Source organism: Pyxicephalus adspersus, chromosome 2 (assembly GCF_032062135.1).
Source record: "Pyxicephalus adspersus chromosome 2, UCB_Pads_2.0, whole genome shotgun sequence".
NCBI lineage: Eukaryota > Metazoa > Chordata > Amphibia > Anura > Pyxicephalidae > Pyxicephalus > Pyxicephalus adspersus.
In genome coordinates this window covers 90,405,956-90,478,044 of record NC_092859.1, presented here as the reverse complement: position 1 = coordinate 90,478,044, position 72,089 = coordinate 90,405,956, and the positions used below count along the sequence as shown (strand labels likewise).

Genomic DNA, 72,089 nt, shown 5'->3' with positions numbered 1-72,089 from the left:
TTGTCCATTATTTTGGGAACCTCAGTGGTTTTATTTTCTGTCCCTGTGGCCTTTTTGAGGATTCTACTGTCAATTACCCTTTATTGACAGTATAATTATATTTGTATTAATGTCTAAGCCCCATTATGAGACATTTTGCTCATTGTGAAGACAACCTTTACTACTTGTCTAGTCCTAGTGGCCATACGAAGGATAAAAGGAAGCATTCTCAGTATGGGCACACACTGTAATAAAACCTATACACATTTCTAACCCATCCCTGCTCTTGTAGGGGGTAAAAAAAACTGACTGAAGGCCAAGTACTCCAGTCCACAGAAAGGGGGGAAGGCACTTCCTGACCCTTTTTTCTAATCACTGAGGTTCCATGGCTGGAAAAAAAGCCTAATTTGAATTCTAAGAATGACCCCACTACATGAATAAATGAACGTGTAAAAATCTTTAATAAGGGGGAGTACCAATTGACTTAGAACAAAAATGTATTGTTGGTCACAAATTTTAGGTAGCTACTGTGAATTATGATACAAATTGCCCCTCAGTTGGGTTCAAAATGCATCTTTTCACCCTAAAGTTTGGGCTATGCAACCTATTTAAAGGTTAAAATATATTAAGCTTAAAATTTTTTCATTTACCAATCAGTTGAATATAGTGAAGTTTCATAAAAATTCATACATTAACATCCTAAATCACTTGAAACTTGAGTTTCAAAAAAAGAGCAGAAAAGTGGTATTGTTTTGGATATTCACTGCGATTCCTTCTCTGCGATTGGTTAACTAGGAATACTCTTTAAAAAAAAAACCTCTTCAAACAAAAGCAGCTGTAATGAAAGCCTCTTGACCTTTACTAAAAGGGAACATTGACAGCTGGAAATATGAATAGTGTGGTCAGCAACTAATTCTAATGAGCAAAAAAAAGAGGACCACTGACCTCATTCAAACCAACCAGGAATCAACTCTCATTCTCTATTTAAGTTTTCTTACAGATATATTGGTGCTTTTTTACCTTGTCAATTGAATGGTTTAGTTGTTGAACCTATAACAGGAATGTTGCAGTAGGATTTTCTTTTCATAAACAATCTGTTAATTATTGGTTTTATCTGTGAGCCTGTTATGTCACGGATATAATTTGTGACAGTTTATGAAAATATTGATGGGTTCAATTTGAAGTGTACAAAGAGAGATAACACACAGACCTAAAAGATTAAACTATTTATTAATAAAGACAGATAGATAAAACAATGCAATTACAAAGACTTAGATATAACAAAAATACTTAGCTGCGGAAGTAAGTTGCATTCATCATCCAAGGAGTCTTCCAAATAAATGACTTGGCAGATGATCAAAAAACATGTTGCATACAGTTACTTCTGGTCAAGACTAGTTATTAAGCATGGCACTGTGTTTTTTAACTATCCAGTAAACTGAGACAATGGCCAGTGTTTGACCAATGATCATCCCTTAAACCAGCAATTTACCTTATAAGGATACCAGTTACAGGATATGCTGCATTCCTTTAGGATGACCTCATATATGGTATACATATACCAGTATATACTGATAAAGCATTATTGTTGGTGAGACATATTTGATATTAAATAAGTTGTGCTAACCCAACACTCCACTCCCTGGCTCACCAACATCATAATGGAATAACAACAGTATGCAAAGTCATAACTTCCAGTGTTGAATCAGTACACTTATTTATAAAACAGAAAAACAAACCAACACATAAATAATTAGCATAACAATTACTATATACCATAAAACATGTAATATAGCTTCACTCTTAATCCCAACTCTTAAGAATCAAATGACAGGATTTAACCAGGATTAGCAATTTGGCCATTTAAGATTTGTGACAGTTTATGAAAATATTGATGGGTTCAATTTGAAGTGTACAAAGAGAGACAACACACGGACTTGAAAGATTATACTATTTAATAATAAGCTAGATAGACAAAACAATGCAATACTGTAATAACAATTAATAAGCGGTAACAAAAGATACTTTTAAGCTGCGGAAGAAAACTGAATTCACCCAAAGATTCTGCTGGAAATCAATAACTTGGCAGATAATCAAAAAACATGTTGCATACAGTTACTTCTGGTCAAGACTAGTTATTAAACATGGCACTGTGTTTTTTAACTACCCAGGAAACTGAGACAATGGCCAGTGTTTGACCAGTACTGACCAATGATCATCCCTTAAACCAGCAATTTACCTTATAAGGATACCAGTTACAGGATATGCTGCATTCCTTTAGGATGACCTCATATATGGTATACATATACCAGTATATACTGATAAAGCATTATTGTTGGTGAGACATATTTGATATTAAATAAGTTGTGCTAACCCAACAGAGCCCCACAACATTTGATCGAACCTACCTGTCAATTCTTCACATTATTTAGAGTCCTAAATTCAGCAGAGCACATTGTTACATAGCTACAAAGTTAGGCTGAAAAAAGGCACAAGATGCTGTCCAATTCTAAAAGAAAAACATAATTTTTTTCCAAAGCAGCAGTGTACCTGCTATACCATTGCTCCTTAAATGAGCTTCATTTTTCAGCCTTGTTTTTGAACCCTTTTTACACGCATAGTGTATTATTAAAAGAACGGTATCTGCACAGGCCTTCAGGCTACTCTGTGACAAGCCAAGATCAATATTCTTCAAGCAAAATATAAATACAGATTTGAGAAGATCATATATATCTGTATGTATGTGTAAAGTTTTTTTTTATTTAAAAAAAAAGTGTTGTGTTTTGATAACGTAAATAAATAACGTAAATAAAGTAAAACATATGAATGCATTCATACAAAGAAGTACTGGGAGCTTACAACTGGAAAAAAGAGGGACCAGACAATCTTGTTTCCAATGCTGTTTTGGGATAAGGCACAACTGTGGCCTCCACATTGCTCTGGCTGTCATTAATAAATAGCCTCTTGAGCAGCCCTGGCTATTTAGCTAGCTCACACACTGTACTCTGTGTTTGTGCAACATGTCTCCATTGTGCTGAGCCCCTAGTTCTGTGAGCTAGTTCCTGTTCACCTGGTGCCTGTTTCTGTCCAGCTACTGCGTTAACCCCTCGTTGTCCAGTCTGTTTTTCCCCAGCCTATTCCCTATGCTGTTCTAGTGTTCCTGTCAGTCTGTGGATATCCCTGAGTCACCTGTGCCTCCTGATGCTTCCAGTGTCTCCTGTGTTCCCTGTGCCCGCAGTGTCCCCTGTGTCACTGGTGTCTTTCTCCTGGATCCTTTGCAATTGACCAGCAGCCTGCCTTGACCCCAGCTTTCCTTGACTATCGTTCTGCTTTGTGATTTAGTACCGTATCTTGCCAACCTTGGTGTGCCCAAAGACCGCAACGTGGCAGTAACCAGCGGCGCAACATCCTCACCATCAGAAGCTCTGGAGAAGACCTGGTTACTTCTTGGACTCTGCGCCTTGGCCCTTCTCAGGGCTCACACCACCTCTGTGCAAGCCGTAGCGCCCCTAGTGGTCCTGTCTATCCATGCGTGACAGGTAGTGGTTGGTAGCTATTAAATCCAAACATTCAAGCTCAATCAGCACTGTTTGTGTGAACACAAAAAGTATACCATGATTGTGTGTGAAAAACTGTGCTGTCTAACTAACTTTTTATTGTTACTAAACTGGTACTCATTTTAGTCTTAGAAGGGAAAATTTGCATGGTCAGCCAAATTCATGAGGTATTACTGTTCCTGGAACAGTAGCTGAGCTGGAACAAAGGGCAAGTGTAAAAAATATGAATCATAATGTCATCAGATATATAATTTCCTGCCATCTGTCATTGATTCCTAACCATGCCTTGTGACATTAGCATTTTGCGAGTAGTATTTCATTACCTATTATATTGTTGCTGCCAAACACACATGGAGTCCTGTTATCTTCCTAATTTACAAAAAGCATAGGATCACTCTTCATCTATAAAGTAATTCATGCAGATTACCTAAAGGCCAGCATTGTGTGTACTGCTGTGTGAAACTAATCATATTCAAACTGTAATCAATCTGTTTAGTGGTTATTCTCATCTAAATTCATCAACCAATCAGCATCTTTAAACAAAAATATATAGAAAAAACGTGTTCTCTGCTCCCAATAGCACTGCTACCTGTGTAGCTTTTACTTAACTAAAGTTATTAGATATAGGGAAACAGGGATTTGGTCTGGATGGCGGTTCAGGGAGGAATACTGCTCAGAGCTTTCATGTGTGCCAGAAATTTGTGTAAGTACTGACACTGCCCCTTCCATGTCATCAAAGAGGAGACAGCTCTGCATCTCCTGGCAGCTCACCTACGCTCAAGCCTTCGTGGCGGCCCTGGGACAAGAACTGAGCCAATATATGTCACGGTCAACCATCACGCACTGCACTGTGCTGTATGGAGGATCATGTGCTGCTTTAAGGACACTATTTGGTGCACTTTATCCACTGGAGGGGGAGAATGTCCATTGAGCACTGCCACAGACTGCTCCTCCGTCTTCTCAGAGACTATTTCTTGATAGAATTCCCGGAGGAGGAAGAGGACGTCTAAAAGGACCCCCCTACAAAAGCTTTTTTGTATTTGTTTAGGAATTCTAGAAAAAAGCTTTGGGCTTGTCAGTTATTCTTTTTTCCACTTTTCCCACATTCCTACCCCAAATATCATATGATTGCTAATTCAAGTATATTACAAGTTTTAAATGTATCATGTACCATGCATCTCCAACACAATATGGGGGTTTCTGGCTTTGTAAATGGCCCTAAAGGACCATAGAGAAACTGGCAATACTACAAGGTGCCTCAGGACACTCTAAGGATTTTAAGGGCAGATTATATATCTAATATGTCCATATTCATTCTAGTCATGTCACCACCAACTAAAATGGCCCAGGCTATATTACTCCTTGACCTATGAAATACCCTCTAAGTCCAAAATCACCTCCATGAGAACTGAAATCCCACACAGCCTGAAAAAGGTAGGAAAGGTTGCAGACAGAATTTACAAAAACTATTGCTGAATTACAAAAATGCAGACACTCCATTCACTACACTAGGAGAGAAAAAATAGGCAAGTGAAGACCTGGCTGGCATGATACGTGACATCCTTAGTTCCATCCATTTTTGTGAACACTTCAACCACACGTTTACTTGCATTGTTCAATTATGTGAACCCCCAGGCCAATAGGAGTGTACCCACCTTGTACATTACCTGGCTGAAAAACCATTGTGTTCTCTATGTAATTATTCATAATTCCCACCTCCTGACAGCCATTTAGTAAAGTAGTGTACTCCCTTGGCTTGTGATTTTCTTTGTGTGCCTTCTTACGAAAACAAACACATAGAAGTAGACAGTTAAACAGATTAATTTATATTTGCACAGAATTACCATTTTGCTGCAGGATTCTTAGTAATTCCCATGTTTTAATATTTGTTAAGTGCACTTGTCTATCCTATTTCACACATGAATGAATAAACATGCACTTTTCATTGAACAATGAAATTTAAAATGTTTAGTATTAAATTCCTATGACATATATGTCAGACACTTAACACATTTCTCTCATACTGTATACTGTATGAGTCAAGTCATGTCTTCCCATACAACCTGTATGATCTTGCATAGCATATGTGGTTTATACAGACGTTTTTGGTACTATGCTATTGCCTAAATGTTTATTGCAACTGTCTGAAACCCTCTGACCCCCACCTTCCCTTTCTTTCATGAGTATCGTTTGTTTTCAATAACCCCTCAACAAGATAAGGTGCTGTTTTGTCTGAAACCACATCATGATTTGTTCATTGAAACCTTGTTGAATAGAATATTTTTAGTTGGTTAGGCCTTTCTATTGAAAATTCAGTATGAATAAACTAAAAAATAATCATCAAAGTTCATAGCACTCTATTCTGTGAGCACACTAGCTGCCAACCTACAAAAGCTTAATATTGATGGGGTGCTGTATTTCCATAGTATCTTTATTGCGTGCCCAGCTGAAGCTCAAAATAATATTTTTTGCTGATATCAGATATTTACCACGTAGTAATTCTTAATTATGAGTATTAAAATACCTGTAGAACTTTCTTTTAAATAATATAGGATGCATTGTCACAGATGCTGTTTCTGCCTGATGCTGCTTATAGACATAAAAGACATAAAAGCTTTCGATTACCTCCTTGATTAATGTGGGAGTGCTCAGTACTTCAAATACATCAAATTAAATAAAAGACAGAACTCTTGGTTTCTGATACAGATTTTGTATAATTATCTATGTCCTGGGTGGTAATCATAGGTAATCATAGGTTTCCTTAAGGTGATGGGTCCATAGCTTGCTTATTCTTTACCTCTGCCCCTTTTTTTGGAGTTAATGTTCAACTTTTTTCGTTTAAATGTTTGAACTTGATTTTGTAGTAGCTCTCTCATTAGTTTCCCATTATGATGCAAAGATCACACTTTTTAAAGTTGTCTGTAGGTTCAGATGATTGAGATTATATATCTAATATGCCCATAGTCATTCTAGCTAAGTCACTACCAACTAAAATAGTGTCTCTAATTAGTGGTCTGTAATGATTTGCAATTGATAGGGTCTTCGCAAGCAGATATTGGGGGATCACCTGAAGTGTGGAGTCTAATCGAAGCCTGGTCTTCTCCAGTGCACCGCTCAAGGGGTAATGGACCCGTAATCTTAGAAACCCATGGGCTTATCGGGTCATGATTCTAAAGGTCATTCCACCTAGGCGGGGAAGGACGGAGAGACTTCATTGTGGAGAAAAGCACTGTCCCTCACGCTGGAGAGGGCAACTAGTGGGAAGGGTTGGAGATAGCAGTAGGAAAACAATAAATACCACCTGTCTAGTCTGTGAACATACAGCAAGCTGTGACTAACTGTCTGTTCTTTATCGCCCTATTTCTTTCATGGCCAGCATTAGGTTTTTCAGTAATCTGCACTACCGTCACGTATAACAGGGAGGGGAGGGTAACAGAAAGGTGTATTAACTACTAGGCCTCAAATGACAAGGGAAAAGGGAATGGTCACCCCTTGCAGACACCCTAATCAGGCCCTAACTCCTAACCGTATGAGCATCCCCTGATGGTAGGAATGCTCATACTCAGGAACCTGGGCCCTACTAGCCCTGTAAAGCCCTGGCAGTAGTGTCTGGCTTGAGACTGCTGGTTCCTTCCCCTATGAAGGACCCAGTGTCTCCCTGAGGCGTAGTAGACAACTAAATAACACAAAACACCAATACACCAAAACACCAAAAGTAAAGCAACTTATCTTATAGCAGATATCAACAGGAACACAGGATGGCTCAACACTCCAGCTATTCACAATCCAGCAGTGAATATCAACCGCACAGCATGAAGTGTGAGGCCAGACTAAATGGAGGAGTAGTAATGACCACCAGCTGCACCTGATGCAAGGGGAGTGGTCATTACAAACAACAACACAGAAAGAAGTAAAAACCAAAGAGGCTGTCAGATAACCTCACATGCAGCTTGTCCGACAGATCCTCAAACTTCTGTCACGGAAGGGACCGTGACAACTACAGTAGCTCCTCTGTAGGCCCAGATGGACTAGCCACCCCGACCACGTGCATTAATGAGCTTGGGCATCCATGGCCTGTCATTGGTTCACCCCTTTACATTCTTTGTATAACCTTTGGTAGGTACTAAATACTGCATATAGGGAACAACCCACAAGATCTGCCTTTTGGAGATGATCTGTTAAGCAATCACAATTTTGCCCTTGTCAAAGTTGTTAATTTCTTCGTATTCTCCCATTTTTTGTGCTTTCAACAAAAACATCACCTTCAAGAAGTGCCTAGTGTATTCCCCCCCTTGAATGATGCCATTCCAACAAGATCATCAATATTATTTACTTGACCTGTCGATGGCTTTAATGTTTTGGTTAACTGTTCCATACATTAATAGGAATATTGATAGAAATGTTTTTTAGTGGCTGCTTAAGTCATGTTACTACAGGTTACAAGCACATGTTGGACCCAATAGTCTTTGCTGGATGCATTAACTTAGATGAGAAGTCTAACTGAAAAAAGGATCACGCGTACAATAGCCATAACATCACGAAATACAACCCTCAGTAGCACACAGATTTAAAATTATATGATCTAGAGAATGTATCTAAAAATAAACACTTTTAAACCTTGGTTTGGCACAATTTAGTGTAAAAAATACATTCCATGGAGATCTCTCCTTGAAATTTCACCACCTGCCAAATCATTCATCACAATTTAGAGGCAAAATGCCTGCAATCATAAAATGCTTACTGATAATAGAATGTACTGGCTGTACTAGGTATGATAGATTCGAGAAGGTGTAAAATGTCCCTTGGACAAGAAAAAGTAGGTTATGATAGATACACAACTATTTTCACGTGCAGATTTAAAAAGTTCAGCAAAGTAAAGCAAAGCAAAAGCTTAGTCTGTGCTAATATTAGGACCTCAGGAAGCATGGAGAATCATGACTCACAATAATACCAAAATTCCTAATTTACTATTCTGGTTTGTCTTGTGAGTACCTAAGCTGTTCCATGCTGCTTCACACCTGACAGCTTTTTAGTACCATTTTAGGCACCTCATTCAGTGTAAGGAGCAATCAACCATATTAATGATGGCACAATCTGTTTCCTTAGCTATTTGTGGGCATTGCTGCATAAATACTCAATATATAGCAAGCCATTAAAAAAAAGAAAACTTGTTGTTGTTGTTGTTCTTCTTGGTTATAATAGGGTATATGTACTTCTTATTTCAAGTCTTGTTGAGCAGAATGAAGTCAGCTAAGTAGTGGGTGAATAAATCTCAGACAAAAGGTTAGAGACGGTGTATGCAAAACTGCTTTAACAAGAGTTTCACTGATAAAGATTTATTATCTTTAGCTCAAGACACCCAATTTGAAATTGTGTTACATTATGTGGTTCAAGCAAACAAAAATCTGTTTGATAATTGATTAATGCACTCTTGCACATCAATAATCTGCAATATACAGGAGAAGGCTAGGAGGAGGTGTGGGAGCTGTTGAGATCTTTCTTCCAGCTTCCTCACTAACATATATGCAAGTATTAAGCATTGTCCCAGCACAGAACATGAAGAAGCTAGCAGCCTGCATAGGTAAGGATGAGATTCAAACCTGGGACCCAGCACTGCAAAGGCCAGAGTGCTAACCACTGAACCACCATGCTCAGGGGATAGGCATAGAGAGTTAAAACCTGGGAGCAATACAGTCCTTTCACTATCAAGCCACACCACTGCTAGCCCCTATGTTTTGCCAAGGCACATTGTGCTGCTATAAAACCATTGCTTCGATTTTCGAAGAACACCTGCTAGGTAATTCTATTGGCCCTTTTCATTGCCTCTCCCATCACCCTGTCCAAATCTTAGGCTCATAATTTAGGGGAGTATATAGACTTTATGCAATTAGCATCTTTGGTGGGATTCTAACTCTTTAAAGTAGGGTCAGCTATGGTTATCCCCTTTGGTTTTACATTTATATGTTATTAATGTTATATAAATATGATTACATTTCTTAACCCGTATTATGCCCCTATTCATACCAATAAACTAAATGTAAATGGATTAGTGAATTAGTGACACTCACTTTCTGCTCTAATATTTGCAGAGAGAAATTTTCTTCATTCTTTGTATCATTTGGAAATTGTTATTTTCCCAAAGCATGTCACACAGCTTTACCACAGTAAGAGGGCTGATAGAGGCATTTTCCTCTTTCAAACCAAACTGTTCATTGCATCACACACCTTTTGTTTTCATTCCTGATATCCAACAAAGAGAAGACATAACACCTAGAATGTGATAGGCTTACATTGTTATTTCATTATTGTGTGTTTCCACTTCCTTCTCAGTTGGTGATTTTTATCCTCCCTCCCTGAATGAAAGGGGTATTTTAAACTACAATTGAATCATTATAGACAGATTGCTTTGTGGAGTGATGATTCATCTTGTATGAAGAAATAATCAAAACAAACTAGATAGATTTTTCTTTCTTTAGTACTACAAAAAAGCTTCAGCTGAGTCAATCATTTATTACATGTGGATGTCATTTAGGCTAAATCAAAAATGTATTTCTACTGCTAGGTAATTTAATTTAAATTCACAGTAGTTGTACAAGATAAAACAGAGTCATTGACATGCTTTTAAGCAAAGATAAAAAAACAAAAAATGTTCAGTTACGTTTTAAATCCTCTTCTTAAATCATGGATAATATAACTGGTTTAGCGTTCCTGTTTTACATTCCCAGGATTTCCCGTACAGCAAAGATCAGACTAAGAGTGGGATGTTCGACACCTGGGAATAAGACTGCTTTATTGCATTGCACAGTGCTGTCAATTTAACATGTTATAGACACTTAAAGCTGGAGGGGGATGATTTATGACGTCTTTCAGGTGGAAGAGAACACAAACAGTAACATGCAATGTGATTGTGCTAATTCATTGTTCACCAAGTAGGAAAGCCACACTAAAGAGGAACATGCATACCTGCTACATATATTATTGGCATCACTCTTCTGACTTTGTAATGTGACAGGGAATCACAATAATAGTTGGGGAAAATGATAAAAATTTGAAACCCTATACAAAATAGTTTACATTATTATCAGTATTTTATTTGGGTAACTTGCATGGTTAGATAACACTTTGAATCAGAATTCCAGAGTCTCCAGATACTAGATCAGGTTCAAGTACTTGCATTGCTGTTATATTCGCCTAGAGTTTAGCTTTAAATTTAATGCTAAAATAATAAAATAATACTTTGAAGGCAGATAAAATTTCCTGGTTTCCCAACCTCAACTTGTACTGTTATGAAAAGTCAAAACATTTCTGTTATATGCCATTAAAAAGCTGTATTGTAGTTTGTACACTACATGGACGTGTAAGGTTCACATTGTGCAAATAAATAATGCAGAACTGCACCATGTTACAATTACTGTGCAGGCATAAATTGGCTTAAACTTAACCATTATGTTATTTCAGGATGGTTTAGAGGTGTTCAAGACACAAGAACTATTTTATTCTGTAGGCTTATTTGACCTAAATCTGAATAGTAGTTTAAAGTTTAGTGATTATGATCTGATTTTTGAAATTTATTCTTCTTAATAATGGTCATTCTTCCAGTGTTATTAGTCCATTAAATTTCATTTTTTTCAATACTATGATTTAATTATCTTTTATCTTCTGTAACAGCTACTGTTCTCTCTGGAAAGGCGGGAATTACTAAAAAATATTTGTTAATGCTAATGGGCCAACAAACCAAAGGAAATGGCTAGTAAACTCTCACAGTAAAAAAATTGTTCATGCAGTGGTTGAAAAAGGTTTCCTAGCAATTCCCAAGATCAATATCTACAAAGCCATCTCATTATCACTAAAAATAATGAAAGTGGTTGAAGAGTCCTTGTAGGAGTTATATATTTTTGATCATTGCCAAGAAGCTACTTACAGTGTCCCGTGGCTAATTGCCTGGTCAAATGCTTTCACACACTTGAATAGCATAGCTTTTCAAGTGTGTTTTTAGATGGTTTTTAAGCATTTGAGAGATGTTTCAGAAATGGAAGAAGGAAGAAGCAAGCTAGCAAACAAATTACATGTTTCTACTTCCTATACCTCTCCAGGCTCATGAGCCAGAAAACTGCAAAGCTATATCAGGCACTTTATAAAGCCTAGAAGATACCTGCAAAAACTATCCGTAGCCTCACCTGGCCACCTACCGCTTTTAATTGGGTATCCAGTAAACTGTAATGGTAACATAACTTGACTGTCTTAGTTACTACACACCAATCACAGTGGAAAGGAAAATAAATATGAAGTCCTACAAAATGTAAATATTATACATTAATAAATATTAGAAATATTATTGGCTAATTGATACAATACATAATGTACATAGCTTTCAACTGTCTCTCATTGGGTAGAACTGTCCAAAAAATGTTTGTATTTAAAGTCTTGGTCCACATTATGGGGCATGGCAGGCATGTGTTCTTTACCTATATAGTTCATATTAAAAGGTGTCCCTCTTCCACATTTTAGAAATTTGGGCATTGTGAATTAAAACAACAATGTGGAATATAGAATATAAAGTTACAATGCAAAAAGAAAGATGAAAATACAGTAAGTCTGCTTCATGATATTTACAACAATCTAGGAATGCTTTCAAGGGTTACGCTAAATAAGCAAGCTTTTAGATTGTTAGTATACCACACGCTTTATCAGGCGGTGTGAATAAAAACAACAATGTGCATTGACCTTTATTAACATGATAGACTTCAGTTCAAACGGCAAAAAAAGACTGTAGATTAGTTCCTGCAAATTATGTGTGGCTATTTGCCATAATAAAAAAAAAATCTATAAAGGTTCATTCACACCAATGCACTAGAGCTAAGTGTATAATTGAAAAAGTCACAGTGTCAGTATTTGCTTGGCTTACTTATGCTTTTTTTGGTACCTCTAAAGGATTTCATACTCACAAACCTGCATTTTTATCATTTAACATTTATGAAATAAACATTTTTGAATCCGCCTTCCCCCTAGAGACATTGGAAGAGTGGGTGTTATTTCCATATAATAAGAACATGCAGGCCCTGATATGCTGATGACATCCTCTTCTCTAGTCACCCTCTTGTTGCTGACAGCATAGCAGCTGCTCAGAACATATTAGTGGATAGAACTTCCAACCCTTTTCATATTAGGATACATGCCTGCATTCCCAAAGTGCCAAACTGATTTATCTGGTAGGAATAGAAAAAAGAATTTAGAAAAGTAAAACAGATTTGATCATAAATACAGCAATGGTGTCTAATACTTTTTTCTTTCAGATTTGTTGAAAAAGCAGCCAGTACTGCTAATCCATGTAATTGCACCTTAGTTCTATTGTAGCCACTAAAGTTTGTAAAAATAATTTAAATAAATATGTCCCAATTGATCAATATCATGCAACTCCAAAATACAAATTTTTTGTTGCCCTCTTCTACTTCAAGAATGTAGGAAGAAAAATGAAGCCTCCCTAATAATATGATAATATTGACAATGGATTTTGTAAAGCGCTACGTAATATGTTGGCTCTTTACAGTATAAATACTGGCTAATAATAATATTAATTTGGAAGGCCTGTACACTACCATACATGATTTTACATTTAGGTCAGAACACATTTTCTTGCACCTGTTTTCAAACTCCAGTAATTTAACAAAGGAATTTTTCAATGTATTGTGGAATACATATTATTATTTAATGATAATATTCCTATTATCAGTAGAATAAATGCTTTAGGAATATCCCATGCAGGATGTTTCTCAGTTTTATTGACATGCCCAGTTTATTACACTGATAGGAATTACAAATGATAGATTGTACAATGCATTTGCTCACTAGATTCAACTGTATGTATCTTTATTAAATCTCAGAGGATCATGCTATTATTATTAGTCATTGTTTAAAGATACATATCAATGTATAAAATGCATCAACACACCTTATAGTCATATTGTTTTGAACTTGTATTATATACTTTGCTATAGCCACCTCTGACTTATGAATGAAAGGGACTCCAAAGCCCTGCACTACTGTGGAATAATATCTGAACACAGATATGCACATATAGTTTAAAATGTAGTTTACACATAAACACTTGTATCATTTTGATTTTCATAAAATGTAAATTGGGGCATAACATTTTTTGTTTTTTCTATGTCCCTGTTGAGAAGAGGAAAGGAGCAATAGGTTAGGAATTATTCCCCCACCTCGGACATCTGCAGACATCTGTTCTGTTGACAAGATTCTAATTTCAATATTTCCCTAAATATATTTTAATGGTGAAGCCTGAGAAACAATTTATACATTGGAATATCTAATAATTATAACCACAAATATATTTTTACAAAAGGATTATTATTGGTCAGTACTAAATAGATAGCTTCTTTCATGGGATTACTGGGCATGCAATAAGGTCCACAAAAACAATTTAGAGTAACAGGAACGTTCAAGGTACATGACACCACACATTATTTTTTGTTGAAAATGTTATATCCATTACCTGACATAGTTAAAACCAATATTATCAGAGACCTTCAATTTTAGTAGAACATGAGCAGATTGTATTCACTTTGTTTCTTTTAGCAGGCTATTGGTAAGCAGTATTTGGGTTAGGAAATGCAAGAAATAGGATCTATTTAAATTTAATTTTTAAGGGTGAATGATAAGGGTAACTTAGAGCAGTGTTTCCCAACCAGGGCTCCATTGCTAGGGGTTCCTTGAGCAATGAACAGTTTTAGACTCTCAGTTTAACTGACACCAATATTCTTTTTTGGCTATCTGTAAGAGTGACATTGTTTCCACTGGCCAGCAATGTAAGAAGCATTCTTCCCACTGACCAACACATTAATGTACTGTGCTGTGGATTTAGTATTAAAACAGGGATTCCCTGAAGACCTGAAAGTTATTTCAAAGGGTTTGCCTATGTTAAAAAGGTAATAAAAATGTGATCTGTTAATAAAAAAAAAGGAGAGAACTTTAGGCCCTAAAACCCATTGGCATATTTCCTGCTGCTCGGCACAAAATTACCTTTTACAAAGTGGTTAGGCATTCCTTCTATATCTACTGGTTGGAATTATTTCATTTAAACATACATTTTTATTATATATCATGTACTATGATTTAGCAGTATATCATATAAACTACTACTACGAGTACTTATAACTACTACCTTCCCCAAATTATAACGTTTACCTTCAGATTTATTTTTATTAATCCAGTTCAGTCATTTTCAGTTGTTAAAATCAATGTAATAAATTTAAAATATAGCATTGAATCAACAGAATAGTATATACTTTATTTTTCAACCTGCAAAATGTATAAAATAAGACCTGGCATGTGTTAAAGAGTTATTTCCAGTAGAGGAAAGGTAATTTCAATACGATAAATTACCTTTTTTCCTTTGTAAAGGGTTTGGAGATCACTGAAGCGAGTAAGCTGTAACCTAGATGCAACATCAAAAAGAAGCAGCCTACATATGATCTAATTCAGTAAATTACCTTCTGAAACTAATAAATGTTAGCAAGCCACTATCACTACTGTGATCTTTCATATGGATTAAACTGGTGGAGTCCAAAGCAATTCACATTTAGTTTAAATTTGTATTGCTGTCTTACTGTAAAAGGACTGGTTATCTCCTACATGAATTTCTATTTAGTTTCAAATTTTTCTATATGACTATGATCCAACATGAAATACAGCTGCCCCTAGACCATGATTGTCCTCTATCTGTTAAAGAACCTAAATAAAATGTAGAAGGAAGTAGAGCTTTAAAAAAAGAATTCTTTTACTGTATATGCCACACACCAGACTACTGCTTCTCCAACTAATTCCAGACTTAGACTTATTCCAGACTTAGACTACATTTTGTACAATCCCTAAAAGTCAATAACTACAACTGTGGGTGGCATGGGGCTCAGTGGCTAGCACTCTTGCTTTTGTAGCATTAGGGTCCCAGGTCTGCATCTCAACCAGGACAATATCTGCAAGGAGTTTCATAAATGCTCATCTTGTTCGTGTGGGTTTCTTCCGGGCACTCCAATTTCCTCCAATTTACCAAAAACTTGTCTATGGTAGAGATATAAGATTGTGGGTCTCTCGGGGGGACAGTTAGTAACGTGATTATGACCTCTGTACAGCACTGCGTATAATGTAGGCACTAAATAAATCCTGGGTTATATTAAAAATAATAATAATAATAAATGTCATAAATATATGTAATTGTTTGGACTTGCCCAACTCATTTATTCGTCTTTTTGATATTTCTACAGTACATGAAGACAACAATAAGAACCTGTTCTCTGGCTGTCACTTACCTCCTCCTTGCTAAAGCACTGACACTTCTCCCTCTTTGTATGCGGACATTTCTGATCCTGTTCTTCCAAGTTTTATCAGTATCGCCTCTCCACCGGCCGAACAGGAAATAGCCTTTTAATCGCCCATGTCTATTTAGCTGGCTCAGATACAGCACTCAGTGTTCGTGCACTGTGTCTCCACTAGTGCCAAGCCCCTAGCTCTGCTGAGCATTTCCTATACACCTTTTGGTTAATTGCTTTCCCTGTGTAGCTCCTTTGTTAACCCCTTGTTGCTCAGGCTGTTGTTTCCCTGTCTGTTCCCTTGTGCTTTTTCAGTGTTCCCCTGTCTTTGCATGACCCCTGTGTCCCTCATTCCCCCTGTGTTTCCCTGTACAACAATGTTCAGTTTAACAAATAAGGCTAACAAATAGGATATTGCTAATTAATTTGGTAATCTATTGCCCTAAACAAAAAGATGCATGTTTACTTCAGTAAACTGTTACTCCAGTAAAGTACACCTCATTCAATTCAACCAGGGATTCTACATATATTGGGGAAACAGGAACGATATTACACACCACACAAGGAAACACATAGAATATGATTTCTGCACAAATGAGGGACAACATTTCTCCTAAACTCACTCTATAGAAGACATGAATGTTTTAGTTTTGTAAAAATACCCAGGAGAGGAAAATTGTTTAACTATAAGTGATAATTCTGTTTGAAACGGGAGATAACAAACTGAATGTGGACTTCTTCTATCTTCATCACTGTCAAATAGTTTTATGACCACTTTTACGTCTGTGACTCCTTACTTTCCCCTTCTCCCACTTATCTGCCAATTATCTGATTACCTTTCTCTGTTTTATTAACCTGTGTTATTTTTCTCGTCTTGTCTTCACATCTTTTTACATAATGGGGGTGGACCCACAGAAGCCTGGCCTGAAAACTTAACTGTCAGTGCAAATAAAAAAGTTATAATGGACTGTACTTAACTCCTTTGCCATCTTTAAACTGGACTTTCTGCACCTCAAACTATATTTTTGATTATGTCACATTGTGAAAGTCACTAAATCTATACATGTTTTCTTTTGTAATAAAAATAATTTTTCATATGCTATTTATGTAGGAGAATCAAACATCTAAAAACCTAGGAGAAGGTTTTACATGAGTACAAAAGAGGGGCACATTGCTTTACTGAATTTATGTTGTATTTACCTTCACTATACTATAACTTATTTTTATTATTGAACTCAACGCATTTGTTACAATTTGAATGGTTATATACCTATTGACACATAGACGTCTTGAATAAAGTCTACACTGATTTTTGCATTTAAGCTATCATTATCATTTCACAACCTCTCTTTTTGCACTCCTTTAAAATCTTCTCCTTTTTAGAGGTTTGACTCCCTCTATATCTTGCTGTTTATGCATTTCATATGTTTTGCTATATATGGCGGATATGAAATAAGATGGCTATGATAAATGGAAATTAATAACATATCTCACCTGATAAAAATTCTCATGACACCGAATGTACCTCCCTCGGCATTTAAGGTGTTTAAACGATTACCAGATTTTTTTTTCATATATTTTCATATTTTCGTATCTTTCTTGAAACCTAGATATCTCATGCTGTGTTTATTTTTTAGAGAATTATCATGATGAAACAGCATGGTTTTAATGAGGATGAGTTCATTCTATATATACTTGATTAGGCTCCTAACAGTGTACGATAAAGCTCTCATGAGTCATTCTGTCCTTTGCATGCTGAAAAAATGATGGATTCGCTTTTTTTAAGGAACAATGACAATGAGCTGGCTTTTTCACAGACAATTAAGAAAATTCCTACATGTTTTCACAGACAAAAATATGACCTTTGTCAATGAAGATATGAAAGGATGCTCAATCAGTTATAAATTTTGTGAATATATTTACCAATATTGATATGGGCTTTACTCTTCAAAACATTAAGAATGCTACCATAATGGAAGTGATATCTAAGGAATATTTTATTTTTTAAAGGGTTAAATGTTATGCATAATGCATATATAAAATGTTTTAGATTTGAACTAAATACATGCCTTCACATACTCATGTGGTACCAGATAAAACACTGATATAAATTACATTGAATTACAGTTGACTTTAATAATTTCACATGAAGCAAAGAAAAAAATGAATTATATCTCAGAACTGATATATATTTTTTTGAATACTACTTTATATATTCGAGTATAAACTGATCCAGGTGTAAACAGAGATACCTACTTTTACCTGAATAAACAAGAAAACTACATTGATTTGAGTATAAACCTAGGAAACAAAACACAGCCATCACTGCTAATATTTAAAACAGTAATCAATAGAAATGATGATAAAAATTAATGTTAATAAATACATCCATAGTGTGTTATTTATTTAAAAAAGTAAAACAAAACTACACAGGTTAAATATTATTTTTTTATTTTTACAGGATGAAGTATTTTGTACTTTTTACTTGGTTATAATTAGGCTTGGTGTTCAAGTTCAGGTTGAAATTATTCTATATTCAGTCATTCAAAACACATTGAAAAGTCAGGGCATCTGATTAACAGATCAACTTACACGTTGCAGCAAATGATCCTGGAAAGGTTTTAGTTAAAAAAAGAAAATTAAAATATTTTTAACTGTGTTTATCACGCTTGGAGGGACAAAGCCTCGAGGGGGCACTATGACTTGTACAATCGTGACGTGAAGGTGCAGAATCCAAGCAGCAACCTGAGCCTCTAGTGGTGGGGATGTTGCGCAGCAGGCTGCTGCCAGGTTTCGGTCCTTGAGCACACCAGGGAGGGCATAACAGATTGTGGTACCAAATCACTAGGCAGGTGAATAGTCAAGGTAGGCCAGGGTCGAGGCAGGCAGAAAGCAAGATAGGTCAGGAACAAAGCCAGGGGTCAAGAACCAGAAATCCAGGAAATAGACACTGGTGACACCAGGGTCACTGCAGACACAGGAGAACACAGTAGACACAGGAGATGACAAGAGGTAAAGGTGACATAGGGGTCACCAGAGACAAAGGGGAACGCAAGAGACAGGAGACGGGGGTCACTACAGATACAGGGGAACACTGGAACAGCACATGGGAACAGGGAGGAAAACAATAGACTGGGAGACAGGGGGTTAGCACAGGAACTGGACTGGGAAAGCACTCAGTTAACAGACAGGTGTATGGAAAAATGAAAGCAGAGCTAAGGGATGGGCACTAGTGGAGACACGTTGCACGAACGCTGAGTGCTGTGTCTGAGCCAGCTAAACAGCCAAGGGCTATTAGGAGATTATTTCCTGATTGGCCGGTGGGAGGGGAGATACTGATTATATCTGTAAGAGCAAGAGTGCCCAGGCTGAGAACTGTCCGCATGCACAGGAGAGAGGCAATTTAGCAGGAAGGAGGTAGGCTTTTTTAAATCATTTCTTGGAGCAAGTAAGAAGTACTCCTGTACTTGATTCCTAAAGTAAGGAGTGAATATCTAGGGGCTCCTTACTTTATAGGGGGTTCCAGATTCCAAATTAAAACCCCTCTTCCAGATTGCAACAATATGGAGGCCAGGTTGTGGACAGGGGCCATCGTTGAGGACAGGCAGTCGGTCTGTTTTTTTTTTTTTTTTTTTTTTTAAGAAAGCCGGCTCCTTGGCACATTACTTTCTTTTCCTATTGAACAGTCGAGTTTTAATATTATGAGGAGGGGGTGGTCATTGTTTTTTTTTTTTAAACAAAGCTTTATGGCATAGTGAATCTATCCTGCTGGCTGAATTAGTTGACCTGTGCTTGTTTAAAGTTGCCTCTGAATTGCCTCTGTCATTGAAATTGATGGGATTTGTGCCCTTTCTTGATTTTGAAAAGATCTTTTTTGTAGGCCTTTGGTTGTTGGCCACTAGAAGATGGTACTGTGTCCCCATGTACGGTGTGTAACAAATTATTTTATATTATTCTGCATATAAAGAGTTTGTTACACATTTTAAATGAGCACTAGTTGTGACCCAAGAACTTTTTTCCACTGTCATTTTCAGGTCAATAAAATGTTGCTTTATACTCGAGTATATACTGTAGTACAACTTTTGAACAATACAACAAAAGCAGTCTAAAGTACCTTTTATACAATACACTATAAAGTCTTTCAGTAGGTCTATGTTAGAAATGTCTTTGGATTATCTGTTACTAGAAAACAACGAACAAAGTTGTAGAGATCTTAAAACCAAATCCATAATGAGATGAATTTTTAATGGACTTCATGGACCCTACAGCTGAGATTCAAACAAAGACATGCAAACAAAGATAATGAAGGGGCAGAAAAAACAGGAACACTCAATACACACAAAGGTTAGCACAGATGAGGTCTCAAACAACAGTTATTTGCCATTAATTAGGCAGCCATGATGGATGAATGTTGGTGTGCAAAGTGTAGTAATTTATAGCAATTGTTGTATTTCCTTTCATATTAGCTAAACAGTCAGGGCTCTATTTAAAATTGCAGGGAATATAGCATTCCCTCAAACATTCCCTGGTGGGAAATCTTCCTGCTCCATGTGTGGTAATGGCAGTAATTTATTCTCCACCAGGGAATGTTTCAGCGAATGTCAGATTTTCTTAATAGAGCCCTTAGTTACAACTGCAATTTACATACTAAAACTACTTTTCTCATAGTTATTAAAAGTTTACCTTAAATTATTTTCTTGCCTGAAATATGATCTGGGAGGAGGTTGATTTAATGTGACTGTTGTTAACAGGTTGGTATTCCTTGTTCATTTTTAGTCTCCTCAGCTCAATAAATGTTAACAGATATGTAACTTGCAATTTACATTTCCATTCCAGCTATCTTCATAGGTGTTAAATTATAGGTCAATAAGTATATTCTGCCCACTTGAAAATGTTGTCATGGAAACTAGAATTGTGACCATAAGAATTGACTACCTATGAAGTAGATAGTAAAGTGTTTGTCTAAAATGAACTACAATTTATGCATCAAATTGCAGATAAAGGTTGGATGAGGTGACTTTATGAAGATAAAGGAAGGGTAAAAATAACCTAATGGAATGCAAAAAGAAAAAAAATATTTTGCATGTCACACAATTGTTCTGTAAATATATTAAAGAATAACAAAAATTAATGTAGTAACCAATTACAACAAGTATTTTTTATCATATGTAGTAGCAGTTATATGGAAATTAAGATGAGAAAAGAGCTTGTGTCCATCTTGTTCAGTTTTGATTGAAGGGAAGACAAAATTTGATGCTATGGACAGTTGGGTCTCCAAGGGCAGTGGATAGATTCTCTGGATCACAGTATTTTCATAATACGTAAGATAGAACTGATTTATTTTAAACCATCATAACATTTCTGGCTACTGGCCTTGGATTTTAAATTGCTTTTAAGTTGTCATTTTGTAAAATAAAAAGGAAAATATCTGCAACTTTTCATTGTATGATTTATTCACTTATTTGATTAGTTTAAAAGATTCCAGATCTTTCCAAAAAAAATGTATATCTCCTTTATAATGCACCCACGGCAGAGTCACTGTAAATAATGAATGTGGTTGTTAACTCTTTTTTCCAAGTCTTTCATTAGGTATACATTGCTTAATGGCATTGCTTTTATTTATAGAAGACAATATTATTACCACAGTCTTTGTACATAACCTTATATTTTTCAAGTTTATTTATTTTTATTTTTGACATTCAGCTGCAAATGTTAACATTTTATTAGGATACATTTGTAATCTACCAGTATTCTGCTGAGCTTTGACAATTCACATAATTGTGTAACCTGAGCGAGAGTGTACACATTACTTTCTATTTCATCTAGCAGATCAATATGAAATAGATTAAATAGAGACAATACCTGGGATACACCAGTGCTACACATGTACATTCCCCCAAGTCTTTGCATTCTAAATTCTATCTTTTAGACTGTGGGAAAGTTTGTCAAATTTAAAATGAATACTATCACATTAATTGCATTTGCGCATACAAACCTCCACACACAACTGATCATGTTAGACAAGGCGTATCTTTCATAAACCCATGCGGATTCTGTGTTATAACATTTTTTGCATATCTCAACAAAAGAAATTGTTCATTTTGTTATTTATAAATGGACATCAGTGAATAACTAAAAATCTGCTCCGTTAACCTTTTTTTGTCAGCTCCTGCAATCCCCCGAGTTCAAATCCACTGAACCATCAGAAACTATTTCTTCTCCTTTCACTGGATTTAGCAGAAAAAGATTGACTTGTAGACTTATGTCCCCTTTAACTGTCCAGGAAAAAATTTCACTTTTTCTGTAAAAACGGCACCGAAGGTAAAATAGGGGAGAAGGTACCCCTGTCTGCCAATTACTATTAACTTTTATGCTTTAAAGCTGAAGCCCTACCTTTCTTTTTTCACACTTGTAGATAGTCCGGTTCTAAAAGTTATTTTCCCTGTATACTACAACTTCCACACAATCATTAGAAACTTTAAAGGGTATAATGGGCCCACCTAATTTTCAGACTGATGGACTACCAGGATTATCTAGTTTATTCCACAAAATATGTGCTGTCCTGCACCGCTATCTTTCAGCTGCTTTCTGTCCTGCCAATCATTTATTTTTAACTGTATATGTATGTTTCCTGAGGTGATCAGCATGTAAATGCAATTCATCTAGAAAGACCTATGTGCTGATGCAATGTGTGAGAGGCAATACTATGAGCTGGAAAATCCCCTGTCCTTGCCTAAATTTACTATTCTCTTGTTATGAGTCATGGTGTTTATTTTACATAGATTTCTGTAAAATTTACACTTAGTGGAGAGAAAAAGCTGTTCAGAATTGCAGGGCAGCATCTTCTTCGCTAACACTGTGCCTGCATGATCAAAGAGACATTGGGCCTAATTTATTAAAGCTCTCCAAAACCAGAAGATAGACTGGCTGCCTGCACACAAGACTGAACAGCATGAGTATGGGAACAAAGCAGGGTGACTGTGCTGAAGTGTAAGGCTACGTATACACGCAATTGTTCTTGCCTGATAATCAGCTCAGGGTCAATATCAGACGATAATCTTACATGAGTACAGCGCTCAACGTCCATCGTCCGAGCGACCATCCTGGCGGATCCACCGGCGATGGATGATGATCGATCCTAATGGAAGTGAAGGGGGAGAGAGCGCAGTGGGGTGCCGCTCTGTTGTTCTCCCCCTCCCCTTTCCATAGAGCAGAATGGTATGTACAGCACTCGTTTATGCATCGTGCAGTCGTTAGCCATTGGAAAGGATCGTGAAAGATCCTTTCCAACGACAATGATTGCACGTGTGTACATAGCATAGTACATTGAGAAGTGCAGAGATCATTCCTGTCTTTTATGTGCCTTGTCTTTTGCCTCTGATTGGTCTTTGATCACAGAGGCTGACAGACAGGCTGAGGACTCCTTGCTTCCAAAAATAGATCTTTTGCAGCCTCTGTAAGACCATTACTAGCCCAAGAAGGGGGATTATACAGTATTGGGTCAATTCAGTTAACCTCCTGGGCGTTTCACTGATGTCTAGATTTCTGTACCAAAAGCGGTACACTGTTTTTTATGAAATTTTTTTTTTAAATTGTAGACCTGTAACTTACAGAAATATGTCCGAACAAGGGTCTAGTAGATATAATGAATATATAAAAAGTTTGAAACACACAATCATGTAAAAAAAAAAATTACTTTAATAATAAAATTAAATAAAAAACACAAAAATCAGCTTAAACAAGAATGCATAAATAAATCAAAAATACTGAAAATGCAATAATTCGGTATACTGTATAGTAATATATTTTTCTAAAACACCTCCCTAGTGTGGTAAATTTTAAAACAAAGTCCAACGTCACATACCTATAGATAAAACCACATAAATATATTTTGTAATATTTTGTACTGGATTGGATACAGGAGTTTGTATTGAATCCAATACAAAATATTTGAATTTCCCGCTACGACCCCCGTCGACTGGCGCATGCACTGACATCATCAGGAATCGCCGAGGGCCGCATACGCGAACGCCAAGTGTTCTAATTATTTCCATACTTTAATGCAAAAAGTGTTACATTTTTTGCATGGAAATTTATTTTAGATTATAGGTTATGTAGATTATAGTGTATATAATGTGATGTAGGTTATAATTCACCGAATTACTCAATAATTACTTATAATTCACCGAACTATTGCTTAGCTCACCGAAATATGTCCAAAATTTATTAAATTTGTATTGTATTGAACTCAATACAGCTTTTTTGTATTGAGTTCAATGCAAAGTGATTTGAATTTCCCGCCCTGCCTCCCGCCCGCACCGGCGCATGCACCGACGTCACCGGGAAACCCCGGAGATCGTCACTGCACACGCCGGGAGAAGACTGAACAGAGAAGACGTCTCCGGAGGAGCTGCGGGGACAGGGTAAGTATTTTTTTTCAGTTGTAATCCGATTGTCATACAATGTTGTATGACAATCGGATTGCACTGTAACGCTTGTTTATACTTTTAGCTACCCCGAACCTGGTTCTGGGTAAACGATTGTAGCAACTTTTCTTACCCAAACCAGGTTTGGGCTAACCACCCAGGTGGTTAAAAAAGGTGAAAGGGACACTAGAGCGAGTTAGGAAGGAGAGAATAAAGGGTACTTTAAACTTCAGCTTTAAAATTCCTCCAGTGTTTATTACCATTAGAAATATTTTTGTGATTATTCTTTCCATTTTTTGTGATTACTAATTATTGATTTCTTCTGACATTTAAATATTTGATTTATTTGCTTTTATTTATTTGCTTTTATTCTAGTACTGCAACAAATAAATAAAATAATATATGTTTTACTTTACTACATAGTTTTCTTGCTGGGCATTTTTTCTTAGTACAGTAAGGTAGCAGGGTAATCCTTCAATTTTTTTTAGACCTGAGGACTGCTGTACTTTAACTGGGTGTTACAGAGAATCTCCTGGTTGTGCTACTTTGCTGAGATAATATTAGATGCATTACATATGCCCTAGTTGTTTTACTCTAGTTTGTTGTGATGAGCAGCTACACATGAATAATGTACAGTAATCCCCAAATGGCCAAAAATATAAATTATAGTTCAGTTTTACAAATGTGCTTTTATTAAATGCATCAGATGCAGTGTTTAGTCTAAGTATAAACTAAATGAATAATTTGACATTTCTTAAAATATAGTTGTTATTGTACATTTAAACCTGTTGTTATGTTAGCTTTGGTTACAATCTATGGTTTATAGGACTCGTTACTATTTGTATTTAGAGTAATCATAAAATTGGTCCAAATATTGCATTGAATTTGATTTGGTTTTGCTAAACATAAAAAATACCAATGTTCGGCCAAAAATTTGGTTTATAAGGTAGGAGATGCCATAAATCCAAATGCGACAATGAGTAGATGTGGAGGAGCTGAGGACTCTAGAGACTTTATTACTCATAGATTTCATATTGCACACAATTATGCCCCAGCCAGACCCTATAAAATTCAGAGGCAAGCTCTGACTGCTATTTTAGATCATTATCCTTTCGATAGGGCTGAGATCAAGCTACCATTATTAGAATTAAAAATGCACCACTACTGCAGATTTCACTTCTCAGGAAACTGCAATTTGTGTTGGGAACAAGTTTGGAGCTGTAGGCACGCAGGATTGTTCTGGACTGTTATTGATCACCTATTCCACCAGTCAGCTTACTGCTGCATTGCTCTGGAGAAAGATAATGCACATTTCTTCTACTGCTTTGTGATTTCGAACTTGTGTTGGGATTGGCAGTGGAATGTTACCATTAGGTCGTTTGGTGTTTGTACATCTCTGAATTGGGAAACTGCCTCCACATTTCGGTGACATGTTTGAAAAAGCGATTTAGGTAATCAAGTATAAATACCCAACAGAGAGATTTAGGGAAGCACTCACTATTTATTATTTTCCCCAACCCCCACTAAAATGAATTAAGTACAGTACATCTGTACACATTGCCTCCTTTCTAGCTCCACACAATGTAGCTTAAACTGTACTTCCTCATGGAGATGCTTGTTGCCTCTTCATTTGGAATGATCTCTACTGTTGCCCTTTAGTGTGAATCCAATAGAGTGGTAACACAAAAGTGATGGACACTGTTTTTAATGTGACCCATGCAAGAAATGCACAACAACAAAAAGGCACTCATATGGCCTAAATTGTCTAGTGCTGAGGGCCCAGATTTGTGTTCATTTTAAACTTCTATCAGTGAACCTGGGTTATACAAAAAATCTGGAATAGATCTGCTCCAGGATTGAAAACTATTGCTAACAAAAAGCAAATGCCTTTAAGAAATCCATTGCAGGTTTGCTGGATCACCTAGGAATCACTGATGAAAGTGTATCCTCTCCAGCCTTGGAGAGCTTTAAAAAACAGGTCCAATGCCTGTGGTTCCCTCTTCTTGTTTTGGACCGATATCCCAGTTCTTCCCCTATGACTTCACTGCCCAACCCTTGAAGCTGGTAACACGCATGGTAATGCCAACAATGTTTCCCTTTCATACTAAACCGAGAAGTACAAATAGCTTATATCTTATCTGTGTGTGCAAATTGCCTCTGTGAATTTGGGATGAAGTCTGCAGCTAAGAGAATCGCCCATAAATGACCCATGTGTTGTTCCTCCATACCTCTGATGATAGATGAAAATGGCCCATTTACACAGGCTAACTGTACAGTACAATGGGAGCAATGTTAGTTTTGGGAACCCTGTTTTCCCTCCCAGGATAATCCAGCTGAATAACTTCATCTTGTTCATCCCTTTGTTTGTCTTTCTAATACTATATTGGTTCATGCCATGCCCTAATGTATGTCACCCTGATCAGAATTCTCATACACCAGGATCCCCTTTTCAGACATGGCCTATGGAGGAATAACTACACACACTGACAAATTCTGCTTTTTCCCTGTTAGCCGTTGTACATAGAAGTCTGGGTGAATCTATCTGGAATAGTCTGATTATTAACAATCTTCTGTACTACTCACTAGCTAAAGGAAGTTCTCAGACAGGAGATGTAATGATCCTGCTATGCAATGGTTTGCAAAATGTTAGTTTTCTTTACCCACACTATAAATGCTTTTTGATAAGGCTGAATGGCTATGGTATAACATTGTGTTAGAACAATTAAACACCTTCATACATTTATGACTGCAGTTGCTACATTGAAACTGTCATTTCAGTAGCACTTTTTTAGTAAGTAACCTATCAAAGAAAATTAATGTGACTACAGAGTGTGCATGTTCCTAAGATCAGAAATTCAAAATGTTTATTTAAATGCAAATATAATTAGTTATGTCACCTAAGTAGTGTTTTATAATATTTCAGTGTAAAATATGGTGTGGTGGTGGGTAACAATGATATGTAAGGGTTGTACTAAGTCATTATCGCTAATATAATTCTCTAAATCCCAGCAGTTACCTTGCAGAGCTACTATAGGGAAATTTCCCATATGTGGACATCATTTGTTACAGGTAATGCAATGTTTAGAGGAGAAGTAAAAACTCTACTAAGTGGCCAGCATAGTCTACTGAAAACTATTTCCACAAATGTCATAAAGTAAAGTATTTATGCTCAGTATCTGCTGTGTTGTCTAATTATGTTGTATGTCTACCGTGACATTGTGTGTGTACCCTTGATGAGTGTGTGTGAATATTCTTTGACACTCCCCGAGGCAGAAGTATATGCATGTGTCTGCCACAACACAGTATACAATCTATTTATAAAGCAGTTAAACATATGCAAGGAACAAAAATGAAGACCCTGTCTATGATAAGAAATATACTGGTTCTGTAATTAGTCAATGTATGAATCAAGTAGACAGAGACAGAGAAAAAATCAGTGGGTTAGAAAAGAATTTAACCTTTATAAGGCTTTATTATTGCTGTTGGAAAGCTGCTGAAGATATGAGTCAATGATGAGTCTGATTTATTAAAGCTCTCCAACACTAGAGAAAATAGACTACCAAGGGTGAACCTGGCAATGGATTCATTTAAAAGCATTTGCCATTACTTGGAAAGTAATTAAAATCCTGGCCCAAATTATTCCAGGGTTCCAGGATCATCCAGGTTCACCCATCATAGTCTATCATTTCCAGCTTTGAAGTGCCTTATTTAATCAGGCCCAGTATATTGCTGAATATGGCTGAGCCCTTCGTGTTTAATGTAAAAAAAAAATCACAACAAGAACACATAAACAGGAAATTGCATCATAACCATGATACAACAAAAGTAAATGTGTAAATATCGAACATAACACTTCCACCTACTGGTAGAGCTTAGAGCTAATCATGTTTATATGAGAAAGATTGTTGCCCTATTATCTGCATTACCAGAATGCTAAGAGATGCTCATGTTTTTCTATCATTATGACTCCAAATGGATTAACAGATATTGATAAAAAACATGCTCTAGCCCTTCGGTACTTTATTCAAAACTAAACAAGAATATGTTCTTCTGATTATGGGGAAACACTGTAAATAACTTTCAGGTCCTAAGGAACTCCTTATATAACTACTATATTCACAGCTCACAGTACATTAGTATGGGGGTGAGTGGGAAGAACATTGCAATACATTGCTGGTCATTGGAATAAATGCTGCTCCTACAGGTAGCCAAAAAGATTATTGGTATCAATAAACTGACCTAAGAGGTTCAAAGTGTTCATTGTTCAAGGGATAAGTTGAACAGTGAGCAGTTTGAACTGAGGAACTATAGGGTTCCATGGAACCCTGGATGAGAAACACTGCAGTTGAGATTTATTTCTAAATCAAGTCTGAAGATATCTGTATGCATAGCCCTGTCATAAAAGTCACTTAGGAGGATCAATTTGTGCAGCCAACTCTGTAACCAATAACATATTATCACATCAAAGCTAAATATTCTGTGTCTAGTATCCCATTTATCCCAAGTAATTTGCTTCAGTTCAGCTGGTATTAATACATTAAAATTTCAGTGTGGGTTTTCAGAAATATAAATCATCTTTATACATCCTACTGTTTGCCTAGTGCAATCTGGATGCATTAGGGTACTTCAGAAACCAGAAAACAGGTTGTATAAAGTTAGTATAAGTACATTAATAGCATTTCTCTTTAGGTGCATATAAAAATAGCTATTTTCATTGTTAGAGCTCAAGGGAAGTGCCTGTGAACTAAATTACATATTGAGAGCCTTGAAAGTGGAAAATGGCTTAGTTAGAACATTGATTGCCATGTTACTCTATTTAAAATGCTTTCATATGCTTTTGATATATGTAAAAGCAAAGAGTAAATATATTATTTAAAAAAAGAAAACTGGAATAAAAATGACCATGATGACTTTACCGTTATAGTCATCCATTAGTATTTTTTACTTAATGAAATATAAATTTTAATGTTTTGCCAGGGGAATTGCTGGGTTTGTAAAAGACTGGGGGCACCCTGAGATAAGATATTGATTGGTGCTCATTGTACTGACAAAACTTGTTTTTAACACTAAGAATAAAAAAGGCCCACAAAAAAAAAAAACACATCTCAATACTGGTTTCAGTAGGACAGTAAAGGTGCGTACACACTTCCAATTTTTATCGTTCAAAACGAACGACGAACGAACGACGAACGATCGATTGGGCAAAAATCGTTCGTAAAAAAAGTAACCAACGACGCCGACGAACGAGGAAAGTCGTTGGAAACGAACAACCGGACCGGTGGATTGGATTGGACGACGATCGTTGAACATCGTTCGTGTGTACGATCGTTCATTGATCGTCCATGGTCTGAGCATGCGTAATGAACGAACGTTCGTTCACTTTCCTGTCGTGCACATAGTTCCTCTATCGCTCAAACGATCGTATCTATTGTGTGTACAATATCTACGAACGATCGTGTCGTTATCTCTATGTGCAGGATCGGTGCTATACGATCGTTCGTAGATATCGTGCAGGATCGTTCGTCGTTGGTTTTCCAACGATAATAATTGGAAGTGTGTACGTAGCTTAAATCACACTGTGTTGCTGAATGACGAGACTTTGTAATGGTATAGGTTAGAATATCTTTCAGAGATACCCAATGTCATCTACAAATTGTAGAATTAAGGGATATTTTTAAGTGAGGGTTTACTGGATAGCAGATTTATTCTCTTCAAGTGCCGGTCTCTAGGACTACAATGAGGAGTTTTTCTTTTACCCAGTGGGAAGTTGCTGACACACTTATACAATCATGGTATCCATTCCTTACACCATTTGAGCTGCATGTCCATGGCTCCCCTCACTGACTTAACTGTAAAGTTGTCACCATTTTGAATATTAAATGAAGTGATATACAAGGTGTTCCTGATGAAGCATAATGTGTAAAACGTGTAAAGGCAACACATGGTTTGTGAAGTAGTTGAATTGTAATATCATGGTCATATTCTTTTAATCATTTTGTAACTGTAAATTAAATTTTTTTATAGCTCAATAAAGGTAAAATCTTTTTATAAATGTGTAATAATTTGAAAGTTCCATCTTATCTTGTCTACTAGTGTAACATTTATAGAGTTGGGACATGGTACATGAAATAAGGACTCAATATTTATATGTTGTAAATTTTCTACACATGTTCTCATTTTCATATATTCCTTTATATATATATATATATATATATATATATATATTTATATTTATTTATTTAGTTTTTTAAGGACAAAAAAATGTATGTTTCTAAGCTTGCCTATATTTTGTATAGTTACATGCAGCAATAGGATGAAGTTTCAGGTTCTTTTTAACATTGTTTTTAGGTACTCCTTAGTTCCTGTTGTAAAAATGTCAACATAGCTTAGTGGCTAGGGCTTAACATTTCATGCACAGGTAAATTACATTAAAGAGTCACACACCCTTCTTCACTTCACGATAACGGAATCAGAGGTTTAAAACAGCCCCATGGGGACAACTACTACTGTTTTTGCAAAACTTGCATTGTACTTAAAATACCGACGTGTTTTAATAAAGCTCTGGAATGGATCTAGTCTAGGATTGAAACATTTGCTAACAAATAGCAAATTTGTTTTAAGAAATCCATTCCAGGTTTGCTGGATCTCTGAGGTTTACTGATCATAGTGTATCTTCTAAAGCCTTGTTGAGCTTTAATAAATCAGGCCCACTGTGTCATGCATTTAACAAAAATTATATTAACATTTAGTTAAAAAAATATGTGTGCTAGACAAGTGTATTCTAATACTGTGCTGTAATCGCGTTGGTTGTAAAACCGTATTAGTCCCTCGATGGTACTGGAATTTTTTCTCAGCACACGCGAGCGGGCCAGGCTATTTCTAAACCCCATACAGAGGAACTCAGACTCCTTTACAGGTCTTGGAGTACTGCTGCGTATCCACAATCCTATTTCATTGAACATGGATGGTTGTATAAATTCTCTCTGTCTCAACATCTATTTGGTTAAATTGGCCTAAACGCTTAATTACCTGAAATTTTATCCAAGTGCCCTCAATTTACTGCCGAATATATTTCATCTACCTCTTTACACTAGTGTCATTATCGTGATTATCATTATCCGTCACCTAAATACGTGCAGTCCCTATGCCATCATACCCCTGAAAAAGCGTGGCAAAACGCTTCGGGTTCACTTTGACTAATACGGTTTGATAACCAAAGTGGTTAGAATACACTTGTCTAGCACACATATCCCAGTCTTGTGACTACAACCAGACTGGGTATATTATAAGCAATGTATGTATTTTAATTATGTATGAATCTAAAGTGTATCAATATATCATTACAATTCAAACTATTCTCTTTCAGCCTGAACCTCTTTCTTTCATCTCTCTATCCATTTGTATCTTTGAATAATGGAGGTAGCTCTGCACAAAATTAAGAGGGGAAAAATGTTTATATCATTTCTTTAGGAACAATATGTGTAAATGTAAAAAAAAACTTTATGGGTTTGAGAAAGTGGAATTATCGATTTTGTCATTAGTTAAATGTTACACAGAGCGATGTAAATGTAATGTAGGGAGATTTAAGCACATAACGTATAGAGTACACATGGAGTATTCCTATTGAGTTGATATTGCAAATATATAGACACCTGCTACTAAGGGATTATTATATCTATGTATTTGCAAATTTGGAAACTTAGTGGTATAGGCATGTTCTGAACAATAAATATTTAACTGTAAATATAATTTCTACAACTTCCTTGATTCCCCATAGTATTCAGAAACTGTTAAACCAAATCTATATGCTGAACTACTATAGGAAAAAACATGATAAAATAAGAAAAATAGGAAAATGAAAAGGTAAAATTAAAACCACACTCACAGTGTTCACTTCTAGTAGAAATAATCAAAGTTGGTAGAAATTGCGGAATTGCAGAAGCCTTTTCTTTTGTTTCCACATGTGTGTTTTAATCATGAACACCTGACCTTCCATTCTCCTCTATATGAAAGAGGAAGGCTTGTGGAGCTTGTAATATGCATCCCATCTGTCTGTTCTTATTCTATAGAAATACATGCAGACTTATTTACATGACACTGATGTAACCTAGAACAATGAAATAGCATGCTCAATAATACCAGGCAGAACATGAATTGCAAATAGTAAAGGATATTTTTAGTTTTCCATAAACTGCATTAAAGCTGAACTCCAAGCAGAAATAAAAAGAGCGCCAATTCATGTTGTTATGCTTACATTTAGCAATATTAAATCTATTTTTACATGCTATAGGTGTACAAATGGATCTGTTTTGGCATTCTAAAATGAATTTGATCATAGTAAAGATTTGTTGTGCTGTAGGGAACATCAAGAAATGTTGGTGTCCCACCAATGACAACATCCATTAAAATATCTAGTTCTGGAGGCATTCAAGAAAAAGGTAGGGGTGATACCAACTGTATTTAGGATGCGTAAGTTTAGGTGTGTGTTTCCAGTAAGCATGAAACATAGATATTACCAATATTAGGCAGAATATTACCAACAATAGGCATATAATATTGACATGCAGATAATCTCACTAATGGGAAAATTTTATGAACAACAACCAGGATGGAAATGTCAACCAGGATGTTACCAGTGCAACAGAAGGTACCCCTGCCCACTCTTCTGGATGAAGGAATCAGTCAGAATGAATCGAGGTGTATTAGCAATGACAGAGGAGTGATAGGTATAATAGAGGGGTCAGCCAAAAGGTAGGAGGTCACAGCCAGGATGGAGGAGGTAACACTGTAGATGCAGTATATCACTGCTCAGATGGGGCAGCTAATCAGCATGGAGAGATCACCCAGAATGGAGTCAGGATATTGGGGCTAGCCATGATGGGGGTTTCAAAGCTAAGATGAAAAAATTACCCATGATGGAGGTGGTCACAGCCAGAATGGAGGCAGGTACAGCAAGGACTAAAAGGTCACTTATGATAGGGAGGTCAGCCAGGATGAATAGATCAGCCATGGAAATTTATATCAAAATAGGACTATTGGGATGATAATGATGGTGTTTTAAAACTTTTATTTTACATTACATTATATATTTTATTAGTATTAATTCCAGTAATAATTTCACTACTGAGAATCAATGATTATCAACTGCAGAAATGTGTCAGAAATCTTTCATTCTTTCTTAAACATACAACCAATCTTCTACCAACTCTCCAAGGACTCACTCCTGACAAAAAATATTGGTTAAGCAGACCTGTAATCATCTGTCACTGCTGACGTGCTAGTTGTGATGCTCCCATGGGCATCCTAGCCCACCCCCAATAAAATAATAATGATCTATAATCAACACCCAAATACAACAGATTACCTGGATAAAACTGTAACAAGTATACCAGATAAGACCATCTCAAAGTAGATTTTACATAAGGGGATTTGTCAATAAATTTAAAAAAATTGGCAGGGGGCCAAATAAAATATAACCTGGGTTATGTTCCCATTGACTACACCAAATCTATTTCTCAGAGAATGTTGGGGACAGTACAATGTTCATGGGCTTTGAAAATGTGAGCCATATTATTTTCTTTGATTTGCCCATAGCTATTCTCTATTCCCATCAGGGATTTTCTTCTAAATAATATCCTTTTAACATTCACTATTTTGTGGATACTTTATGTAATATAAACAGGAGAATCGATTTAGTACTCAAGTAGAACCTTTTGTTTTGATTAAAACTAAATCTTACAAATGCAATTTATGTGCACTAACTCAAGTGAAAAATAAGCAATAATTGCACAAGTTGCTTCATGCATTTTAAATTAAATCTGGAAAGAAATAAAAAGTTTACAGTTCACAAAATAATTATTTAAATTTTAATTAGGATGGATTTGATTCTTTACTCTTAACGGTTGTAGACTCCTGGCATAGAGACAGATGTCATTGCGCAGCTAGTATCATAACCATAAAACCTTGCTTATTTACCTTAGATTTTTTTTTATTACACTGTATATATACCCAAAAATATGTTATATATATAAAACCAAAAACATGTTTTTTTAGTATGAGATATAATGAGAAGAGATTAGAACTCTGGTGGAAAAACACCTTCACTTAGTGTCGGGTATGTGTTCTCATTATTACAGAAAGTGAAAAAACTCTCCAACAGCAACACAGAATTATTTTATTATTTTTTAATGTAAGGTAAAGGGAAATGTTAGAACCACTATCAACTTTTATTGTTGTTTATCTCTCTGTTGCAGATTTTCCTGCACTTCTTGCCTGCTGAAAGGTTGTTGCAAGAACAGGATGTGAAAAGAATTTTCTGTAATGGAGCCCCAGATGTAATTAAAATCTGGTGTTTTCCTTTCCCCATTCTGAACTTTTCCACATCAAAAGCTATATTGTTTACACAGTACAAATAAACCTTCCTTATAACTATAGGTAATTCTTTTAAATGAATATTTTCAAAAGTTATATGATAACAGGTAGGAATTGTCACACTTATCTCTTCCTCGCTAAAGCACAGGCATCTCTCTCCTGCCTATGTGGGCAGTTCTGATTCTGGGCGTGCCTCTGATTCCAAGCTTTATCACTTTAGTTCAATCCGCTGGCCAATCTGAAAATAGCCTCTTATTCGTCCCTGGCTATTTAGCTAGCTCACACACTGCACTCTGTGTTCATGCAACGTGTCTCCATTGTGCTGACCCCCTAGTTCTGTTGAGCTAGTTCCCTGTTCACCTGGTGTTTAATTCAGTGTTTTGTCAGTCCAGCTCCTGCGTTAACCCCTAGTTGTCCAGTCTGTTGGTTCCCTGCCAACTTCCCTGTGCTGTTCCAGTCCAGTCTGTTCCTGTCTGTCTGTGGATATCCCTGATTCACCTGTGCCTCCTGTTGCTTCCAGTGTCACCTGTGTTCCCTGTGCCCACAATGGCCCATGTCACTGGTGTCTGTCTCCTAGATTCCTGGCAATTGACCCCTGGCGTGTGACCTGACCTCTCCTGCTTGCTGCCTGCCTTGACTGCGGCCTTCCTCGACTATCCTTCTGCTTTGTGATTTGGTACCAGGGTTTGGTGTGCCCAAGGACCGTAATGTGGCAGTAACCAGCGGCGCAACATCCTCACCATCAGAAGCTCTGGAGAAGACCTGGTTACTGTTTAGACTCTGCGCCTTGGCCCTTCTCAGGGCTCACACCACCTCGGTGCAAGCCATAGGGCCCCCTAGTGGTCCTGTCTCTCTGTGCATGACAGGAACCAGGATTAAACCCTACAGAAAGTGAGTTTAATTTCCAGGTCTCCAAGCCTCCAGAAGTTACCTGTGCCTCATATATATATATATATATATATATATATAATGTATTATAGCTATTGCTTCTGAAATTCTCTTTTTATTTTGTAATTTTGTAATGGAGGATACCATGGCTTTATACCTTTTTTTGTATGTGACAGGAATGTGTCATTAGTAAACTGCAAACCAACTGTTAAATTAGTACATTTAACTAAAGAAACCTTCTTACACCATTTCTAGAAGCTGCTCACATTTTTGCTCTCCCTTACGACTCATTAGTTTAATTTGATTCCTACAGTTTATTCACATTTACTCAGTACTAGTCTTGTCATAACCCTGACAGGTATCCAAGAACTCAGCAGTCCTGCCTCTACTTTTAGCACAAAGCTGCATTATTTGGCACCTTCGGACTGTACCTTATCCAGTGATTTTGCATGGTTCTATGCCCAGCCATGCTCTGTCTGCCCTCCAATAAACAGCTTATACTTACCTAATATGGATGGCAAGTTATTCAAAATACATTTACCATATGCAACTAACGTGTGCCAGGCCAGGCATTGGAGCAAGTAAATTATTCACTACTTTATAAAAAAAAAGACACTGCTTGATTGTTTTGGAAACTCTTGGCCCCATTATCATATCTAGTTAAAATAGCCAGCCAATAGTAATTCTTCAAGGCTTGTATATTAGTTTTATATGCTGTATCACTTAAGAAACACGTTCTTTGGACTGATATGTTTCCTAAAACTAGGTTATTTAATGGCATTCATATGGCATAGCATTTAATGAGGATATAAAGGTTTCAGATGAATGACGTTTTACCTGATGTTTTATATTCTTTTACTATTATTATACTTTCCAATTTTATAAACAAACATTAAAATACATTAGAGTACAGACATAACTAGATTTATAAGGAAGTATGATTTTTTTTAAAGAGAGCACAGAAGAAGCTGTTTCCTTTCAGATTGTTTCCTTCTCTCTGATTAAAACTGTACAAAATGTGCCAACACAGAGCGGACTGGTGTAGAAAGGAGGAAGAGTCTAGGGACCTCAAGATTTGTTTGTATCTGAACTGCTCCATAGAAGTATGTGTGAAAGAAAAAGCAGCTCAAGGCAGGTTAATCCTAAAAATGAAAAAAGGAAATTTATATTAGTTCTGAGCACAATAAATAAATATAAACAAACTCATACAAAAAAATGTTTCAAAATGTATTTCTCCCTTGGAGATGTGGAAAACATCACAGAGGCTCCACATGATTAAAGGAATCTCAATTTGAAGTGACTAAATCACAATTACAAACACAGCTGCAAAATCATTCCTATTATACTGATTGCCAAATAGCAGCTTGTGTAATTTATAAAGTGTATAAATTTGTACTTTTATGGTGAAAGCAGAATGAGGAAACTAATAAAGCTTTCTTGTATTGTTTACTCTTCTATCCACCACCTATGGGTTTAAATGGCAACCAGTGATTTTACCATAATCAAGATAGAAAACATATGATATAAAATTGGACATGCCAGTCTCACTGTTCCTGAGGAAGCATACTCTGTGAAATGCGTTAAATATTAAGGAGACTAAAATGCACATTATGCATGTCCAGCATTTATGATAAGTACTATGTGTTTCTAGCAATTTAACTAAAATATGCTTTTATTTAATATTAATAAGTATTCCCATTGATTTATGGTGCTGTGAAAGCCCATAGAGTATGTCACAGATCCCTGCAGGACCAAGGAATCTGAGTCCTCTTCTGCTTCACTCACCTTGCAATCCCATGATGCAAGGAACAACTCTACTCAGGAATCCCATTCACAGGCTTTTTTACTGATCCAGATCATGTGACTCTATATCAGCTGCCCCTTTAACTCAGAGAACTGGAGTTTTCAGAAAAACGCACTCCACCTACTGGTGGAGAGGTGAACACCATCTGAGCCGCCTCTTCCCCAGTACTTCCCCTGGTGGTGCCTGCAGGTCACAGGGTCTCCAGTCATCACATGATGTTCCCTATATAAGGAAGTGACTGGCATTAGGAATGTGCCTGAACAAGGAGTTTCTTTGGCTCTGTTCCCAGGCTCCAGTTCCTATCTGTGTTTCCTACTGCTGTTTCTCCTGTGTACAGACTCGGGCTTGCCCTCGATTGCTCCTGTTTGCCGCTTGGTTTGACCTCTGGCTTGTCTGACCATGCTTCTGTCTCACATTCCTGCACCATGGTTGCTTCTATCTGTCAGCAACCACCAGCATCTGTGTGCACAGGAAGTGCAACCTGGCTACTGCCCGCAGCGTAAAATCCTCACCTCTGGAGGCTCTGACAAAAACCAGGAAGTTGCTTAGACTCTGCGCCCCATGCACGTCTTTGCCAACTAGGCTAGTGACACAGAGGATCCACCATTCAGATCTGCAGCACTTTGATAGAATATGGTCAATGTAATCATTTTCACAGATTTCAGGGAGAGACCCAAGCTGACTGAACAGTCATAGATCATACAAAAATGTGTTGGAAGGGTGGTAGGTGGGCAGAATATATCTCTAAACAGTTCACCTCATAAAGAAAAATTTGATTCAGGCTCTGATAATGGGGGTCTAGACAAGCATGACAAATAAGGCTTGGAAATACCCTAGGGTGAATCTGATGATAAATTTGCAGTCTGAATTTATAGCCCACATTAGGGGTTTGGAGACTATCATTATAAAACCGTAAGGAAAAGTAAAAAAGGGATCTGCATCTGTCTTTATTTCCCTTAGATCCCATTAGAGATGCCATTGGCCATACCAATTTTACCTCATTTAATTTTAAGCCTGACAATGTATACCACCATCATCAAATTTGTGGCTGAAGTTACTAATACTAGTTTTACTAGTTGCTTTTTTGAAATTGATCCTTTCTTCACAGTTTCTATAAGTACCATTACCTGAACCTGAACTTGCTGTGTTAACTAACCACAGCCTGGATAGCTTAGAATACATATAAATAATGTAATTGCCAACCTTTTGCAAAAGAAGGCTACTGTATATACTTGAATATAAACCAATTCAAACTAATGTAAACGTAGGTCCCTACTTTTCCTGAAAAACAGAAGCTATACACTGACCCATATAAATCTAGTGAACCAAGTATCACAGTCACTACTAACATTCAAAACAGTAATAAAAAAAGTGCCAATAAAGTTATCACAAAAAAATATATGATAAGGGGGCTGGGGTGACAGTGACAAGTTGGAGAGACAGGTAACAGTGATTCATAAGGGTTACCTATTCCCTGTAATCTAGAAATAAACACACAACACAGACAAATTAAAACTTTATTATTTATTTGTTATTTTTCTAACTAATATTTATTTTTACAGGGTCCAGTGACATCCAAATAGGACATCCCACAATGACTGATCAAGTGTTGGCTGGCGTAAACTTCAAACCAACCCAGTTCCTGTCATTGTATAGAAGCAATCCTGCAAGAGGTTAACTGTCAACTGTCTTTGGCTGCCCTTTTGTGTGGATGGCTGAATGAATGTAAGTAAGGATCATCTGAACTTCATCATAATGGCTAACATTTACTCAGCAAATCACAAAAGGTCAGCCAAGGACAGCTGTCCTCACCTAACAAATCTTACAGGATTGGTTTTGCATAATACCAGGAGCCCAGCTGAGCTCCAATAATTGCACAGCTGGTGGTCCAGGTCCAGGCACTGGATAATGATAGCTGTCAACCTAATGGACTGGCAGTATTACTATATCTGCAAAATCGCAAGTATAGTAATGTCAGATGGGAACTAGATTGGTGGCCTTCTGAGGTCCGATCTAAACAGCTGGCACCAGTAGCAATTGTTGGGCAGGAGATTGATGCCCAAAAATAACTCAAAGTTCCAGCAGAGCTCTCTCCTGTCTTGCTAGAGCTTTGAGTTAATTGTTGGGCTGGAGATCATTCTGCCTGATAAGTGTTGCTGGTGCCAGCTTTAGAAAAAGCCCCTTCAGGTGTTTCTTCAAATTCGAGAACAGATAATAGTTCCGAAGATGCCAGGTCAGGTGAGTAGGGGGGATGGTGGACCAATTGGAAAACCAGGGTGTTCAATTTGGCAGCCACAACGTTGGACATGTGTGCAGGTGCATTGTCCTGCAAAAAAAGGATCACTTTGGTCAACTTTCCACGGTGTTTCGTCTTAATTGCCTCCTTCAACTAGTCCAGGAGGTTAGCATATTACTGTCCGGTGATACTAGAGCCCTGAGGTAGGTAGTCCACCAACAGAATACCGTCTTTGTCCCAGAAAACAGGCGCCATGACTTTTTTGGGCAATTCTTGGGTTCGGAACTTCTTTGGCCCGCTGTGGCGCCATTCCTTTGACTGTTCCATCAAAGATGTGGAGCCAGGTTTCATCCTCAGTCACTAACCTAGCCAAAAAGTCCTGTGCAGCTTCAAAATGGGCCAAAATGGCTTTGGATGCTTCGACTCGTTCCTTCATCTGATCACTGTTCAAACATTTCGGCACCCACTTCGCTGAAAGCTTGCGCATGTCTAGGATAGTGGTGATAACAAACCCAACACGCTACCGTGAGATGTCAAGTATCTGGGCTATCTGGATATCCGCCATTATAATAACATGTCATGCATTAATTGCTGTTAAATGATTTTTAACAAAATAGTAGACTGGACCTTCATTATTTTTAAGTCTGTCCACACAACTGAGTATTTGCAAACATTAACAAGCATATCTGCCTTTTTGATTCACCAGTCACTGTTTCCAAAACAGTAATTTTTGTATCCACCGTATCCCTGGATCATATTCCAGCCTTGGAGGGTAGAGAATCATGCTACAATAGCCTCATTTGCAGTTACTATGCAACCTGTACCACCTTCAATGTTTAAATAGTGCTGTTTAAGAACATGAAGTGGTGTGAATGGGCTAGAAAAATATGGGAGGCAGGCAAAGAATCAATACTACCACTAGTCACTTTATTGGCAATAATCAGTTACTAGATAGATAGTCAGAGCCAGAACTCTTGATCTTCAATATTTGTCCTTGGTTTGTGACTCAGGAAATGCAGGTCAATGCATCTGCTTTACAAGTAATTCTGATCTTAATAGATGTTTCTTTTGATAATGATATCAGATTGACTTTATTTTAAATCTTACCTTTGTAATGTCCATTTCTATGTGTCCCTTGGTGACTGACATTTTTTATTCTTCAAGTAGTGATGAACGTTTTTAGTTGGTGTATTTTTATCAAGTCAGAAATAATTACAGGGCTGATATATTGTCAGTACATTTTAAATTAGGCAGAATCTTATTCATGTGTGAAAAGTGTGCTAACAATAATATATCTTGTTAGCGATGGCAGCCAGTCAGATTTCTTATTTCTTTTTTGGCCACTGTAGCAGCTGATAGCTAACTGGATGATGTTGGAAACGTGTATTAGAGGTGTATTGGACATCCAACAATTTTCCACTTACAGTTCATTTAGACACATATTTCACCCCACATGCTTATGGATATGAGATGTGAACAAGCGGTTCCACAATTGTACAAGAATACAAGACTGCAAGACAACTTGCTTTGTTCTGAAATGCCAATTGAACTTCTCACATATTTATAAACTAGTGCACAATTGCATTATGTTGTATAATATATATTAAAGTTTTGCAGAGATTGTGGATAACCAGTGGATCTCTTTACCAATTAGATCCAGTACAAAAACAAGAATTGACCCCCGAAGTGCAGGTTGCTAACCGTATCACACTTTTTTGGCAGACTCCACAGAAAAATTAAACAAAGTCTGTTTAACTCGTTTAGGTATTTTTGTTCCTTTGTTCCTAGAGGAAATAATATTTGTGGCAAGGTAATTGGAACAGAGGGAAATTTTGTCCATAATCCCACTCCAACTTCTAGTCTAAATAATATTAGGAGGAAATTCAAATAGCATTCTACATGTCTTGCTGCAGTCAGACAGGAAATAAAGAGGTGGTCACTGCTTGACACTAAATGAAAAATAGATTCTGCTTCCCACCTACCCTAGGAACAGGAGTGGAGGGTGGGCAAGGGGGTGGGGTCCCAGCACCTTTCCAACCTACTTTCTGTATACATTGGTTGGTATGTTTCAGAGGGCTCTTGAACAGTTGCACACTTAAAACACCTGTGATGCTTGTAAGAATTAGTGTAGTTAAGAACTAAGAGTTGCTGATAAATTTCAGAGCAAGAGGCTTTATTTCAAATTACATTTGTATGTTAAAAATATATAGTTCTATTGCTTCTTACTGAGCTCAGATCTGATATGGCATTATTGAAGACCTAAAATATTGACATCTTCATGGGTATATAATCATGTTATCAAATGGTTTTAATGATCCTATCAATGATATGAGACTTGCACCACATTACCTACCACGGGGATCTGTCGGTAAGACACCCAAGTTACCCAACAAAGTGATTTACCATGTGATAAGACATCCAATTACTTACTACATTAATCTACTACCCGTGCCAAATTACCTACCACTATAATCTATCACATATTAAGACACCCAATTACCTGATGAAATTAGACAAGTCCAATGATCCTACCAATGATATGAGATGTACTAGAAATGTTATAATGTGTTAAGACACCCAATTACCTACTACATTGACCTACTATGTTTTAAAGCACTCATTTATCTACCACAGTGATCCACCATGTGGTAAGACACCAAATTACCCCGTACAGTGATCTACCATGTAATAGGACACCCAATTACCTACCACAGTGATCTACCATGTAATAGGACACCCAATTACCTGCCTCAGTGATCTACCACACATAAAGCACCTAACTACCTACCATATTGACCTACAACATGTTAAAATACCCAGTTACTAACTACATCTATCTACCATGTGTTAAGATATCCATTTACATACCACAATGAAATCTTCAGAAACTGAAAGAGTCTTATCCAGTCTTGTGGCCTCATGTTGGACCTCCTGCACTGATCATGCTTTCATCACTATCTCAATAAAATATACTGAAAGAAAAGTGCCTCCCTTGTGAAATACATATTTTATAACACTGGTGTGTGTTTTACATGTGTATGGAAACCGGTCATATTTATAGAACTTCCAATAAAAGACAAGACAGTATAATGGCATGAAAACAATAAACCATAATTATTAAGCTTTTGCTTCTAAAAACAAATACTTTGGATTAGTAAATAATTCATTATTATAATTTCTTCCTCAGTATTATCCCCGAGCTCAGTGTTTATGCCTAGCTCTTAGTGTACGGTGTGCTGGCAATGCTCTGCTCTCAGTTTTCAATCTGACACAGTAAGTAGGGCGTATACCAAATCATATTACCTAGTGCTCAAGCTCTCTCCACAGCACGGCTTAACATGATAAGAATAAAGCACAGAATGTACAAACACCAACTGTACCCTACAAGTGACAGGAAACAGGAACATGAAACTTAGATCATAAATTATATTATGGTTATAGGTGTACTTTGTCACTCTCAATGGGTGTTGGTCTCCGAACAACATTATCATTATTATCTGTAATGCCTATGATTTTAGCAGGAATATAAAAAACAAGGTGAACAGGGATTTATTTTATTTTCATTTGTATTTACCTTAAAAAAAATAAATTACATTCATGGCACTAAACTAAAAAAGACATGCTAAACTTTTCGCTGTTGTTTAAGTCGTGGCTTTAATGCAAACAACTAGGCAGCATACATGGAAACATATAAAGGTCAAATGAATAGTAATATTCTTACAGCAGAAGTTAATGCAGAGTCATAACAACAGGAAAATGATGAGCACGAAGGAAAACGTATTGTAATTAAATGTTTTCAATAAGCAGACAATTAAGATATCTCTTGCTTTCACCTTGCCAGATTCTTGTTTTGTTTATCACTGTGATGTGATGACGCTGACCCTTACATACATCAAAGACTAAGAAGGAGAAAAAATGGAATTGTATAAATATATGCATACATTTTTCAAAGTGAAATATGCATCTATGATGATGAAAAAGCACATATTATAATATTAGAACATTTTGAAATGGGAAACACTATCCGTCATATACTTTATGCCTTCCTAACACACATATATCTAATAATAATTTACCATATGTAAGCAGCTATGGCTATTACATTGTTGCTAGCACAGTATATCACTGAAACTTAGTAAACCTATTCTATAGGTAATACGGAATGTACTGAAGGTACTGCAGATACTAATCCTCTACCAAACACTGAGCTCTAACCAACTGTTATATGTATATATATATTGGCCACCCATTTAAATAAATATTCCATGTTTTTTTTTCTATGTTTAACCATTTACAACCTAGCTACCAATGCATTTTTGGTTATCTTGGTAAATCAGTGCAAAAACAATCAAGTATGACTAGATCCTGACATTTCAAACAATGTTAAAATAATATGAAACTTCAAATGCAAAATAAAGAAAAAGAACATGAAACAAAATCTACATTAACTGCAATTCTATTGTAAATAATCTGCATAAGCATTTTATAATTACTATAGATAATACTTTGTTACATCTCAATCCTAACATTTTAAAGTGATCATCCACTGTACTCTATTAAAATTATCAACATGAAGTTTGCCAATACTAATATTTATTTTGAGTTAATCTCTTTGCACAGCAAAGACCTTTCTAAATGTTCTGGAATGTAAAATAGAAAAATGAATAAAAAAATCCTTAGCAACCTGACTGATTGTAACAAAAGAGAAGCAGGCTTACTGTATGTATTAAGGCATGGAGCAACATGTAGTGTGTAGTTACCTATAACAACCATTGAGTCTTCTGAAGAGGTGGAATCTGGTTGCTCAGAGTTATTACACATAATTATCGTTAGCATTGCCCTATTAAGCCTCAGTGGCATTCCCTTTCATGTGTATTTATAAAAAAATAACAAGCTTTTTCAAATAAGGTTTATTGAATATATGAATGGTATGATGGAGTTAACCTTCTCCCTTTTATCTTTTAACTTACTGGCCCTGCAAAAATAAAGGCATTTACTAGAATTTGTTTTCTCTGATATTTCACTTTGTTACATTATTCCCCATATCTACATTTCTGGCATATTTTAAAGTAATGCATAAGGCTGCACTGATTCAACAATAGGGGCAGAGGACGACTGTCATCAACACAAGTCCTGTAAACGTACAACTAATCCCAGAGCTTAAAAATACATACTGGTCTTCCTAAAACAGAAGAATTCCTAGTAAACAGAGACATGTATACAATATAAATAACCATTTAAAGGTAATTCCTGAATAATTCATTGGGTTTCTGTATGTGCTTGTAGCTAGTGAAGTACATTCATTTCCCCTTATTAAATATTTGATTCACAAAGGCATTGGTTTACACAAGCTGAATGTGTTCAAAGTCACTGATACTTTTTTATGCCAAAGGTGTAGATTAACTGTTGCCTGTGTAAATAGGAAAGAAAAGGCTAGGTATTATACCGGAGGAATGAAAGGAGCATCTGAAAAAACGGAGTTGACAGAATCTGAGTCAGACTTTGATCTGCTGTTCTTTAGGATGCTTTCTGCTGTGAGATTGTCATTAGTAATCAGTCTGACTTTTCCATTTTGACCTGTCATTGCTTCCTTGACAGGTTCCAAAAATACAACCCGTTTTCCAGTGCTGGACTTCCTTTCAGCATGGGTTTCATGGGACGGCGTGGCACTTATGACAGAGGAGTGGGCACTGTTTTGGTTTTGTTTTCTCTTGTGTTTCTTTGATCTACACCAGCATCGGCAGGGTGTGAGATAAAGGTAGAGAAGGACCAAAACTATGCTGACTACACAAGCAGCAAGTGTAGTAAAGGCAGTGTTGAACGCCTCATGTGCATGAGACTTGTGGCTTGTAAAATTGCCTACTGTTATTCTGATATCTATGGTTTCATTAATCAGTCTTACTTTATTTATTGCGATGCACGAATAAATTCCAGAGTCCACAATTTGAGCATCTTCAATTTCAAGACTTCCGTTGTGAAACACTCGAAAGTGGTCAACCGTGGTTTCTGGTTCTAGTATTCGGTCATCGGGGCTTATCCACATAAACTGGGTGTTGGAATCAATGATCTTGCTGTCACAATGTACCAGCAGTCTTTCCCCAAGCTGAGCTTCATACAACAGACCAAATGCATGAAATGATCCATTTGCAGTACTCTCAGAACAGTTAAGAAAACTCTCTTGGAGAAGAGGAATTTTTTTTCGCTCAGACGGTATTGTACAGGCATAATAGGTTTTAAAGTCCACAACTGGACCAAACTGTCTATGGTACCAGAAGTTTAGCATTGCGTTTAGATTGCAGTCACATAAAAAAGGGTTTTCATGAAGATAAATGCCACTAAGTTGCCTTGCTGAAATTAAGCTTATTTGTTGAACAGGCACAGCTTGGAAGTTATTATGAGATATGTCCAACAATTCAAGTTCTGTGAGCTTACTTCTGCCAGAATACAAGTCCAGTGGGAAATGTGTAAGTGCATTATAGCTCAGATACAATTTCTGCAACTTGTGGAGGCCTCCAAATGCCCCGGAATCAATATGGGTTAACTGATTATTGTAAAGAAGTAGAACTTCTAACATTTTAAGTTCTTGAAAAACTGGATTGCTAAGCGTCCTTAGATTATTGGAGGATAAGTCAAGATACCTCACATTTGGGATGGTAGAAAAACTACCACTAGAGATGCTGTTTATAGTGTTATGGTTAAGTATCAAAGTGTGCAGTTTCTCAAACAATATCGGAAACCAGTCTGGATCCAGAAAACTTATCTTGTTGTAGCTTAAATCCAGCTTTTGAATGAATTTAAAAACTGTCCTGGGCACTACAGATAAACTCTTATTAGTGCAGCTTACAATATCACTGGCACAGATGCAACCTTGAGGACACACCCCAGGAGATGCACCACCAACATTACCGATGATGCACAGCAAAAACATATAGGAGATGCTTTTCCATTTTGTGAGAACATTCCCAAATTCCAACGACAAGAAAGGATAAAAGAAAAACATCATGGCTTATTCTTTTCAGAAGGTACTCAATGAAGATCACAAAACCTGTACTCATTCCTGGAGGTATCTTAAAGGAACATTTTGCCACAAATGTTCTTCATGGGGCTGCATTCACCTGACCGCTAAAATAAAAAGAATGAATTTAGAATTCTAGAAATAACACACTTTAATACAACATAAATTAATAAAATTATAGTAAGAAAGTTAACACAATAACAAAACAAGCATGCAAAAAAGTTTGCGATAAGGAGAATTGTTGCTTGTAAACACTTGCTTGTAATAGTCAAAGAAGATATATGGATACATATGAAAAGCTAATTACCTGTTATTTCATGACATTCACTAGCTGTTGTTTGCATGTGGACAAAGAAGTCCTCCTTCCTGACCTTTCTTTGTCTTCTTCATCGCCACAGTGTATTCTGACAGCAGGGAAGTTTCAGAGGCAGAAAAGAACAGGTTTGTTAGCTGTGTGCTGTATTATCCTGTCTGAACAAGGCTGCTGCCTACAAGAGAAGCATATATGTGAGCTGAGCCTTGCCCAGCCTCTGTTCACCTGTGTGCTGTGATTGGCTGCAGTCAGCCTAGAGAAATATACAAAGCTCACTGATGAGGGCACAGACAGGCACAGATGCTGCTGCTGCTGCCTATGTCTACAGGCATTGGATCCCATCCCCCCTCCCTTCTCCAGCAAAAACCTATGATGTTCTGTGTATCCCACTCTTTCTTCATTCTGTTCACCTAAAATGTTTGCATATTGTGAGCAAATTCCATTTCAGTTACCCAAGGGATGTATTGTTCAGACTTCAGCCCCTCCAAGCGTGAAGAGCCTTGCTGCTATTGCAGGATAACGAAAAGGCATTTTCCATTATCACCAATCACAGCTTCTTTTTTGTTACCCACCTGAAGGGGAAAACATTTGCAATATTTAAAGAAGCATTTGTCATAGTCATAAAAACTCAGTTAAAAAAATACCTTTTCTTTTTTGTCACTTGGTGACTGTATCAAGAGCGTCTGAAAATCTCTGACTACATAGCAACAGCACATACCAGATCTATTACCCTGGAGAGGTACAAACACACAGCTAATTGCACATCAAAATAGAGCCTTCCACTCCAATCCTGAAGTATACGTATATATATATGAGGGTTTTTTTCCCTTTAATAAATTGGCCACTGTAGTAAAATATACATTTATAATCAGTTTAATAATACATTACTATTGATTACTTGCTATAGTGTTAGAATAATGTTCAGCCAGTACAATATTAGCGGCACACATGCTTAGAATAAGCATACTTTCTGTGCGGTTCAGGTGACAGTAATTACCATTCCTTCCTTTTTTCCAGCACTGGGATTTGCAACCAGTTGGTATGGAAAAGTAAAGAACACCGAATAGGATCGATTTAGTCTAAAGCCAATTGATTAAAAAAAAAAAAATATTTGCTTGGCTGTCTTTGGCTATAATATTTTCTAAGTTATTGACCTAAATCAGGCATGCAGCTAATTAAAGTACAATGAAAACCTCACAAAGGACTTTTGTAAAGAGTACATTATAAATTAGGATGGATCGCCTTTTTAAACCCGTTTACCATACGTTTTAGTTCTCTGTAAATCCATGTGCCATCCGCAGATCACCTGCTCAGTGTCAGTTTGGTTGGTATAATATTCCTGGGTGCACATCTCCCTGTGATCAGCTTATTTGGTTGGGTGAATGGGTTGTCTTCAATTGATGGCTGGAAAACAGGCTGGTTTATATGATTGTATTAGCTTAATGGTCAGGGGCATTATGTATTGGAAATGATCTTTCATATTTGTATAGAAAGTAGCCCAGCAGAAAAGACTTTACTCTGTCAGCATGTTGCAAAGATGGACTCCCCCTTTTGAAGCAGTGGTCTCTCTGAAGAAGTTTAAAAACCTATTGCCAAGTCACAGCTAGAACTCGGTAATCAGCAAGGAGCAGAATATTTACTAATTAGAATGCTCTAGCTTTGACAAAGGCAATGTACACATGACAGATATCACTGGTCAACAAACATTTTCTTGCCAAACAGATTAAAGTTATTTTAGGTTATGTTTGATGCACAGATTCCAATTATGGTATTGGGTTTGCTGGATTGGCTCTAGTTTGTGAAATAATGCCCTCAATAATAACCTCAGAAAACTAATGAAACATGAAAATTAAGCAAAAAAAACTAGATATGCCTACGTATACAAAATTACATTTTTGAAATACTTATTGTCAACAAATTCTATTTACAGTATATTTACAGAACTAATCACAAAGAAGTCATTGAAAAACACAGTTTGTATGATTTCATTTTATGCTGATGATCAGGACAATCACGTTGAAGGCTCCAGCAGTAGTCTGCCATCATGTGTCTATCCCATCTGCCCTGATACCTTTCTTCTATCACCTTTATATCTTGATGGAACCTCTACCCTTGTTCCTCACTGAAATCGACAAGGTTTTCTGGACATTTTTGGAGATAGTATATCTTTTTGCTCATAGTAGCACCTAAATTTTTAAAGTTTAGGAGCAAGTTTTGTACCAGTTTTTCATATTTTGGGCTTTATGGTTACCCAAGAAGGTCTTGACAACCATGACAGCTGTGCCAGACAGAAGCTTTTAGCCTGGATGCTAAAAGTTCATATTCTTGTTTTGACAGACTTAGGTCACGTATTAAATCATTGAGCTCTTCTTGGGAGAACTGCTGGTTTCATGAAACACTTCCTTCATATTCACTTCCACTGCTAACTCCTGGATTACACTCCAAACCCTGTATATCCTCCATGTCGGATACAGGAATATCAGGGAGTGTACTGAACACTGGTATAGTGAGAACATCAGCACCATGCAGCACAGGTCGTTGCTGATTCCAAATCAGGGTACTCCCATTTGTTTTTCTTGTAACGACTTAAATCTTTTACATTCACAGCACAAAAAAACACAATCATTAGGATGATTTTTGGGCTCTCGCCATACCACCAAATTTCAAACTTTTCAGTTTTCCATTTTTCCACTGACGTAGACACTCTACACAAGTTTTACATACCATATGGGGAGCCCAATACTTATCTTGGTCCCCCAGTTTAATACCAACAGTATACAAGATATGCTTGTTTCATGAATTATGTAATGTCTCTTCCCTTTTTTTAAGGAATATTTACCACAAATGTAGCAAAATACATTTGGGTCATTTAAACAACTTGAAGAACTCATATTTCTGTAAAAAAAAGAAAATGTATGAATAAAAAAGGCAAATGAAAGTTTCATGGAAATAATGCTACATTTAATATATAAAATGCAAAACATTGGTGTAAATAAAGATTGATAATAATATGCTGTGTTAACATATGTTGTTGGTAAAATCATCTATACCAATTCCTGTATCACAAGAACTAGAGCCAATTCAATAAAACGGATGTCATTTCTGGATTCAGCAGACCTGAAATACACTAAATATATTAAAAAATCTATGGCAAGTGAAACAAAAAAAATTTTTTGTTGATCTGTGTATTCATTGCCTGAGACGAAGGGGCCTGTTCGCCTTGGGTGTACAGCGGTTACCTAATGTCAATCATCAATCACCAATGCTGTGTGTACAGTGTTCAAAATCTGTTCTGTGTACGTATCCTTAGCAATCTTAGATTAATAGAGGCCCATACTTTATATGTTCAATATGGCACAACATGATTCATCCAAATAGTGTTATATATTCACTGAATATTTACTGATTCTGAATATTTGCAAATATATAGGACTAAGACAAATGCTTGTATTAAAATGTAAGATGCAGTTTTTAATAAGATCACTTAGCCAGCTAGATTGAAATGATTGAAATGGCAACATTTTAATAATGCTTTGCACCGTCTGTCTACTTTTATTTATCTCTTTAGTCCCTATATATATATATATATATATATATATATATATATATGGTTTATATCACATAGGTACAACACCTTGTGCAGGGTTGCTGTACTTGTATCCACCTACTGGGTTTCTCCTGCAGCTCTACTTTCTACACAGGATATGTTTAAAACAGGGATGATGTCACCACTACTATTGATAGGTAATAACTTGGTTAACAAATGCATTTGGTGTACACGGGGAAAAATCATATCCTTTGGGGTTATTAAAGTATACATTTCAATTAAAGATTTTGTACCCACAGTTCAACTTTAATTTACTGACTGGGAGAAACAAAGCTCACTAACTTGTATCCTTTCCTTATCTGTATAGGTATTTTGACTTAGACCATATATTTCCATGCAACTACCATTTTCTGAAGGAGATCACGATTTGAATGTCAGGTTTTAAAGTAGAATTAAACACATCGTGCATATGTACTTTATTCATTTTAGCTCCATTTCACTAGCTTTAATTAAAATTAACAATTAAAGTTACTTACCTACATTTGGCATTGGACAGTAGTTTAACCCTTAGGAAACGTCATTGCTGAGAACATCTCTGCAGCACATCCATTAACTTCCCATCTGGGACTGTGCATAGTGTGAACACTATTTATCAGTCATGTGGTAGTATGTAAAATATTTAGAGCCAGAGTCAAGTCGAAGAGCTGGTAGGAAGGGCTTTGGGGTTGCCTAAAAAATAATCTTTCTGTGTTGCCTGCACATTCTTTTTAGTCCCAGCCAGGAATATGCTCATTCATCTGGATTGGCTACATTAGGCCTCCAGGGAAACCTTGCAAGGCAATGTAGCCACTCTACAGGTAAAAACAAAAACAAAAAAAGCAAGGTGCTCTATTTGATTACAAAGCAAGCAAGAGAATAAAAATGTATGGCAATTAAGTTTAAGTCTGGGTTATGTTGCTACATTACACCTGGAGGGTTTAACAACACTGTTATGTAAAGTTTGTTAAACTTAGTCAAGCACTAATTGCTTATTAGTAAAACACGATTGCTGACAAAATAGTCAGATTTTTAAAGCTTGCATGTAAATGAAACTGAATAAAGTTTGCATATATTATGTTAAATATATCCTTTGATGGTTTGATTAGATATGTCAGTACCTTCTGAGGAATACAGTCAATGCTAACAACAGAACTATATTTATATGTATACATAGCAAATTGACTAAGAGTAATCTGCTGAATTTCTTGATTGTGTCTACATGCTATGACAAGCATTGAATTTCTGTTACAAGAAGACACATTTCAGTACAGCTTGAAAAAGACGCCTGGCCTTACATCTAGTCAGAAGGGGATAGAAAATAAAAGAGTACAAAGCACTTGATTGCTGAATTCTGATACAAGAGGCAGGGTTCAGTTTTTCTTCCAGATGATTGCAAGCACGGATTAATAATCTCATACAAAGCAAACATCTGGAGCTGCAGACAAAATAAATTACACTATACAAAGAGACAGCAAACAATTGCATCCAGATATTGTACAGACTACAAAGTGGTTCCTCTGAGCTGGAATGAATATACCAGTCATCTATATTTCATTATACAGATTCTTTAGATGTGGTGGAAGAAGAAGGTGGAGAAGTGGTGGAAATTAGAGCCAACCCCATGTCAAATATTTTCTTTCGCAGTGTGGCACCGGTATTTTTTACACATTTATTATGTAATATAATGAAGCAGCCAGCTTAGCACAACACATTTCAATTAAAGAGTTGTCAATAGTCTTCAGAGATAAACTGAACCCTTAACATTGGTGGTATGTAGCCACAAAAGATTTTGCCATGTTTGGTCAGCAAACTATTAAGAAGGGTTCCCAAACTGAAGTTATATTTAAAGTTTACTACTGATCTTTCTTTATCACCTTTACTACCTACACTTGTGAACTGCGACTAGAAAAAGATGATCAACTCAATGAAACATTTATTTGCTGCATTTTTTAGTAACAAAAAATAGTCACTGTACCCTTAGGTAGTTTATTTTCATATTTTTTCTGTGAACGCATTTTTTTCATGTTGGGAACATGAATACTTTTTTTAGCAGAATGATGGATCTAAAAAACCCACAGTAAGGATGATAGCATCATAAAGTTATAATAATTATAGCAAAAACATAGTTTTACAATGAAGGCGACAAAAATGAATGTGTTTTGTTTTATTAGAAAAACAGTGAACACATAGGACACGATTATTTAAAGCCCTGCAAGGCTGGAGAGGATACACTTTAATTAGTGAAGCTGGGCGATCCAGCAAACCTGAAATGTTTTTTTAAAGTCATTAAATGTTAGCTATGCAAATGTTTTGAATTCTGGGGAATTCTGCTGGATCACCCATTTTCACTGATAAAAGTGTATCCTCCCCAGCTTAGAGAGCTTTAATAAATCAGGCCCATAGACACAGACATTCACTGAAACATTCCCCAGTGTAGAATTTTCCAGGTCCAGGTGTTTCAATGGCAGTAATTGATTCTCAGGGAATGTTTTAGTGAATATCAAATGCACTGCTTTATAAATATACTCCATATTGTTTTAGTTTGTTACTAAACTGATGTTGTTTGTATTTTAGATGATTTTGATGGGCATCTTTTTGGATCTAAATATTTAGGATGACTTAAGCCCTGAAAACTGTGTCCATAAAAATCAGGTAGAGGTCATAATATTGAACTACTATGCCGTTTTCCACACTGTGACCTTACTTAGATCAGAGACCCCCCCAAGACAGGTATTCTGATTATTGGTAGGGAAACATTCAACAAGCAGCAAGAGAGATGCATAGCTTGACTATAGTCACTGTATTCACATAGTTCATTGTAAATAAAACAGAAGCAGGGATATTGTTCTTTGCATGTGCTTATGTACAGCCTTTTATCCACCAAAGATAAGAGCAGGAGAGAAATACCAACACTAAATTGCACTCCAACTCTTGTAAGCCCAGCGACCAGAAGCAACAGTGCCTTAGGCTATGTTCAGACTGGTGGTGGGAACAGCCATTACCGTGTGGCTCCCCTCAGCAGTCCTAGCCAGATAATAAACATTCTATAGGGACACCAGCTAGTTTTAGCAAATGCCTTCTGTTGCCAGTTATGTGTAACTGGAAATTATCATCATGATTTTGCTTGGTGAACAGTCACAATATGGAAACACGCAAAGTTTTTTGCAACAAAATGAAACAATTGCCTGTGTATAACAGGAAATAATTGCCATGATTTTAGTTGCTTAAAGAGAGCAAAATGTAAAAAATTTAATTTTGTAAGCAGGAAACGTATTTATTGCAGAAGGGAAAATGCCTGTTACTTGCGTTTCTGTAATGTATATTTAATGTACACTGAGCTCTGAGCTGGTTGCCAGGAATTAATTAACTGCTCATTCCTTCCTGGCCAATTGAGATGGCTGAAGATCCCAAACCTGGAAGAGGACCTGGAAAAGGTAGTGGTGCCCACAATTAGGTGAGGAGAGGCAAATGCAGATACAAAATTGTGGTTAGGCAGGTGAGTTTATTTGACTGCAGAAGGGACATTGCCTGTTGGGGAATGAAGACTATGTCAATTCTATATACGCATTTATGGCATTGTGTAAACTAGGCTTCTATATAAGACTGATCAAAACTGGCAAAGTTTATATACCTTGCAGAACAGTCCAGGACAATATTCTACCTGAATACTGAGAACGGTGTAGGTATATGATATTAAGCCTTCATGTTATTTCCCTTGTGAGTATATAGTAAAAAATGAATACGTGAATATGTGGGGACTGGTATTTCAATTAGCGTCCTTTAATGTTAAAACAAAACACTTGTGTGTTTGGTATGTGGGTTGAGAATCCTGAGGGTCATTTTGCATCTACTGGGGGCAATAATATCCTTTAGACAGCAGTAAAGGTTTTGACCTAGGCAGTAAGCCTAGATTAAAATAAAGGGGCCAGTATTAGGTAGTTTTACATATTGTGTAAATGTTTTAGATTTAGGAAATAGGTAAACTTATTGGTAAAAAAAAAACATATATAAAAAAAAAAAAATAAAAGAAATTTGAAACAACAACCTGTTTTCTTTGGGCATGAACAGACTTGCTTAGCTGGAGCAACTTCTCTCTTTGGAATTATAAAATAGGAAAAGCAGAATACAAGAACAATTGTAAATGAAACACAGTATCAACCAGGTACTGAGTAATGCCTAACAACTATAACAAGAAATCATATTGTCAAGTGACTTATCTAAAAAAAAAGGTTATAATTGCATAGTAAAGATACAATAAAAAAAAAAATAAAGGCAAAATAAAGACTAAAATCTTATCTATGTGAAAGCTGTATCCATAGGATGTATCAGAAGTTGGTGGGCTAAAAAAATTGTTTGTTATTCTCAAAGCTGAGCATACCTAATGTTACAGGGAGATAAGAAATGGCTTTACCTTTCAAAGTAAATGTCTCTGGAACAAGTGATTCATGGCCCCTAAAACACCTGACACAACATCCTCTGGGGTATGCTACATCAATTCTTCTTTTGATAGATGTAAGTTGCAGAAAACACATGAAGAATGCTCTTGATGATCTGATTCTGAAAATGCTAGTGGGTGCTGGTTTCTGATCTCATGTCTTTCTGAATCACTTGCAATGAGCATGTAGACAGTGATAGCAAAAGAAAATCAGAATTTATTCTGCATACTTGTTTCAGGGCAGTGACTCAGCAAGTATTACAAACAAGCATAACAGGGGTTTTATTTGTCTTTAATATTATTAATATTATTATTAAACATTTCATCATTACAAATTTAGATGGGAAGAAGACAGTGTACATGTTATACAGGTGTAATATATATATATATATTACATAATAATAAAAAAAAATAATTAAAAAGTAATATCCTTTTAACTAATTTGATGTTGAATTGAAATTTAGTGCAGCAACGTCTTTCCGTTTCAGGAATTTATCTTTCTGGCATAAAATAAAGCAGGCACAGCAGTATCCTGGAATGTAGCTTTTTCCACATTGTTGTATCATAGGGAGTAATTATGTCTGTGTATAAGGGGAATATTGAACTTTGGTTTTATAGTTACTATAGGGAGTGTTGAAATAATTTTTACAGTCGTACAAATTGTGATATGTACAAATAAAAGTCTTTTTGGAAAGTCCCATTGCTGCTGGATCTTTACTTAGAGAACCCCAGATTAGAGTTAGGCCATTACAACTGGAAAATCCATAACCAAGATGGAGAACACATCTTTATTCGCTAGCACACAGTTGTACTTCACTGGAGCTCGGTTCAGACCATATACTTGTACATGTATCTTAAGATAATGCTGCCTCTTTAGATGTACTTATGAAATTTACTTGTTCATACTGATGTTTACTTTTTTTCTCCTTTAGGCCAGTTACCTTTTGCCACCTCTGTCTCTGACACCTTTTTGGATGCTGGTTCAAGGTAATTTCACTACTTACTTATAGCAAAAAGAAGGGGGATATATGTTCATCACAACAGCTAAGTAAATCTGCTACTCGGCCCTGAATAATGCATTCATCTTTCTCCAAGTACCATCTATCCATCTGCTCCCTTAGGGCAGATTCCTATCTGTCTTTTCAATGTGCACCTTGTCAGCAGCTCAAGCATTTGTCTGGCAGTGCTGGTTCAAAAAAACAGCATCTGCTCATGTGACAGCTGGCAGTAGTGTTCTGTAATCATAATGCTCATTGCAGCCCCAATTTATTCCCTATGGGGGCTGCCACAGGGGGCCCAATTGTCCAAGCGGCAGAATTTCCTGGTGTAAAGGAGCCGTAAATTGTCCCTTTCTTCCAGTATCACCAAACTAGTAAAAGATCAGGGAAACATGCTGGTATATGGAACCCTGACCTCTTCAATTCACTTTAGAGAGGGAGTTTAGAACCCAAGTTGGAACCATGAGCCCACAACAGAAGGTTGCATCTCACCACAAGTCTGAAATATGAAACACTTCCTTCATATTCACTTCCACTGCTAACTCCTGGATTACACTCCAAACCCTGTATATCCTCCATGTCGGATACAGGAATATCAGGGAGTGTACTGAACACTGGTATAGTGAGAACATCAGCACCATGCAGCACAGGTCGTTGCTGATTCCAAATCAGGGTACTCCCATTTGTTTTTCTTGTAACGACTTAAATCTTTTACATTCACAGCACAAAAAAACACAATCATTAGGATGATTTTTGGGCTCTCGCCATACCACCAAATTTCAAACTTTTCAGTTTTCCATTTTTCCACTGACGTAGACACTCTACACAAGTTTTACATACCATATGGGGAGCCCAATACTTATCTTGGTCCCCCAGTTTAATACCAACAGTATACAAGATATGCTTGTTTCATGAATTATGTAATGTCTCTTCCCTTTTTTTAAGGAATATTTACCACAAATGTAGCAAAATACATTTGGGTCATTTAAACAACTTGAAGAACTCATATTTCTGTAAAAAAAAGAAAATGTATGAATAAAAAAGGCAAATGAAAGTTTCATGGAAATAATGCTACATTTAATATATAAAATGCAAAACATTGGTGTAAATAAAGATTGATAATAATATGCTGTGTTAACATATGTTGTTGGTAAAATCATCTATACCAATTCCTGTATCACAAGAACTAGAGCCAATTCAATAAAACGGATGTCATTTCTGGATTCAGCAGACCTGAAATACACTAAATATATTAAAAAATCTATGGCAAGTGAAACAAAAAAATTTTTTTGTTGATCTGTGTATTCATTGCCTGAGACGAAGGGGCCTGTTCGCCTTGGGTGTACAGCGGTTACCTAATGTCAATCATCAATCACCAATGCTGTGTGTACAGTGTTCAAAATCTGTTCTGTGTACGTATCCTTAGCAATCTTAGATTAATAGAGGCCCATACTTTATATGTTCAATATGGCACAACATGATTCATCCAAATAGTGTTATATATTCACTGAATATTTACTGATTCTGAATATTTGCAAATATATAGGACTAAGACAAATGCTTGTATTAAAATGTAAGATGCAGTTTTTAATAAGATCACTTAGCCAGCTAGATTGAAATGATTGAAATGGCAACATTTTAATAATGCTTTGCACCGTCTGTCTACTTTTATTTATCTCTTTAGTCCCTATATATATATATATATATATATATATATATATATATGGTTTATATCACATAGGTACAACACCTTGTGCAGGGTTGCTGTACTTGTATCCACCTACTGGGTTTCTCCTGCAGCTCTACTTTCTACACAGGATATGTTTAAAACAGGGATGATGTCACCACTACTATTGATAGGTAATAACTTGGTTAACAAATGCATTTGGTGTACACGGGGAAAAATCATATCCTTTGGGGTTATTAAAGTATACATTTCAATTAAAGATTTTGTACCCACAGTTCAACTTTAATTTACTGACTGGGAGAAACAAAGCTCACTAACTTGTATCCTTTCCTTATCTGTATAGGTATTTTGACTTAGACCATATATTTCCATGCAACTACCATTTTCTGAAGGAGATCACGATTTGAATGTCAGGTTTTAAAGTAGAATTAAACACATCGTGCATATGTACTTTATTCATTTTAGCTCCATTTCACTAGCTTTAATTAAAATTAACAATTAAAGTTACTTACCTACATTTGGCATTGGACAGTAGTTTAACCCTTAGGAAACGTCATTGCTGAGAACATCTCTGCAGCACATCCATTAACTTCCCATCTGGGACTGTGCATAGTGTGAACACTATTTATCAGTCATGTGGTAGTATGTAAAATATTTAGAGCCAGAGTCAAGTCGAAGAGCTGGTAGGAAGGGCTTTGGGGTTGCCTAAAAAATAATCTTTCTGTGTTGCCTGCACATTCTTTTTAGTCCCAGCCAGGAATATGCTCATTCATCTGGATTGGCTACATTAGGCCTCCAGGGAAACCTTGCAAGGCAATGTAGCCACTCTACAGGTAAAAACAAAAACAAAAAAAGCAAGGTGCTCTATTTGATTACAAAGCAAGCAAGAGAATAAAAATGTATGGCAATTAAGTTTAAGTCTGGGTTATGTTGCTACATTACACCTGGAGGGTTTAACAACACTGTTATGTAAAGTTTGTTAAACTTAGTCAAGCACTAATTGCTTATTAGTAAAACACGATTGCTGACAAAATAGTCAGATTTTTAAAGCTTGCATGTAAATGAAACTGAATAAAGTTTGCATATATTATGTTAAATATATCCTTTGATGGTTTGATTAGATATGTCAGTACCTTCTGAGGAATACAGTCAATGCTAACAACAGAACTATATTTATATGTATACATAGCAAATTGACTAAGAGTAATCTGCTGAATTTCTTGATTGTGTCTACATGCTATGACAAGCATTGAATTTCTGTTACAAGAAGACACATTTCAGTACAGCTTGAAAAAGACGCCTGGCCTTACATCTAGTCAGAAGGGGATAGAAAATAAAAGAGTACAAAGCACTTGATTGCTGAATTCTGATACAAGAGGCAGGGTTCAGTTTTTCTTCCAGATGATTGCAAGCACGGATTAATAATCTCATACAAAGCAAACATCTGGAGCTGCAGACAAAATAAATTACACTATACAAAGAGACAGCAAACAATTGCATCCAGATATTGTACAGACTACAAAGTGGTTCCTCTGAGCTGGAATGAATATACCAGTCATCTATATTTCATTATACAGATTCTTTAGATGTGGTGGAAGAAGAAGGTGGAGAAGTGGTGGAAATTAGAGCCAACCCCATGTCAAATATTTTCTTTCGCAGTGTGGCACCGGTATTTTTTACACATTTATAATGTAATATAATGAAGCAGCCAGCTTAGCACAACACATTTCAATTAAAGAGTTGTCAATAGTCTTCAGAGATAAACTGAACCCTTAACATTGGTGGTATGTAGCCACAAAAGATTTTGCCATGTTTGGTCAGCAAACTATTAAGAAGGGTTCCCAAACTGAAGTTATATTTAAAGTTTACTACTGATCTTTCTTTATCACCTTTACTACCTACACTTGTGAACTGCGACTAGAAAAAGATGATCAACTCAATGAAACATTTATTTGCTGCATTTTTTAGTAACAAAAAATAGTCACTGTACCCTTAGGTAGTTTATTTTCATATTTTTTCTGTGAACGCATTTTTTTCATGTTGGGAACATGAATACTTTTTTTAGCAGAATGATGGATCTAAAAAACCCACAGTAAGGATGATAGCATCATAAAGTTATAATAATTATAGCAAAAACATAGTTTTACAATGAAGGCGACAAAAATGAATGTGTTTTGTTTTATTAGAAAAACAGTGAACACATAGGACACGATTATTTAAAGCCCTGCAAGGCTGGAGAGGATACACTTTAATTAGTGAAGCTGGGCGATCCAGCAAACCTGAAATGTTTTTTTAAAGTCATTAAATGTTAGCTATGCAAATGTTTTGAATTCTGGGGAATTCTGCTGGATCACCCATTTTCACTGATAAAAGTGTATCCTCCCCAGCTTAGAGAGCTTTAATAAATCAGGCCCATAGACACAGACATTCACTGAAACATTCCCCAGTGTAGAATTTTCCAGGTCCAGGTGTTTCAATGGCAGTAATTGATTCTCAGGGAATGTTTTAGTGAATATCAAATGCACTGCTTTATAAATATACTCCATATTGTTTTAGTTTGTTACTAAACTGATGTTGTTTGTATTTTAGATGATTTTGATGGGCATCTTTTTGGATCTAAATATTTAGGATGACTTAAGCCCTGAAAACTGTGTCCATAAAAATCAGGTAGAGGTCATAATATTGAACTACTATGCCGTTTTCCACACTGTGACCTTACTTAGATCAGAGACCCCCCCCAAGACAGGTATTCTGATTATTGGTAGGGAAACATTCAACAAGCAGCAAGAGAGATGCATAGCTTGACTATAGTCACTGTATTCACATAGTTCATTGTAAATAAAACAGAAGCAGGGATATTGTTCTTTGCATGTGCTTATGTACAGCCTTTTATCCACCAAAGATAAGAGCAGGAGAGAAATACCAACACTAAATTGCACTCCAACTCTTGTAAGCCCAGCGACCAGAAGCAACAGTGCCTTAGGCTATGTTCAGACTGGTGGTGGGAACAGCCATTACCGTGTGGCTCCCCTCAGCAGTCCTAGCCAGATAATAAACATTCTATAGGGACACCAGCTAGTTTTAGCAAATGCCTTCTGTTGCCAGTTATGTGTAACTGGAAATTATCATCATGATTTTGCTTGGTGAACAGTCACAATATGGAAACACGCAAAGTTTTTTGCAACAAAATGAAACAATTGCCTGTGTATAACAGGAAATAATTGCCATGATTTTAGTTGCTTAAAGAGAGCAAAATGTAAAAAATTTAATTTTGTAAGCAGGAAACGTATTTATTGCAGAAGGGAAAATGCCTGTTACTTGCGTTTCTGTAATGTATATTTAATGTACACTGAGCTCTGAGCTGGTTGCCAGGAATTAATTAACTGCTCATTCCTTCCTGGCCAATTGAGATGGCTGAAGATCCCAAACCTGGAAGAGGACCTGGAAAAGGTAGTGGTGCCCACAATTAGGTGAGGAGAGGCAAATGCAGATACAAAATTGTGGTTAGGCAGGTGAGTTTATTTGACTGCAGAAGGGACATTGCCTGTTGGGGAATGAAGACTATGTCAATTCTATATACGCATTTATGGCATTGTGTAAACTAGGCTTCTATATAAGACTGATCAAAACTGGCAAAGTTTATATACCTTGCAGAACAGTCCAGGACAATATTCTACCTGAATACTGAGAACGGTGTAGGTATATGATATTAAGCCTTCATGTTATTTCCCTTGTGAGTATATAGTAAAAAATGAATACGTGAATATGTGGGGACTGGTATTTCAATTAGCGTCCTTTAATGTTAAAACAAAACACTTGTGTGTTTGGTATGTGGGTTGAGAATCCTGAGGGTCATTTTGCATCTACTGGGGGCAATAATATCCTTTAGACAGCAGTAAAGGTTTTGACCTAGGCAGTAAGCCTAGATTAAAATAAAGGGGCCAGTATTAGGTAGTTTTACATATTGTGTAAATGTTTTAGATTTAGGAAATAGGTAAACTTATTGGTAAAAAAAAAACATATATAAAAAAAAAAAAATAAAAGAAATTTGAAACAACAACCTGTTTTCTTTGGGCATGAACAGACTTGCTTAGCTGGAGCAACTTCTCTCTTTGGAATTATAAAATAGGAAAAGCAGAATACAAGAACAATTGTAAATGAAACACAGTATCAACCAGGTACTGAGTAATGCCTAACAACTATAACAAGAAATCATATTGTCAAGTGACTTATCTAAAAAAAAAGGTTATAATTGCATAGTAAAGATACAATAAAAAAAAAAATAAAGGCAAAATAAAGACTAAAATCTTATCTATGTGAAAGCTGTATCCATAGGATGTATCAGAAGTTGGTGGGCTAAAAAAATTGTTTGTTATTCTCAAAGCTGAGCATACCTAATGTTACAGGGAGATAAGAAATGGCTTTACCTTTCAAAGTAAATGTCTCTGGAACAAGTGATTCATGGCCCCTAAAACACCTGACACAACATCCTCTGGGGTATGCTACATCAATTCTTCTTTTGATAGATGTAAGTTGCAGAAAACACATGAAGAATGCTCTTGATGATCTGATTCTGAAAATGCTAGTGGGTGCTGGTTTCTGATCTCATGTCTTTCTGAATCACTTGCAATGAGCATGTAGACAGTGATAGCAAAAGAAAATCAGAATTTATTCTGCATACTTGTTTCAGGGCAGTGACTCAGCAAGTATTACAAACAAGCATAACAGGGGTTTTATTTGTCTTTAATATTATTAATATTATTATTAAACATTTCATCATTACAAATTTAGATGGGAAGAAGACAGTGTACATGTTATACAGGTGTAATATATATATATATATTACATAATAATAAAAAAAAATAATTAAAAAGTAATATCCTTTTAACTAATTTGATGTTGAATTGAAATTTAGTGCAGCAACGTCTTTCCGTTTCAGGAATTTATCTTTCTGGCATAAAATAAAGCAGGCACAGCAGTATCCTGGAATGTAGCTTTTTCCACATTGTTGTATCATAGGGAGTAATTATGTCTGTGTATAAGGGGAATATTGAACTTTGGTTTTATAGTTACTATAGGGAGTGTTGAAATAATTTTTACAGTCGTACAAATTGTGATATGTACAAATAAAAGTCTTTTTGGAAAGTCCCATTGCTGCTGGATCTTTACTTAGAGAACCCCAGATTAGAGTTAGGCCATTACAACTGGAAAATCCATAACCAAGATGGAGAACACATCTTTATTCGCTAGCACACAGTTGTACTTCACTGGAGCTCGGTTCAGACCATATACTTGTACATGTATCTTAAGATAATGCTGCCTCTTTAGATGTACTTATGAAATTTACTTGTTCATACTGATGTTTACTTTTTTTCTCCTTTAGGCCAGTTACCTTTTGCCACCTCTGTCTCTGACACCTTTTTGGATGCTGGTTCAAGGTAATTTCACTACTTACTTATAGCAAAAAGAAGGGGGGATATGTGTTCATCACAACAGTAAATCTGCTACTCGGCCCTGAATAATGCATTCATCTTTCTCCAAGTACCATCTATCCATCTGCTCCCTTAGGGCAGATTCCTATCTGTCTTTTCAATGTGCACCTTGTCAGCAGCTCAAGCATTTGTCTGGCAGTGCTGGTTCAAAAAAACAGCATCTGCTCATGTGACAGCTGGCAGTAGTGTTCTGTAATCATAATGCTCATTGCAGCCCCAATTTATTCCCTATGGGGGCTGCCACAGGGGGCCCAATTGTCCAAGCGGCAGAATTTCCTGGTGTAAAGGAGCCGTAAATTGTCCCTTTCTTCCAGTATCACCAAACTAGTAAAAGATCAGGGAAACATGCTGGTATATGAAACCCTGACCTCTTCAATTCACTTTAGAGAGGGAGTTTAGAACCCAAGTTGGAACCATGAGCCCACAACAGAAGGTTGCATCTCACCACAAGTCTGAAATCCTGCCCTTTTTTTTATTGCATTACTGTTCACCTTAATATTACTTCTCAGCAAGTAAAGTTACATTATTTAAAAAATGACAGCTTTCATAATCTAAAAGTCCTGCACTGCATTCTATATGCATTTTATTTTAATAACTTGCCAGGAAATTGTATCACCTTGTCAATATGAGAACAGGAAACAGCAGATGTAATACAATTTAAAAATATTTCGGTTAAATCACATTTCTTACACACATCACTAATATTTGCTAGGAATACGGGAATTGCCAAATTATGTTAGCTTTCATCACTTACCTTTTTTCACCTAACATGCTTAACTGACAATAGTAAACATTTCAAGGTCTCTGGGAGAATAAATTTCCCTTCACACGTGTTAAAGTATGAGACAGGTGTTCATTTTAATTTACTTTCAGGACTTCATTTAAACAAACATTCTAAGTGATTGCTGAGCACTTTATTACAGTGGATAGTGTGAGCTGTGTTTGCATAAACTGGGGATTTTCCAGTGCTAATGGCCTAGCTTTGTTCATTTTTATCATAAAGATAATATAGCTTGTATATAATATATCCTTTTATTCTGCTGGTATTATAGCTACACAAACATTCATTTTATAATTACTGTCCACCCATATGGTTCTAGATAAAAATATTATTATTATTAGGTATTCCCTTATACATTGCTGTCACAGAATGTATTCGTAATAATGCAAACTGTGTTAATAACTTTATTACACCTGACAGGCAACATTAATAGGGGCTGCAACATCTGGTTATTCAAGATGTGGAGAAGGGTCCCCGACAGATAATGAGCCAGGTCCTAATTTAGGAGGGTATTTTAAATTGGAAAGATGTTTCATAGCAGGCAGATCACCTTCTGTTTTTGCATTGCCACTGCTAATTGCAAGACTAAGGAACAAGACATGTCTAATCTACGGAGGAAACATCCTTCCAATTTAAAATTCCCCCTAAATTAGGACCTGGCTCATTTTCTGCTGGGGACCCTTCTCCACATCTTGAATAACCAGATGCTGCAGCCCCTATTATTGTCTACTTACTAAAACATGCAACCATAACTGCTTACTCTCTGATAACCACATAAGCTGTTTAATGTCCATAACCCTGAGGAAGCCGATAGGCGAAACGCGTTTGGTTACGAGACGTTTCACACTGTTAAACGGTTCAAATGCTATTCGCTATTATCGTAGTAGTTATACCCTGTCTATATCTGCACCACATGCTATTATAATGGGTAGGGGGTACATGCATATTACAATGTCTGTGCTTTAATTATGTTTTTCTACAAATACACTTAATTGGAATCTAGCCCTGAAAAACCCCTCTTTGTCTACTTTTTAATTATTAACATAAATATTTGCACATTTTAAGAGCTGAGTTCAGCAGAGCTTCACCTTAATAACTAAGCTAACTAAATCTTCCCTTGCAGAGTGATCATTACTTTAGCTATGTAAATAGTCTAACATTTTTAGTTCATCAACCCCTGTATAAAAAAGCGCCACATAATCATACCGCAGACCAGCCTTTTTCAACCTTTTTACCATAAGGAAAGCCTTGAAATAACCAAGGAACCGCTGGCACTAATACCATTAGTATGGTGGTCAATAGGAAGAAAGCCTTTTACTTTGCTGACAATGCAAAGATTGTCAACCTTACAGATAGCCAAAACAATCACTGGAGTCAGTGGTAACTGTCCTGAGGAGCAAAAATTACTCATAGCTCAAGCAATCCCTAGCAACTTCTGGAAGAACCCTAGGTTTCCATTGAACTGTGATTGGGAAACCTTTGAATGTGGAATTTAAGTTCTTTTTTGCATATGGAACAGGCAATGTGTTGTTTGCAATAAAATAAACTTTCCTGCCTGTTCCCAGTTTTGCACTAAAGAACCTGCCTGAGCCCATTATTTATGTATTTTTTAAGTAATTCAGCTTTAAAGCCTAAATCCTTGCAATACTATTTCACCTCATGAGAATATTTTAAACCACACTATACCCTTAAGATAGAATAAGGTCAGCTTTTTTAAAAATACTTAGCTTCATGTCAGAGTTTTCCCCCAAAAAGGTACTTTTTATGCTCCTCAATGTTTATAGTCTGATGAGCTCACCTTTTTTTCAGTCTGATTTTTAATCCTATTAGTATGCTGATCATACCAATTCACATTACAGTACTTATATTGCATTAAATTATGTATCAATGATTGCAGAGTTACCATAAGTAGTGTCTTTTCATCTGCCTAGAGTTCAGCTTTAATAATGTAGTTTGGCCTGGAATTGCACACAATCTATTTTCCTTGAGAAGACTTTAATTACACTGACATTAAAAACTGACAGTGTATAGTATACCTATAAAACTCAGGAAAGAGCAAAAATAATCTTAGGTTTATGGCTTCTTCTTTTTCTCTTACATTTTATAGCAAGAATTTTTAAACCATATTGGATTTATTATACAACAGATGATTAACAAGAATAGGAAATGAACGGTGCCAGACACAGTTGGAAAGTGTACAATTTCTAGAAATAAATAATAGGAGTTCCAGGCATTTACATAAGTATTTGAGGTTAGGCACATTGTAAGCTATTTTTTTTTATAAATGGAAAATAATAATGATAATGGAACTAAAATAGAAATTCCATATAGTTGTAGAATTGGGCTTTTAGTGTATCACACTATCTGGTGCATTTATGGACATGAAGTAAGAACACGAAAAAAGCTTTGAAATACCTAGAGGTAAATTTAGATATTTGGAACACAGCGATATAGCTGTATCATGGTAATATCACTGCTTTAGATTTAAAATTTTTTAAAAAAATCTGCATATTTATAAAGTGAAGAAATGTGATATTACAATGATTGGTTCACAGATTTCTTGTGCAGATTTCTTTCTCCGTCTTGTTCAGATCTGAGTTTTCTTCAAAGTTAGGTGGTTTTACTGCTCAAAAACGCTTGCAAAAAACAGTTAGCAGTGGGTCAAATAAGTCTGTTCATTATTCTTCAATTAGGAGATGGCAGCATTTCCATGTGGTTTTCTTGACGCACAATGCAATGCCTGGGGCTGTTTGTAACCTCTGCCGCCTCCATAGACTTAAATGAGAAGTGTTTTAAAAAGCCAAAAAAGGCTTGTACAGGCATTTTAAACTACATGCACACGCATTTTTAGGTGTTTTTCAATGCCTGATGCCTAATTATTTTTTTTCAACTAAACTAGAAAACTCCTAAAACGGCATTTGCCTAAAAGCTATCCTGGAAACCTAGCTGTGCATAGTAGGCATCTAGAAGTGGTAACACCCACAGGTTTGTACTGCAGGTCTACATATGCCCCAACCCTGCTTTCTCTGGTGGTGATTTGGAGGATCTATCCAATGAACCACCAGTTTGTTAAAATTGCTGCCAGGGGTTACAGATATTTCTCCAGAAAAGAATAAAGGTATAAATATGCTATACCATTTGAAGAACGTATGACAATACATAAAACATATATGGGATTGCCATTATTTGAATTTCCCTCTAATGCTCCAAAAGGATCAGCCAAAAGCAATATTATAAAGGAAACAATTACAATGAAAGGTCAATCTTGACCTGCATACAATGTTTTAGATGCCTGTAATTTGAGCTTTAATAAAAGCCAGCTAGATGTTTATAACATTTAATTGACCAGGTTTGATACAGTGGTTCAAAAATGGTTATGCCATTAAGCAATAGAAGTATTGCAACACACAAATCCAGACCCAACCATGTTTTGGTGCTGTTTCCTCCTATCATGAATATGTTATGTTCGGTTGAGGTTCTATTAAATAGCTTACATGAAATAATAAATAGCATACACAATAAAATAAAGTACATTCAACAATGAATGACATAAAAAAATGTTGAAGTATAGTAAATTGTCTTGAAATAATGCATGTTGACTGACCCTGAATAATTCTTTTCTAAACACTTCACATAGCCTTGATCTTCTAGTTGCTTCGTTCTGCTATGTGCTCTGACACCAGATTGCATTCCATCTAAGCAGTGTAATCTGGGGATTTTTTTTTGCCTTAGCTATATGGATAATGCAGGAAAAAAGACTTGGCTGACATCACATACGCACAAATCCACTAAAAACGACTGTTTGATTACTGGTTTCTGAATAAATCATGTTGATTTGATGACATGTTCTACATTTAATAAAATGTTCTACATTCAAAAAAATTAATTACTGAAGCTGGATTCCCACTATAACACTGTCATCAATCTTCTTATCTGTTTTTTCTACTGGTTAACTGCATTGAAGTAAAGATAGATACAGTATATGGATAGAGCTACAGCATTTGCAGGTTATTATTAAAAAAACCTGTTCAAAAGTATTGCTATTATTGCACTTGTCATGAATATTTGGAAAGCATTCTACAGTGACAGTAATTTAGTTCTGCCTCATAAAATAATGTTCATTTTTTTCATACAGAGAACATTAATCATAAAACTTTATAAATTTGAATTATATTTACTATTTACTAACTGACCGAAATGGTTTACAATCAAATGTGACCTTTGCAAAAATCTGGGCACATTCTCAGTTAGTAGCAGCATTCCTTCTAAAAGGATTCTCAGGTAGTGCTTTTTTTCAATCTTCTTGGTGAATGCTTCTAGTTAGAAATATTTTGAATTTGATTAGAGCGTGCTGCAATCTAGGATTTTGTTCTTTGGAGGAAGCCCATATTATTTAGAGAGTAGGGCATAGGTTCCCAACCGGAGTAATTCTTGTTCAAGACATATTAGGAAGTTGAGACATGTTGAGGACCAGCCGTTGCCCCCTTGTGCAATACGTACGGATATCCCTGTCCCCATGTGCTGCCCAGCTTTTCCTCCTCTATTTGAACCACCCAGCATTTGTATATGAGTCCAAGACTCCTGGAGTTTGTGACGTGCTTATCCTGTTGTTTCCCCTTTAAGTACCCCAAAGTTAGTACGTGGTAGCAAAGTACAGCTCATCTCTTTCAATAGATAATTTATTTTAGAGGCCTGTAACTTTCATTGCATTTTGTAGCAGTCTGCATGGGAGGAAGGGGATAAAGTCTAATTTTGTATAACTCTGCAAAGATATATCATTGTTTGAATATTAGTAGTAAAATATGTTATTTATCAGATGCTGACAGTCTGAGAAACTTTAGCTCATCTAGAAACTATACAAATGTGTTTTGCATCTGTAGGGTAATAGCACAAAAAAAAAACAAATATCCACTGTAAAAAACAAATATACTGTATATCTAATGAGCTGAGATGAATCTCTATTTGTTGGTTTTTTTCCTTTGAGATAAAATTTTCTGTAAGCGACCCCCAAGCAATTTAATTTTGTAGCTTTCAGTGGCGCAGAGTGTAGCTCTTAGCAGTTATATTTGAACAGATATGTGATGTACTTTGGCAGTTTAAGGCAAAGTGTCCTCATTCTTTCAAATGTTCACAGGGTTTGACTGGACATTAAAGTTAGCAGTCCTTGTTACAAGAAAATGGAGGTTGTAGAAAATATTGGATTTTTTAAACAATACCTATGTTGCATATGCAAAATAATGTTTCTAGTCATTGCGAAGGAAATACAGATAGTAAATGTTAAAATATTATTTTATAGGCTTAAATGTTTAGGGTCAGTGATGAATATATGGAATGAAGCAGTTTTTGTGAATATCCAACTTGTTTGTACAATAATGTACTTATAATGTACTTTAACAATTCTATTGAAATTACATTATATCTTAGATGGTGCCCACCCACCATCTAAGATATAATGATAGTTTATTGATACCACCTAATTTCGTCCTTTTATTCACCTGCCCTAAGGGTTCAGATTGCAATCTCCTTTCAGGGTGTGATGGCTGGTTATGTAAATAATTAGATTATTCTGTAAATCATTGACAGATATGTTGCTTCATTTTCAAATGAAGAAAATAAATGAGCACACCTTTTACATTTCAGGGTATTTTGATTTTCTATTAAGTATTGTCAGAGCCGTATTTTCATGAGAAAATTATTGGTGATCAGCATTTAAAACATATTGCACTGAAATGCTGAATACTGTAAAAACAACTATATTTTATAGCCTTTTATGCTTGAAATCATAAGTGAATTTAGGTGCAGTCATGAAGGCTTAGTCGTTTATTATAGACCTCAATAAGTGCAGTGAGAATCATTATTACCTATAACTGCATGAATTACATGCCCAGCTCCTCCTATACTAAGTACCTGTGGATTTTGCTATCATTGAAATAATTAGATATAAGGCAAATGGCCACCTACACAGGTTTCTTCTTGAGGCTCTCCATGGGCAGGCTACTTATTTTCTGCCCTGTATAGAAAGTAAAGAGAGGGGAGCTGTGATGTAAAGCAGACCTTTTACTGAGAGATTATGTACTTACTATTTCTGACCTGGCTATAATATCTATAATATTTTCTGGTTAGTGATCTGATCCTCTGCATTCTGAATCACTAACAGAGAATGAGTATACAGCTCAGGTGTTGAGCTAATTGTCACACAATTTGTACCGCAGTTATCTGCGTGATTGTCTCAGGTGTGTGACTGAAGCCAAAAGATCAGATTTATATTCAGCCAATTAGCATTCTTTACTAGCAATGGCGGTACACATTATTGCTCAGAGGTAGGTACTATTTAAATGCTTCTGTTGTGAATTTTGAAAATTATTTTTCTCTGGCAAAACCTTTAGCCATTGATATAAATAGACTTTAATACTTGTTCAGAATATGTAAAATGTAAAAAGCTTGGTATATACTTACCTTAAACCTTCTTTTTCACCTAGGTAAGGGTAATGTCCTGCCCATTCCGGAAAGATCCCTGGGGAATGCACAGCAGCCCATAACCCATGAAAGGATATTCTTGCACTGGATTGGGGTATTTTTTTGTCAGACGTGGGGCACTCATTGTTTTCCAGGAAGCTTGCCAGAAGAGTAGTGACATCATGCCCCGCAACACTAAAGACAACTCCTAATATATACTTTTCCTTTTTGCCAGTTTATTTTTTAAAGTAATACTAAAGCTGAACTAAACTCAAAACAAAAAAACCCCACTAACCCTTAATCCCACAGATACATCTATCCATCAGGAGGTTTATTTTGGGTGCCGCATCATCCCGGTATCTGTTTTAGGTTAGGCGCTGACATCTTCTTACGGGTTCTTCTTCCTGTGTGACCTGATCTCGTACTGCACAGGCGCGAGATCAAGTGACGTAGATGCGGAAAAAAAGATTGCGAATCCCTGCACATGCGTGGTATTGGCAATTATTAAACGTGCTCCTTTCACGCATGCCCAAGATCAGGGCATGCGCAGAAGGAGCAGCCAACAGCCTACCGGCATGCGTGACTTGGGTATAACGGGAGGCTTTGCGCTCCCATTCTATCTTGATCACCGTGGGTAGGTGTTGCACCCTTCTTTTAAATAAAAAAAATACAATTTTTACTTTAAATAAAAGGGTTGTCTACTGTAAAGTAAAACTTTTAAGTTTAGGTAAGCTTTAAGCAGCATTTTTTTTTAAACAGAGGGAACCTAGACCTAATACAAAATACTTTTTAATGTGCATGGACTAAACATTTTTTCCTTTTTCTTATGGTGGTAGTAAAATATTTTAATTCTAACTTGGATCTAAGCTATTCCAATTAAGTTCTGATGCAACATTAATATACCTGTTGTTGGCAGCCAGATTGGATGAGCCCTACTATACCTGTAATGGATAGGTATGGTATGGCTTGCTAAAAGAATAGCAATTCCAACTTGGAACTTCCAAATTTAGTTTGATTTCTTAATCAATTCGAACAGATTCAATCTAAATTGAAATTGTGTTGTTCCAACACCTGTACTTTTTACCAAAAACATGGGAAGATGCAAAGGGAACACCTGTGGTAGACAAAAGAAAACTGTCTATCTAATCTATATATGCTCAGCTTTTGAGGGTGACATCTCAAAGCTAACATTTCCAATATGAAAATGATAGTGAATTCCAGATCTTGACATATAACAAGCATTTATCTAGGTACAAAAATCTATTTACTTGATTGCAAGTAAAGAATGAAGTCAAATGGTGTAAACAAGCAAAGTGCAAGTGGTATTCATCTATAATGAGCAGTTGTATTTTCTTTTTCATTTATAGGAAATTAATTAAATACATCAGCATGATCCCTAACACAAATACAAAGAAGATGGAAGCTTAACAAGATGATGCAATAAACCTATTCCTGAATCATATAGCAAATCCCCTGGTTTTAAAATACAATTTAACAAAAAGTAACAAAAAACAAGAGTATTTTATAATTTTGATAATGCAAATACAAGGGACAAAAAACATACATTTTACAAGATGTCATATATAAAGCAAGCAATCATCTAGAAATCTTGAGGCAAACTTGTCTGAAATGGGCACAAGAATGCAGATAATTTAACTGTAATTATTTGATAAATTGCTATAATTATTTGCACTAGTTTTGCCAAAGTGCAGCTGTCAAGAGTCTTACGGTATTCAATCAAA

General features: G+C 36.3%; 1 protein-coding gene across 1 annotated transcript; it reads right to left on the bottom strand.

Moving 5' to 3' along the window:
- Positions 1 to 43,212: 43,212 nt before the first annotated feature.
- Positions 43,213 to 47,193, bottom strand: AMIGO2 (adhesion molecule with Ig like domain 2). The gene is made up of 3 exons (XM_072401435.1): positions 46,907 to 47,193; positions 45,031 to 46,706; positions 43,213 to 43,483 (listed from the first exon to the last, which is right to left on the bottom strand). The coding sequence occupies exons 2-3, from the start codon at positions 46,585 to 46,587 to the stop codon at positions 43,442 to 43,444; spliced, it is 1,599 nt and encodes a 532-aa protein (XP_072257536.1). The 5' UTR covers positions 46,588 to 46,706; positions 46,907 to 47,193; the 3' UTR covers positions 43,213 to 43,441.
- Positions 47,194 to 72,089: the final 24,896 nt, after the last annotated feature.

What these genes read in the sequence shown, in the direction of transcription:
- AMIGO2 (XM_072401435.1), bottom strand. Translation starts at nt 46,587, where the DNA reads ATGATGTTTTTCTTTTATCCTTTCTTGTCGTTGGAATTTGGGAATGTT. An exon ending in ATGCTCCTTTCATTCCTCCG is followed by an intron (nt 43,484 to 45,030) that starts GTATAATACCTA and finishes TCTCCTTCTTAG; the next exon opens with TCTTTGATGTATGTAAGGGT.